The sequence below is a fragment of the Blennius ocellaris genome (genome assembly GCF_963422515.1).
Source record: "Blennius ocellaris genome assembly, chromosome: 19".
NCBI classification, from domain to species: Eukaryota; Metazoa; Chordata; class Actinopteri; order Blenniiformes; family Blenniidae; genus Blennius; species Blennius ocellaris.
In genome coordinates this window covers 21,478,164-21,549,043 of record NC_137668.1, presented here as the reverse complement: position 1 = coordinate 21,549,043, position 70,880 = coordinate 21,478,164, and the positions used below count along the sequence as shown (strand labels likewise).

Here is a 70,880-nt window from a genome sequence, read left to right as displayed (position 1 = left end):
ACCTGGCCAACAGGCTGTACGGGGAGCAGTCCTACGAGTTTGTCAAGGTGTGTGTGTGTGGGTGTGTGGGTGTGTGTGTGTCTGTGTGTGAGCATTGGTCTAACTGCATACCGCGACAGTTGCTCACTACAAAAATTAAAGAGTTGACTCGTGTGTGCACAAAGGTTTTTTTGCATTATTGTTGTGCAATCGGAGAGATTTGAACTATCTAACTTTTAAAGTCAAAGAATTACATATTATTTCTCAAATGGTAAAGAAAAAAGCTATAGAGTGAATGCTTGTTGGATTATATGCTTGGAGAGAATATAAATGACAACCTGTAAATCGTGAATAAACAACAATAGTCCAACAACATTTATTTGTGGAAAGGCATGAATTGCGTGTTATTTAATCAAAATATAAAAAAATGTAAATGTGTTATACTAAATTGGGATGAAAGCAATGCTGTAACACCAATACATTTAGAGCAATTAAATTGCTCTAGCCCACTTTAGCACACATTGTATAACTCTACACTGTATCCTACAATATCCATCATGCAGTTGGTACTTTTCTCAGACAGTACTTGTTCATGGCGACACGTTTCAACCTGCACATCCACTAACCTACTTTTTCCATATCGAATGTAGCAGTCCTTTATGAGTGTGGTGTTATGCACAATATCATTTGTCCTGCAGTGAATGAGTGAAAGTGGTCATTCAAAGGTGTGTTTTTTTTTTTTTTTATGACTACAGCTATTTCTTGAAGAAACCAAAAAGTTCTACAGTGCCGAGCTTGAGTCTGTGGACTTCAAATCGAGCGCAGAGGAGGTCAGGCTCAACATCAACGGCTGGGTGGAGAAGCAGACACAGGGTGGGTCTGGGAAGCAGTGATATCATATCAGCGTGTTAATCCCAATAAGCACCGTTCAGCCCATACTTAAATAATTGGATTAATGGAGCCAGGCAAGAAAGAAAGAATGTCACGGGACAAACAGAGACAAACCATTTGATTTACACACTCATATTTGGAAATGGAAAGATGGACTTTAATTACGTTTGGGATTTTCTAGAGTCAAACAAAATCTGTTGAAAAGTCTAAAACTGACCAGCAATGACAACAGATTTCACAACTTCAAAGAAATCTCAACGTTTCATCAAATTGTCATTTAAAAAAATGCGATGTGCTCATTATCGGTTAATAACTGTATAATTGATTTGAAAAGGAATAAGAAAAAGCTACAAGTGATCAAATATGGTTACTTGCCGCATGACGGGTGAACCTCAAATGTAGTTCCTACAAATGTGCAGGAAGGACATACAAACTCCACAAAGGAAGGCATTCATTCCCAGGCTACAACTGTGTGGCCGCCATTAGTTACCACAGTGTGTAAATCACTGAAGTGAAATGCTTTCTGACCCTTTGCACTGTCAGCAACTCCCTGTCAGAAACTCCCTACTGCTTTGTCATTTTGTTTCAATGCACTGCCTGTGTTTTGAGCAATGCTTCGTGTTTCTGGTTTTTCAAGTTTCCACACCTCGTTTGAGTGTGTCTCACACCAATCCCTCATAGTTCAGCTAAGTACATTGTCATTGTGTTGTATGGAATTTATCCCGGTTAGCTTTGAACCAGATTTTACCTCAAGTGTAAAATGTTGATAATATTTTCCAGAACATTTGTTGGATTTTGTCAAAAATTATCCTGACTTAGAGGAAATAACGTGCATTTTTCAATTTCTGAGAGTCGTTATATTGTAACGTAGATTTTTTTTAGCGCATGAAAAGTAATCGATGATGATGATGATGGTGATACTTTTGCTCCGTGTCGCTCACCAGGTAAGGTGGAGAACCTTCTGCTGCAGGGTGTGGTGGACAACATGACCCGCCTGGTGCTGGTTAACGCCATCTACTTCAAAGGCAAATGGGCCAAGCAGTTCAAGGAGGAAGACACGGTTGATGACTATTTCAGAATAAACAAGGTGACTGCACACAGAACAGCGTTGAAGAAATTATACTTAATATAACACAGATGATCTGAGGTCTGCCACCACACCACCTGTAGCCACATTGGCTTTGATTTTGCTATCTATGCAACAAATTAATTATTAACTAAGGAAACTGTTTGGTTCTCTCTTCCGCTAAAGAGAGATGAGAATGATATTATGAAGTTCCTTAAATTCACTGAGCATCAAACAGCAGTGTGCAGGGTTGGACATTCAAGGCCAGTCGCGGTTTTGGACTGTGGGGGGTAAACCACAATGCACAAAAATATAACAGGTAATCTCCATCCACAAATATTTTGCTATGAGGCGAAAGTACAGTACCAGCTTCTGGCCCAGGATGAATTCCTTCTTTCATAATCATTCCCATTTTTCATCCAAAAAATACATTTCTGAAGAAGCCTGACAATTATTTAATAGCATCGTCAAATGCAACCAGATTTTGCAAATTAAAACTATGTCAGATGATAGTATCAAACTGCTGTACACAACAATAAAGTGAACAAACAAACTTGAATTACAGTTATTAAGAGAATCAACGTTTTGTGAAGTTTTGATGCATCAGCTTGTAATCTTTCCCTTTTTCCATCTTCAGACTGAGACCAAACGAGTGAAAATGATGCGGCAGATAACAAAACTCTGCATAAACACCATTCCAGAGGTCAATTCCCAGGTAATGTCCTGTGTTCTCCACTTGTATAGTGTGTTTTTGTCCATCCATGTTGCATTTTATTGTTTTTGAACAGATTTCAGTAAAATGAGATGAGTAGAGCTCATCTTCATATGAGAGATGAGCTTCATTCTTCATATGAAAATCAAAATAATAATATGAAAAAAACTGAAATCTTTACAAACAGATCCTGGAGTTGCCCTACATAGGAGAGGACCTGAGCATGTTTATCATCCTGCCTAATGGCATCGAGGACGGAACCACCGGCCTGGAGAAGGTAAGACATTCATGCGCAGTTCACCAGGCGAAGCACTTGAAACAGATGGACTGATCAGCGTCCACACGCAGGTGGAAAAGGAGCTGACCTTAAAGAAGTTTGTGGAGTGGACAGATGTGGATAAGATGGGGAAAAATCTCGTTGAGGTGAGTCTCCCTCGCTTCAAGATGGAGGAGAAGTATGACTTGAACGACGTCCTGAAGAGCATGGGCATGACGGATGCTTTCGATGTCTCATGGAGCGACTTTTCTGGTGAGATGTGAAATAAATGCACAAACTGTTAAGTCTTGAAGCAAAGTGCTGTAACTGAAAAACGTATATATAAAGAAACCACATTGTCTGTAGACATTGCAAATGAATTCTGGTCGCGTTTCCTTCAATCTGACAGGAATGTCTTCAGCCAAGGACCTGGTGCTGTCCAAAATGGTCCACAAGTCGTTTGTGGACGTAAATGAGGAGGGACCTGTGGCTGCTGATGTTACTGGAGGTGTCATCAGTTATCCTCGTGAGATAATTCCTATCAGATTCTTCGCAGACCACCCTTTCCTCTTTTTCATCCAATATAAACCCACTAAGTCCATCCTCTTCGCTGGAAGATGCTCCTCCCCTGAGTGATCACGACAGTGAAACGTACACATTGGACACACTTCGAGTTGGCGGGCCTGTGCATAAATACTGCATCTGTATAGGTCAATATTCTTTGCTTCCAATGCCATGGTATGGCATATCTTGTCTGGTAAAACAAATAATAACAGTAACCGAACAAAACTTTGGAAAAATCCAAGTCCAAAACTTGCCTTTGTCTTGTTTGTGCATGCATGTAATCACAATATCAATTATTAAAGATTATATCAGTTAATGAATAAATGTTATTTCTGTCAACATAAAAAAAAAATAAACATATGAAATTGTATTTGTGGATGTCCTCTTTCCCCGTCCCTGTTTGCGCTTGCCGTCGAACCCTTAGCACTATGGCTTCGTTATGAAAGGAAATTTGAAGGGATTTCCAGATTTGGTATTTCTCACAAGCTCTCTCTGTACGCAGATGACCTTCTGCTTTATGTCACCAACCCAGCCAAATCCATCCCTGCTGTCTTAGATATTTTAGAACAATTCAGAAAGCTATCTGGCTATAAAATCAACCTTCACAAAAGTGAGTATCTCCCACTTAACTCCCCTGCAGAGAACCTCCCACCCTCCCTTTTTTCCTTTAGAAAAGCGACCCAAGGATTGAAATACCTCGGCATTGTTGTAACAAAATCACTCTCCGAATTGTTTGCTAAAAATTTTCAACCGCTACTCGAGCGTTGTAAATCGGATTTTGCTAGGTGGGCCACTATTCCTTTGTCCCTTGTGGGTCGTGTCAATTTAGTCAAAATGACAATTCTTCCCCGTTTTCTCTATGTTTTTGACCACGTTCCGGTATTTGTTCGAAAATCCTTTTTTTCTACACTTGACCAGTTGATTAACTCTTTTTTATGGTGCAATAAACGAGCTCGCATAAAGAGGTCAACTCTTCAACTCCCTAAATCTCTGGGAGGTCTGGCCTTACCAGACCTTCGCCGATACTATTGGGCTAGTAATGTCAAGAAAATCCTTTTCTGGAATGTTAAGATTGCGCTCAATGATCGTCCTTTATGGGCCATCATGGAACTCGCCTCTTCACCTGTCGCATTATGGGCAGTGGTTTGTTCACAGTTACCTCTACCAACCAAACGTGTAGCGCAGAATACCATCGTTTCTGAGACCTTAAAAATTTGGAGTCAATTTAGGAAACAATTCTGTCTACACCCCTCATCGAGATTAGCCCCAGTGTTTCGAAACCCTTTATTCCTTCCATCTTGTTCTGACCTTGCATTTGAATTATGGTCAAACAAGGGTCTGCAGACCCTTGAAGACCTATATATTGATGGTATTTTTCCTTCATTTGCAGACTTATCAAAAAGATTTACTCTCCCACAATCGCATTTATTCCGTTTCTTCCAGATCCGACATTTTGTACAAAATCAATTTCCTCATTTTCCTAATCGCCCCCCTGAGACCTTGATGGATTCCCTTCTCTCTTTGAAAACATCCCAAAAATCCCTGACTTCAATCCTATACGATGCTGTTTTTAGAATGAACCCAACCTCCCTTAACTCCCTGAGAGTTGTTTGGAATCGTGACCTCCAAATATCTATATCTGATGAACAATGGGGCCGTATCCTTAATCTAGTTCACACATCCTCAATATGTGCTAGACACAAACTCCTACAGTGCAAGATTTTGCACAGGAGCCACTTCACTAATGCACGGTTAGCTAAGATCTACCCAGACAGAGCGGACTCTTGTAACAGATGTAATCTCGGACCAGCGGATCACATGCATATGTTTTGGTCGTGCCCCAAACTTTTGGAATTTTGGCGTACCATTTTCGATACGTTGACGACGGTCCTTGGTCGTGCAGTTAATTTTGACCCCCTTGTCGCTCTTTTTGGATTACCCCCATCATTTGGTTGGTCGAAAACCTCACAACAAATTATTGCATTCACTACCTTGCTTGCAAGGAGGCTTATCCTCCTGAAATGGACGCACTCATCCCCACCTACACATAATAGATGGATTCAAGAGATTTTGCGATGCGTGAGACTTGAGAAAATCAGATTCTCCCTGAACGGTTCCCTACAGGCCTTTTATAAACTCTGGCAACCCGTTCTACTGCATATAGACACCTTGCACATTGAAGCTGAAACACAATAAGCTGAGTTGTTAATTCTTTATTTATTTTAGTTTATTATTTTATCATGTTGTTATTGTTGTCGTTGTTTTTGTTTTTGTTTGGTTTTTTGTGTGTTCGTTTGTTTGTTCTGTTTGTTTGTTTTTTATTATTATTTATTTATTTTTAATTAATATTTAATTATTTACATAATTTTTCATTGTGATTACCTTCAACCCTTGAGTCCTTGTCTTGTCTTGTCTTGTCTCGTATTGTGGTGTGAATGCTGCGAGTGAATGATTTATTTTGTTTGGGAAGGGAGAATTGCTCTCCAATGCACCTTGGTTTTATATTACGTTTTACTGTAGCGAGTTTAATTACATTGAGAGATGACCATTGTTGTACATCTGGTATGTTTTTTTACATGTGTCTGTACCTCCCAATGTAAAAACCAATAAAAATATTTGACAAAAAAAAAAAAGAAATTGTATTTGTGTCATGCTTCTTTGTTTTACAATTGCTTTTACGATGAACTTTCTTTCCTCACCACAATCTAATAAGCTGTTTCTAAGCAGAAGGTGGTCACACCCATGTTCAATAACATCAAATGTAATGTTTTGGATTGTGGGAGGACAGAATCAACGCACAGGAACTCTAAACTGGTCTTCTGACATGAGAACCAACATAAAAATCATTTTCTTTATTGTCCTCTTATATTAGTTCAAGAAATGTTCATATTGCACACCAGATGCACATTCACTCACCACACAATAAATTCAGTTTTCAAAATGTAATTTACTAAAAATAAATAATAATTTAAGCCACACGTTATTTCTTGCAATGTCTGGGAAGAAATCACAATAGAGGGGGAAAAAATCTCTATATAGAAAGCCGTTGTGCTTGGAAAAGGAATCAAAGTACCATAGTTTCTTCCTGCTGCTTCTCAAGCTCTCTGGCGCCCCCAAGAGGAGGCTTGGGCACATTATCAAAACCACAGCCAGGGTTGAGCAACTAGAAGTATTTACAAGTGTCACAACTGATCTGAACAATTCAAGCCTTTTTTTCTGAAAGGTGGCAGTGACCATCACCATTTTAAATCTTATATTCTTTGTTTGTGTTCAAATAAGTACATGGGAACAATGGTAAGGTCATCTAATGAAGAAAGGAGCAGATTAGCAAAACTCAGGAACACAGGAGAGTTTATTCTAATGAAGAATAAAAGACTGTTACACTGGAAGTGTTACTCAGAGAAAAAACATTAGTTAAAAAACAGCAATATTTTTCTAATGGGAGCTATCAAAAGATTTAAAAAAATTAAATACACCGTACAAACCTGTAGATGACGCTCTCTATCTCTCTCTCTCTCTCTCTCTCTCTCTCTCTCTCTCTCTCTCTCTCTCTCTCTCTCTCTCTCTCAGTATTTCAGGTTTATGGCACAGCCTGCTGGAGGAAATCAAAAACAGTTAAAAACACACTACTTAGTCGCTTAATGAAAAATTTTAAGAAAGTATCAAATGTATGCAGTGATGTAATCTGTGAGGTTTATTCCCCGTATCATTCCCCAATAATGAGAAGTGAATATGTGTATCATTATTATTGCAAACCATCGTAAAATCATTGTACAAAAACCGATGTAAAATAGAGTGTAAAGTCAATTGTGACTCTGAAAAAAGTTTCACTTTCTTTAATAAGTACTGTCAAGTCTTTTGACTAAAATACTATATATTTGATGATGTGACAATCCTCAATATCAGAGTGCTTCATATTATTTGCCACCAACTGAATTCCAGAGATTGTCACTTCCAGAGTTGGAATTGTCAGAAACTATATAGTAGCCATGAAAATGATATGAAACCTCCCTTTGATTGGAATGCAGATCCTGCTAATAGTCAAATTAACCCTTTAAAAGTCATCAGAACTGTACTGTGCTCTAATGTACTCAGAGATATTTCAATAATGGTTCAAGATTACCGGTAATCTATTTTAATCCACTTTCATCGATATGTGAATGGATCAGCCTGTGCTGCAACAATATCTATATGTAGGTAGGCCAGCAATAAGCAGAGCATGTCAGAACCTTCCAGGTTGTCCAAAAATAATGTTAAAAAAAAACTATAATGAGTAGTGAGAACATTTGTGTTGGTGTTTTAGATAGAACAGATTTTCCAGTGATAATGTGTTTCTAATACAAAGAGAAGTCGAATCATTGTGTTCTGTTCTGCAGCAGCTGTGTTGGAGAGTTGCAAACAAAGTGGAAAAGCAGAAAACGTGTTTCAAATTTTGCCAAAATAAGTTTTTGGCTTTGAAACATTGGTCCAAGCATTCCTCTTTTTAGAAAGGAAAAATTGGCAAACCACATGGAACTTTTATTTATTTATTTTTCTAAGTTTACAGGCAAATGAATGCCTCAATGTGCTCAAATGAGAAGAATCAGTAGTTTGAAGTGTAGAAGAGAATTAACACACACTTTCAGACTCCCCCTCACATAAGAAATAACACCAAGTTTATGAAAGCTGCGGATTGTTTCTGTTGTAGAATATCTAAGATCTGTTTGATTTCGGGCCTACGTATTCACTGATATTTATGCCATCTGCCAGGTCACTGCCACCCCAGGCCGGTTACGTTGTTGTTAGATTTGAGCCCCTTAATCAACGTTGTTTTACTGGTGGCGCCAGCAACTGGCCTCGAAGGATGAGATTACAGGGAAACGACTTTATATACAACGGAGAAGAGTTTGTCGGGGGTGGGTCAGATTGTGCATGCCTGTGTGTGTGTGAGGAGAGTTTGGGGGATGTGTCTTTGTCTGTCAGGTGTGGGAGCGCTCCGGCTTTACGTCTGAATAAATTCCACTCTAAGCATCTCACCCTGTGTCTCACTTCATCTTTCCAAACCTCCGGCCGTCACTGAGGAGCAGAAATTATCCACTACAAATTGGCGTTGTCGGCAGGATTTCAAGAGAACAACAAGCATGGTAAGAGCAAAATGTTTTATTCTGCCTTGCCATGTTATTGTTTGACGAAATCAAAAGAACAGATTGAATAAATGTTATGGATGATTGTATATTGATTTAAAGTTAAAATTAAGTGAGGCCGTGAGTATGGAAGTTGAATTATTGGTTAATGAACAACAGTCGCACTCTGTTGGGATTTTGTTGGTGATTGATTATTGAAAGTTCCTCTCAGGACACTGACTGAAGTCTCCTCGCGCAGTTCGGGCAAGGACTCCTGAGAGATGCCCCAGTTGTGAGCGTTGCTAGCTGGGAGGTTTTGTGTGAACAACAGTTGTGAGCGTGCGGCTAGCTGGAGGGCTTGTGGAAGCCTCGTGTTCAATTGTCTGTCTTGTTTGTGTGAATTTTATGTGCGATCTGCTCAGCACGTCACTCAGCACTGTGGTGGGCTGGTGCAGGATCGATGAGTTTTATACCTGATCTCTGATAGGAGATCACTTTCTGTGAGCCTGTTGGTCTTGTCATTTTTTCAAGTGGTGAGTTATGGGTGATCAGAAAGTCTTGGGGTCGTTTCACTGCCGGCGTGCAGTAACAAAGTCTGTTATGAGAACAGCCCAAGCTGGGACCAGGACTGTGGAGTATTTATGCGAGGACTCCACAGGAGGAGAAATAGGGCTGCAGACCATTCTCCATTAAAACTGACAATAATTCATCACCAACGCACTAAATTTCATTATTGTTTAAAATGTATTGTTTAAAAAGATGCTCTGGGAATTATTGAAATGTGAAGCGCGTCTTGTTCTGTGTTGCTATGTGTGATTTTGTGTGTCACTAAATTGTTCTACTAACATTATAGAAATAATCATAGATAAGGGTAACATACAGTCAAATCAGTCCACAACAGAAGTAGATAAAACTAAAGGTAAAAACGCAAAGATTGGAAAACATAAAATAAAAAACAAACTCACCAAAGGAAAGAAAATTTATTTTTAAAAAAAGATGAAAAATGTATGTTTAAAGACACTTTTAGAGTTTATTGAAGCAAACTGTCTGCTGTGTTCTGCAGTGTTTGTGTTCAGTGTGTCTCTAGTGACCTTGGCTCCTCAGCAGTTTGATAAGAGCTGCTGAAAGAACTCTGTTTCTCATGTATGTTAATGCTCTCATTTAAGTAACAATTCCTTTTGTGTAGATGGAGTGGTTTATGCGCGTTTAAGTTTTGTGTCTAATGTAATATTTTATGTTAGTATGTAAGGAGGAAACTTAAAATGGGTAGTCAACAGTCCACTCATTCTGCAACAGAGAGACATGAGTGTTTGTTTTAGGTTTTAACTCCTGCTGGTGCTGCTGGTAGAATGAAGAGTGTGTGCTTAGTTCTTCTTGCATGTTGTGCGATTGTGACAGCGGTTCATTTAATGATTGTAAGTTAGAGCTAACTGAAGGTTGTTTTTTTGTTGGTTTTTACCTATTGCTTCATGCCCGTCTGTTTTGTAGTTTTGTAGTATCAGCTGCATGTCTGAATGTATGAGAATGTGTGAGTTGCAGGATCTGAGGTTGAAAGTGAGTGAGAGAGTGAAAAGGAAAGAAACAGGAAGTAGCTAGAAAGTTGTAGGAAGTGAGATAGAAAACAAGATTAGAAAGAAAGAAAAGAGAGAATTTTGTTGATAAGCAGTTGCGGCTGCTGAGATGGTTCGGAGTATATGGTAACTATGAAAAAATAACGGCAGCAAAAGCATGAATACACAGAGTTATTGGGTAAAGTTAATGTTAAATTTCCAAATGATCAGACAATGTAATATGTCCCAAAAGCTATTGATGGAATAGCTGATGTGATTTCATCCCTAATTGACCAAGCGGCGTTGATTGAAACGTCCAGTCCTTGTAATACACCTGTTCTGCCTCTTCCAAAACCAGGCAGACCTACTGAATGGAGATTTGTTCAAGATTTGCAAGTAATTAACAACATTGTTGTACAGCAACACCTGTTGTTCCAGATACCGACACCATTTAGGCTTCTTTGCCTTCTAATAGCACGTGCTACACAGTCGTGGACTTGTGCTCAGGGTTGTTTTCTATTCCGTTGCACCCAGTCAGTATTTGTTTGCTTTCACCTACAGAGGTAAGCAGTAAACTTGGACGAGGTTAGTCCAGGGCTTTGTGGAGAGTCCGGGGGTGTATGCAGCAGCGGTTAAGCGTGACCTGGAGGACCTGCACCTCATGGGAGGAAGCACGCTCATTCAATATGCCGACGACCTTCTTGTCGCCTCACCAACACCTGAGGACTGTAGAACTGATTCCATCTGGCTTCTGAAAAGACTGGCACAGTGTGGTCACCGCGTGTCGTTGGCCAAACTTCAGTTTTGTTTGCCTCAAGTTACATATGTGGGCCATGTTTTGAGGGATGGACAGAGGCTTCTGCCCCGAGAGAGTGAAACTTCTCGCCAATATGTCACCACCAGCCACCAAGAAGGACATGTTATCGTTCCTCGGAATGGCAAACTACTGTCGTCACTGGAGTTTTGTGTGTGCAGCTATGGATTGTGTGTTGAGAGCTGCTTCTCTGAGTGCTGCTCCGAGAGAGGTGGAGTGGACCGCCGAGATGAAAGATGCTTTTCAGAGACTCAAGCAGGCGTTGAGTTCAGCTCCAGCGCTTGGCTTGCCGGACGACCATCAACCGTTCATCTCCATGTGCATGAAAAGGAGGGTGTTGCTACTGGAATGTTGGTGCAGAAGCATGGTGCGCATTGCCGTCCTGTGGCGTATTACTCCTCGCGTCTCTCCCCAGTTGTCCTCGGCATGCCTCGATGTTTGAGATTAATGGCTGCTGTTGCCACTTTGATTGATAAATCTTCAGATTGCACTTGCACACGATTGTGTAGTTCATGTGCCACATGTAGACTTGCACATTTTGAATACTTCTGCTGCTCAGATACTCAATTTCTTTTCACACAACGTGTGGATCTGGAATAAATAAATAAATAAATAAATAAAGTTTGATTTTAATGATATCTTTAAATGATCAAAGCTGCACTGATGATTGAGAAAGGTCCGTGTTGCTACGTAACTGGGGTGTGCACAAGGCCGGGAGGGGATGGCTTGTGGATTCACCCTAGTAGTTGTCCTGTTTGTTTATGTCTCAGCAGGAGACAATGTTTATATCATAAATGGATTTCAAATTACTCTGAAGAAAAAAATACAAAAAAAATAAAACAAATACAACTATTTTAAACACTTAACTTAAATTTCAATGTAGATTTGATCTAACAAAACAAATGAAAGACATATTGTTAATGATAATGGATAAAATACAATTACATTAGAGTTAAACAGTCTCAATCAGCAGGTTTAGTTAAAAGAACAAAGAAGAAATTTTGATTACTACTTAGTAATTAGGAATAAAATCTTAAGAAAGAGATCCTGTGGGTCTCATAAACAATTGATATCAAAGACCTGAATTAAAAAGTCCAATAATAAATCATCAGATGTAATATAACCAGACCACCACCAGGACAGTACATTCAAACTCCAAATTTAGTGATTTACCTGAACTTTTTACAGTGAAAGAGAACTGTAGGAACAAAGTTAATCAACCAATGAATAAACCAAAAATAAATAAATAACTAGTCTGACTGTTTTATGCATGTTAAAAGTCAAACTACTGTGAGGGACAGAGCCATTCTCTTTGAATTCAAATAATGAGAATTAAAACTGTAGATGCATCCTGAAATGTCGTCTCACCCTCAGTAGACTCAAGGTTGTTTGTGGTACGAAGTGAACACTGCCTGATAACAAGGTTCAGGACAGATCGTGGCTCTCTGCAGATTTGTGATGTTTTTTTGTAGAAGAAAAGTCTGGAGGGAGACACTGACAGAGGAAAGTAGAAGGCATGTGGTGATCCAACTAGAGATGTTTTATGTGTTGATATAGAATAGAAGATTAAATAGAAGCCATTTTAAATTGTACTGTTAAATTAAATTTAACATTATTTAATGTTCTGTCCTCCATGTGTGGCTTCTGGGCCAACATGGAGGAAAAGGAGGGAGAAAAGAGATTATTGTCCAGTGAAATGATTTGTTGTTGTCAATGGTAAATATTAAAACTAGATGTTTTTGTATGTTAGTTGGCAAATTGTCAATTTGTTTGTATTTGTTTATTTGTCAGTTTTGTTTGTTTGTTTGTTTGTTTATGTGGAATCAACAATATAGATGCTATAAGAAGCCATTTCAGCATCTGCATTGGGGTAATCGAGCAGGCCTGATCACCCTGTTGGTTATCACAATCCTGATTGTCTGAACAATTTTCTGGTGAGAAGCCAAAAGAAATAAATTATCCAAAACCCAGACAAACACAACTAACATTTGAAGGAAAATTTAGAGTCAGTGTGGACGTGACGGGACTCCAGTGTGAGTTCCTAGCTTTCATAGAGTCATGTGGCTATTTCAATCAATCAAGAAAATACAGACGACTTTACAAGGGACTGATGACTATGTGACTACGTCTGTGTTAAAACTCACAGAAACTTTGAGGAAATTTCATTTGCAGGTATCCAGGAGACTGCTGAAGCCTGGAGAGGAACCAACTGAACCACTTCACGTGGATGATGCATTAATCAAGTCTCTATCTGAGTTTTTGTTTCCCAGACAGAAAGCTCCATACCAGGTGCTGAACGTGATGAAAACCGCTCTGAAAAGGAGGGGAGAGCAGAGTGGGTACATGCGACACGGTGCTGCTCGTCACCCCAGACCAACTCGTCACTGGCAGACCAAGCCGGCACCGACCAACTTGAAGAAGGACGGAGAGCCTTCAAACGAGTGGTAGGATGGGTGTCCATCATCCTACTGCTGGCGTTCGGGATCCATGGTATCCTTTCCCTCGCTGTGGATGCAGGAGGTGTGCATTCACAGATTCAGACAGGTCGGCTTACCTGTTTACCAAAATGGATGAAGATCCAAGACACATGAACTTTGATACTGGAGCGGCGAGTGCCTCGGCACTTAGCAGCGGTCCAGACGACGATGACGACGATCACTTCTCCGGCACAGAAGGACTGAAGCGAAAGCCAAGATCAGTGAAGCAGGCTTTGTTTCACTGCAGCAATAACAGGTGTGCTGTTAATGACTGTTTTATAGCGTCCCCCAAGTATGTTCACAGGAAAAGCTGTGGTGGGGTTCGCTGGCATCTGAACACGTCACAGTGGTGCAGACAACAAGGTCAAGAGTTGAAGTGACTCTGAATCTGGGGAATCTTCAGCGTCCGAGCCCATGCGGGTTCTGGTGCTTCACAAGAGAGCACCTGGAGGGAGATCCCAACTGCACCGCCTGGAAGGTTGTTTGACTGGTGTGGAGTGGGACCTGCCCTTAATGAAGGTACAAGGACAGGTGCCAGGAGAAGGAGAGCAGTTAGGAGTGAGCTCGTGTCTGGAGGTGATTGAGGTGCAGACGACGAAAGTGAAGCTGCCGGAAGAAGTTTACATGATCTGTGGTGAGAAAGCGTACAGGTGCGTTCCAACTGGTTTTAATGGAGTTTGCTATCTGGCTTATCTGATCCCAATGATCAGGAAAGTCGATACGGCAGAAGTTTTGGGATTGTATCACCCTTCACATCGACAGGTTCGGAGCTTGTCTACTGGTCAACAGGTGTTTGGAGTGATGCTTCCATTTTATGGTGTGTATGATAATCAACAAGGAGTTGCAGGAGGTAAAATCAGTGGCGTTGGAGAATAGAACGGCATTAGATATGGTGCCGGCAGCTCAGGGAGGTGTGTGTATGGTGATTGGGACTGAGTGCTGTGTTTACATTTCTGATGCAACGAGAGAGGGGATTGATTTAGTTCATGATACGGCTAATGGAATAGCGGAACTTCACGATTCACATGGTTTTGATTTGGGGAATTTTGGAGGCATGTTTGGATCTTGGGGAACTGGGCTGGTCAGGTTTCTGGTAACTGTGATTACAGGTGTGATTGCTTTAGCGATGATAATCATCTGCGGAGCTGCAACTGTAAGATTCATGTGCAGGAGAGTGACTAAAACCACATTTCAGGCAGTTCAGGTCGTGGCATCCCCTATGGTTGAAAAAGAAGAAGATTACAGGCTGAAGTGGATCGCGAACGACAAGGAGTGAGAAGGTTTTGTTTATTAATCAGTAGTGAATAGATGAAGGTACTGTTGGTACTCTTAATTCGTCTTAATCAGGTCTAATCAATACAATACTCAAGTAGATATAGGTACATTTTAATTAGACAATGATGATTGTGAGTGAATAATAAAGATGATTCTCACCTTGTTTCGATAATCAATGACACTAATCAATATATACTCCATGCTCAAGATCTCAGGTAATCAATATCACTGTATTTTGGGGTTCTGTGCACCATACAACCGAAAAGGAGGGACCTCAACGGGAATGTGCCTTAAATATCTACTGTTTTCTTTGATGCTGTGATTTTCAATAAAGATTCATTTTATTTCCTTATTAAAAAAAAGAAAAACACATTGCTGCTACAGCATTGTTAAAAAGAGTTTATTACTTTGTATGTTTGATACCTTAATCAGTATTACTCCTGTACAGATTACGGATTGACATGTTTCAAATGATGGCACTGTGATATGTAAATGTTACAATTGTATTGTCTTTTTGATGATTTCAATGGACTCATGCATTGCATTGTATGACTTTGTAACTTTGTAATCCGTTTCTCTGGGTCACACATAGATGCAGAGGGGACCAGCTCTTTTACTCCTTTCCCGAATTGGCCAAGGGGAAGGTGAGGTTTGGGCTGGATCCTCGGCTCAAAGTCTCTAGGTTGCATTCTCTGTGACTTTCCAACTGATTTGGTAAACATCTGCACATTCTTATGTGTATAGTTGTGTTGGAAGGGCTGGTTTATGTACCTCGGAGGGGCTGCGAGTCAAGGGGGAGTTTGTGTGACCAATTAAATTCAAAGCAAAGAAAGAAAAATGAGATGCAACAAAGAGTGTGTTTTGCCAGAGCAAAATGTGATGTCATCATGAATGTTGTAAGTGTGAATGTGAATGCATTATTCCATCTTATATGCTAAAGTCTCCATCTTGTATGTGTATTGGTAGTAGTGTTGATCTCACGATCAAAAAGGAGGGATTTGTTGTAGAATATCTAAGATCTGTTTGATTTCGGGCCTACGTATTCACTGATATTTATGCCATCTGCCAGGTCACTGCCACCCCAGGCCGGTTACGTTGTTGTTAGATTTGAGCCCCTTAATCAATGTTGTTTTACTGGTGGCGCCAGCAACTGGCCTCGAAGGATGAGATTACAGGGAAACGACTTTATATACAACGGAGAAGAGTTTGTCGGGGGTGGGTCAGATTGTGCATGCCTGTGTGTGTGTGAAGAGAGTTTGGGGAATGTGTCTTTGTCTGTCAGGTGTGGGAGCGCTCCGGCTTTACGTCTGAATAAATTCCACTCTAAGCATCTCACCCTGTGTCTCACTTCATCTTTCCAAACCTCCGGCCGTCACTGAGGAGCAGAAATTATCCACTACAGTTTCTAAATGATCTAAATGTTCCATTTCATCCTGGTCATGGTCCAGAGGAAACAGTTCGAATCCACATCCCACCACTGCCACTTCGTGCGCACCCAAACACAATGGGTGTGTTTTCCATAGATGGGTGTTGACTCTTGACTCTGCCAAGCTGCAACCGTCGACACTGGGAGTGCCCTCATGTTAAATAACACACATCACTCCAGCTGAGCTTCACTCAACTGGAATTATCAGCAATACTCTCTGACTGGAAGAGGCAAGCTTGTTTGTGAGTTAAATGATGTGTTTTGTTATTGCTGTCAGCTGACATTAACATTGTTTGAGTCAAATTGTCAATAATAGTGTTGTAGCTACCCACTGGCAAGTTATATTCAGAGTTCATCGTAAATTAAAAATTGTGCTGAGGGATAAATTGTATCTTGCTCTTTGAATCGGTCGTCAAATTCAAGTTGTCACTCATTTGCTGCTAAACTGTTTCCCCTCTGGAACAGACACAATGGCAATGTCCGTCCCTGTGAACGACGCGAACACCAGCTTCGCTCTGGCTCTGCTGAAGAGGCTGAGCGAGGACGACAGCACCGGGAATGTCTTCTTCTCCCCGTTCAGCATCTCTGCAGCCCTGGCCATGGTGATGCTGGGGGCCGCGGGCAACACAGCTGCACAGATGTCAGAGGTACACACACAGGGGGGGGAAGAAAAAAAAATAATAACAAGACAAAATAGTACAGTCATTATGTTAACACACCCAGTAGTGTTGAAAGAACTCACATACGCAGTGAATGATTTTGCAGTGGTTTTGTCACAGTGTTGGAATTTTTCACTTCTATTCGACAACAATATAAAAAGGGTGTGGTTTTCAGGTTTCAAGTTCTGTCATGTTCGTAGTGCACTGAGTGCACTGTCTATTATGTATTAAACAGTACAGTACAGTACAGAATGAATGTATTCATTCACATTAAACTGTATACCTGTGGTACCTTATGCAATAGAGTGAAGTTTCCAATCCACTCCAAAGGCACTGATATATTTAGCGAACATGTTTCACACCTACTCTGGCTAGTTGATGCAGCAACATCTGTCAGACTGATGTGTATTGGAAGGCAGCTGAACTGGACAATTCAAACCAGCTCTCAGATTCATAGTTTCAAATTTGGTGTTGTTGTTTTTTTTAAATTTGTGACAAAGGATAAAGAAGATGAACTTCGGATGGAATTTTACCTGCTGATGTAACTGTGCACTGGTCGTCGTGGGTAAAAAACTTGTGCGGGCAAACCGCCTGGGATTATCAGTTTTCAAGGATTCAGTAGTGCAGCAACAAGACTTGCTCAACTCTTAACTCTTAACTCACATTAAACACCTTAAACTTAGAAAAGCTAAGATTGGATTGCTCGTTTTGTGCTTTCACAGATTGCTGTCAGGATTTGATTGTATAGTCGTGTCGCATTAGGATTAAAACCGCACCCTAACTTTGTTTTGTCTTCACAGTGTCACTCATTCTAATAAACAAAATGCTCCATTTCTCTTCCAGGTGCTCGGGTTCACCAGGTCAAAGGAAATAGGGTCATCGAAGGTAGAATCGATGGCCACTGACACCAGCACGAACCCACAACCCAGTGAGCCCCAGGTGCGTTTTTTTCCAGGCTATAAGCAACAAAATCCGGTGGGTGATTGAGCGTTTGAGTGTATTAAGTTAAATCTTTCATGGGTGGTTTTACATCTCAGTTCTGGACCTTATTGGGTTTCACTTGGGCACTTTTTTTTTCTTCCCCCATTGTAATTTGTACAGGGGTTGGGCTCATGAACAGAGCAACTTTCTCTTATCTTGGGGAGTGTGTAGATGATTTTTTCTTTAAATGATGAGAACATTACCACCTGCTTCAGTGCAAAGGTCAAAGTGCAGACAGTTGGAACAAAGTGAGTGATGTTAGCAGGTTAACAAAGGGCTAATTCAACTTCAATAAACAATATAAATCAAATACTATCACTACATGAACCAAAATCGATGTTTAAGCTGCAAACATTCAAATCATCTCAAAACAATGGAAACATGTAGCATGGAGCATGGTTTGGAGCCTGTTCTCATCACTTAACAGGTGAGGTGGGAAATGACAAGAATCAACACTAACAATAGAGAAAGTTGTGTTTGATGTGTTTGGCTCAGTGTTTGTTTTTTGCTTGTTTGTTTGTTTGTTTTCAAATAACTACTGCAATGCCTGAAACCCCCCAGAACGTGGCCCAGAATGACATCCATGCCAAATTCGCTGAACTCCTCAGAGGTTTCTACAAAGATGCTGCTCCGTACGACCTCAACCTGGCCAACAGGCTGTACGGGGAGCAGTCCTACGAGTTTGTCAAGGTGTGTGTGTGTGGGTGTGTGGGTGTGTGTGTGTCTGTGTGTGAGCATTGGTCTAACTGCATACCGCGACAGTTGCTCACTACAAAAATTAAAGAGTTGACTCGTGTGTGCACAAAGGTTTTTTTGCATTATTGTTGTGCAATCGGAGAGATTTGAACTATCTAACTTTTAAAGTCAAAGAATTACATATTATTTCTGAAATGGTAAAGAAAAAAGCTATAGAGTGAATGCTTGTTGGATTATATGCTTGGAGAGAATATAAATCACAACCTGTAAATCGTGAATAAACAACAATAGTCCAACAACATTTATTTGTGGAAAGGCATGAATTGCGTGTTATTTAATCAAAATATTAAAAAATGTAAATGTGTTATACTAAATTGGGATGAAAGCAATGCTGTAACACCAATACATTTAGAGCAATTAAATTGCTCTAGCCCACTTTAGCACACATTGTATAACTCTACACTGTATCCTACAATATCCATCATGCAGTTGGTACTTTTCTCAGACAGTACTTGTTCATGGCGACACGTTTCAACCTGCACATCCACTAACCTACTTTTTCCATATCGAATGTAGCAGTCCTTTATGAGTGTGGTGTTATGCACGATATAATTTGTCCTGCAGTGAATGAGTGAAAGTGGTCATTCAAAGGTGTGTTTTTTTTTTTTTTTATGACTACAGCTATTTCTTGAAGAAACCAAAAAGTTCTACAGTGCCGAGCTTGAGTCTGTGGACTTCAAATCGAGCGCAGAGGAGGTCAGGCTCAACATCAACGGCTGGGTGGAGAAGCAGACACAGGGTGGGTCTGGGAAGCAGTGATATCATATCAGCGTGTTAATCCCAATAAGCACCGTTCAGCCCATACTTAAATAATTGGATTAATGGAGCCAGGCAAGAAAGAAAGAATGTCACGGGACAAACAGAGACAAACCATTTGATTTACACACTCATATTTGGAAATGGAAAGATGGACTTTAATTACGTTTGGGATTTTCTAGAGTCAAACAAAATCTGTTGAAAAGTCTAAAACTGACCAGCAATGACAACAGATTTCACAACTTCAAAGAAATCTCAACGTTTCATCAAATTGTCATTTAAAAAAATGCGATGTGCTCATTATCGGTTAATAACTGTATAATTGATTTGAAAAGGAATAAGAAAAAGCTACAAGTGATCAAATATGGTTACTTGCCGCATGACGGGTGAACCTCAAATGTAGTTCCTACAAATGTGCAGGAAGGACATACAAACTCCACAAAGGAAGGCATTCATTCCCAGGCTACAACTGTGTGGCCGCCATTAGTTACCACAGTGTGTAAATCACTGAAGTGAAATGCTTTCTGACCCTTTGCACTGTCAGCAACTCCCTGTCAGAAACTCCCTACTGCTTTGTCATTTTGTTTCAATGCATTGCCTGTGTTTTGAGCAATGCTTCGTGTTTCTGGTTTTTCAAGTTTCCACACCTCGTTTGAGTGTGTCTCACACCAATCCCTCATAGTTCAGCTAAGTACATTGTCATTGTGTTGTATGGAATTTATCCCGGTTAGCTTTGAACCAGATTTTACCTCAAGTGTAAAATGTTGATAATATTTTCCAGAACATTTGTTGGATTTTGTCAAAAATTATCCTGACTTAGAGGAAATAACGTGCATTTTTCAATTTCTGAGAGTCGTTATATTGTAACGTAGATTTTTTTTAGCGCATGAAAAGTAATCGATGATGATGATGATGGTGATACTTTTGCTCCGTGTCGCTCACCAGGTAAGGTGGAGAACCTTCTGCTGCAGGGTGTGGTGGACAACATGACCCGCCTGGTGCTGGTTAACGCCATCTACTTCAAAGGCAAATGGGCCAAGCAGTTCAAGGAGGAAGACACGGTTGATGACTATTTCAGAATAAACAAGGTGACTGCACACAGAACAGCGTTGAAGAAATTATACTTAATATAACACAGATGATCTGAGGTCTGCCACCACACCACCTGTAGCCACATTGGCTTTGATTTTGCTATCTATGCAACAAATTAATTATTAACTAAGGAAACTGTTTGGTTCTCTCTTCCGCTAAAGAGAGATGAGAATGATATTATGAAGTTCCTTAAATTCACTGAGCATCAAACAGCAGTGTGCAGGGTTGGACATTCAAGGCCAGTCGCGGTTTTGGACTGTGGGGGGTAAACCACAATGCACAAAAATATAACAGGTAATCTCCATCCACAAATATTTTGCTATGAGGCGAAAGTACAGTACCAGCTTCTGGCCCAGGATGAATTCCTTCTTTCATAATCATTCCCATTTTTCATCCAAAAAATACATTTCTGAAGAAGCCTGACAATTATTTAATAGCATCGTCAAATGCAACCAGATTTTGCAAATTAAAACTATGTCAGATGATAGTATCAAACTGCTGTACACAACAATAAAGTGAACAAACAAACTTGAATTACAGTTATTAAGAGAATCAACGTTTTGTGAAGTTTTGATGCATCAGCTTGTAATCTTTCCCTTTTTCCATCTTCAGACTGAGACCAAACGAGTGAAAATGATGCGGCAGATAACAAAACTCTGCATAAACACCATTCCAGAGGTCAATTCCCAGGTAATGTCCTGTGTTCTCCACTTGTATAGTGTGCTTTTGTCCATCCATGTTGCATTTTATTGTTTTTGAACAGATTTCAGTAAAATGAGATGAGTAGAGCTCATCTTCATATGAGAGATGAGCTTCATTCTTCATATGAAAATCAAAATAATAATATGAAAAAAACTGAAATCTTTACAAACAGATCCTGGAGTTGCCCTACATAGGAGAGGACCTGAGCATGTTTATCATCCTGCCTAATGGCATCGAGGACGGAACCACCGGCCTGGAGAAGGTAAGACATTCATGCGCAGTTCACCAGGCGAAGCACTTGAAACAGATGGACTGACCAGCGTCCACACGCAGGTGGAAAAGGAGCTGACCTTAAAGAAGTTTGTGGAGTGGACAGATGTGGATAAGATGGGGAAAAATCTCGTTGAGGTGAGTCTCCCTCGCTTCAAGATGGAGGAGAAGTACGACTTGAACGACGTCCTGAAGAGCATGGGCATGACGGATGCTTTCGATGTCTCATGGAGCGACTTTTCTGGTGAGATGTGAAATAAATGCACAAACTGTTAAGTCTTGAAGCAAAGTGCTGTAACTGAAAAACGTATATATAAAGAAACCACATTGTCTGTAGACATTGCAAATGAATTCTGGTCGCGTTTCCTTCAATCTGACAGGAATGTCTTCAGCCAAGGACCTGGTGCTGTCCAAAATGGTCCACAAGTCGTTTGTGGACGTAAATGAGGAGGGACCTGTGGCTGCTGATGTTACTGGAGGTGTCATCAGTTATCCTCGTGAGATAATTCCTATCAGATTCTTCGCAGACCACCCTTTCCTCTTTTTCATCCAATATAAACCCACTAAGTCCATCCTCTTCGCTGGAAGATGCTCCTCCCCTGAGTGATCACGACAGTGAAACGTACACATTGGACACACTTCGAGTTGGCGGGCCTGTGCATAAATACTGCATCTGTATAGGTCAATATTCTTTGCTTCCAATGCCATGGTATGGCATATCTTGTCTGGTAAAACAAATAATAACAGTAACCGAACAAAACTTTGGAAAAATCCAAGTCCAAAACTTGCCTTTGTCTTGTTTGTGCATGCATGTAATCACAATATCAATTATTAAAGATTATATCAGTTAATGAATAAATGTTATTTCTGTCAACATAAAAAAAAAATAAACATATGAAATTGTATTTGTGTCATGCTTCTTTGTTTTACAATTGCTTTTACGATGAACTTTCTTTCCTCACCACAATCTAATAAGCTGTTTCTAAGCAGAAGGTGGTCACACCCATGTTCAATAACATCAAATGTAATGTTTTGGATTGTGGGAGGACAGAATCAACGCACAGGAACTCTAAACTGGTCTTCTGACATGAGAACCAACATAAAAATCATTTTCTTTATTGTCCTCTTATATTAGTTCAAGAAATGTTCATATTGCACACCAGATGCACATTCACTCACCACACAATAAATTCAGTTTTCAAAATGTAATTTACTAAAAATAAATAATAATTTAAGCCACACGTTATTTCTTGCAATGTCTGGGAAGAAATCACAATAGAGGGGGGAAAAATCTCTATATAGAAAGCCGTTGTGCTTGGAAAAGGAATCAAAGTACCATAGTTTCTTCCTGCTGCTTCTCAAGCTCTCTGGCGCCCCCAAGAGGAGGCTTGGGCACATTATCAAAACCACAGCCAGGGTTGAGCAACTAGAAGTATTTACAAGTGTCACAACTGATCTGAACAATTCAAGCCTTTTTTTCTGAAAGGTGGCAGTGACCATCACCATTTTAAATCTTATATTCTTTGTTTGTGTTCAAATAAGTACATGGGAACAATGGTAAGGTCATCTAATGAAGAAAGGAGCAGATTAGCAAAACTCAGGAACACAGGAGAGTTTATTCTAATGAAGAATAAAAGACTGTTACACTGGAAGTGTTACTCAGAGAAAAAACATTAGTTAAAAAACAGCAATATTTTTCTAATGGGAGCTATCAAAAGATTAAAAAAAATTAAATACACCGTACAAACCTGTAGATGACTCTCTCTCTCTCTCTCTCTCTCTCTCTCTCTCAGTATTTCAGGTTTACAGCACAGCCTGCTGGAGGAAATCAAAAACAGTTAAAAACACACTACTTAGTCGCTTAATGAAAAATTTTAAGAAAGTATAAAATGTATGCAGTGATGTAATCTGTGAGGTTTATTCCCCGTATCATTCCCCAATAATGAGAAGTGAATATGTGTATCATTATTATTGCAAACCATCGTAAAATCATTGTACAAAAACCGATGTAAAATAGAGTGTAAAGTCAATTGTGACTCTGAAAAAAGTTTCACTTTCTTTAATAAGTACTGTCAAGTCTTTTGACTAAAATACTATATATTTGATGATGTGACAATCCTCAATATCAGAGTGCTTCATATTATTTGCCACCAACTGAATTCCAGAGATTGTCACTTCCAGAGTTGGAATTGTCAGAAACTATATAGTAGCCATGAAAATGATATGAAACCTCCCTTTGATTGGAATGCAGATCCTGCTAATAGTCAAATTAACCCTTTAAAAGTCATCAGAACTGTACTGTGCTCTAATGTACTCAGAGATATTTCAATAATGGTTCAAGATTACCGGTAATCTATTTTAATCCACTTTCATCGATATGTGAATGGATCAGCCTGTGCTGCAACAATATCTATATGTAGGTAGGCCAGCAATAAGCAGAGCATGTCAGAACCTTCCAGGTTGTCCAAAAATAATGTTTAAAAAAAACTATAATGAGTAGTGAGAACATTTGTGTTGGTGTTTTAGATAGAACAGATTTTCCAGTGATAATGTGTTTCTAATACAAAGAGAAGTCGAATCATTGTGTTCTGTTCTGCAGCAGCTGTGTTGGAGAGTTGCAAACAAAGTGGAAAAGCAGAAAACGTGTTTCAAATTTTGCCAAAATAAGTTTTTGGCTTTGAAACATTGGTCCAAGCATTCCTCTTTTTAGAAAGGAAAAATTGGCAAACCACATGGAACTTTTATTTATTTATTTTTCTAAGTTTACAGGCAAATGAATGCCTCAATGTGCTCAAATGAGAAGAATCAGTAGTTTGAAGTGTAGAAGAGAATTAACACACACTTTCAGACTCCCCCTCACATAAGAAATAACACCAAGTTTATGAAAGCTGCGGATTGTTTCTGTTGTAGAATATCTAAGATCTGTTTGATTTCGGGCCTACGTATTCACTGATATTTATGCCATCTGCCAGGTCACTGCCACCCCAGGCCGGTTACGTTGTTGTTAGATTTGAGCCCCTTAATCAACGTTGTTTTACTGGTGGCGCCAGCAACTGGCCTCTAAGGATGAGATTACAGGGAAACGACTTTATATACAACGGAGAAGAGTTTGTCGGGGGTGGGTCAGATTGTGCATGCCTGTGTGTGTGTGAGGAGAGTTTGGGGAATGTGTCTTTGTCTGTCAGGTGTGGGAGCGCTCCGGCTTTACGTCTGAATAAATTCCACTCTAAGCATCTCACCCTGTGTCTCACTTCATCTTTCCAAACCTCCGGACGTCACTGAGGAGCAGAAATTATCCACTACAAATTGGCGTTGTCGGCAGGATTTCAAGAGAACAACAAGCATGGTAAGAGCAAAATGTTTTATTCTGCCTTGCCATGTTATTGTTTGACGAAATCAAAAGAACAGATTGAATAAATGTTATGGATGATTGTATATTGATTTAAAGTTAAAATTAAGTGAGGCCGTGAGTATGGAAGTTGAATTATTGGTTAATGAACAACAGTCGCACTCTGTTGGGATTTTGTTGGTGATTGATTATTGAAAGTTCCTCTCAGGACACTGACTGAAGTCTCCTCGCGCAGTTCGGGCAAGGACTCCTGAGAGATGCCCCAGTTGTGAGCGTTGCTAGCTGGGAGGTTTTGTGTGAACAACAGTTGTGAGCGTGCGGCTAGCTGGAGGGCTTGTGGAAGCCTCGTGTTCAATTGTCTGTCTTGTTTGTGTGAATTTTATGTGCGATCTGCTCAGCACGTCACTCAGCACTGTGGTGGGCTGGTGCAGGATCGATGAGTTTTATACCTGATCTCTGATAGGAGATCACTTTCTGTGAGCCTGTTGGTCTTGTCATTTTTTCAAGTGGTGAGTTATGGGTGATCAGAAAGTCTTGGGGTCGTTTCACTGCAGTAACAAAGTCTGTTATGAGAACAGCCCAAGCTGGGACCAGGACTGTGGAGTATTTATGCGAGGACTCCACAGGAGGAGAAATAGGGCTGCAGACCATTCTCCATTAAAACTGACAATAATTCATCACCAACGCACTAAATTTCATTATTGTTTAAAATGTATTGTTTAAAAAGATGCTCTGGGAATTATTGAAATGTGAAGCGCGTCTTGTTCTGTGTTGCTATGTGTGATTTTGTGTGTCACTAAATTGTTCTACTAACATTATAGAAATAATCATAGATAAGGGTAACATACAGTCAAATCAGTCCACAACAGAAGTAGATAAAACTAAAGGTAAAAACGCAAAGATTGGAAAACATAAAATAAAAAACAAACTCACCAAAGGAAAGAAAATTTATTTTTAAAAAAAGATGAAAAATGTATGTTTAAAGACACTTTTAGAGTTTATTGAAGCAAACTGTCCGCTGTGTTCTGCAGTGTTTGTGTTCAGTGTGTCTCTAGTGACCTTGGCTCCTCAGCAGTTTGATAAGAGCTGCTGAAAGAACTCTGTTTCTCATGTATGTTAATACTCTCATTTAAGTAACAATTCCTTTTGTGTAGATGGAGTGGTTTATGCGCGTTTAAGTTTTGTGTCTAATGTAATATTTTATGTTAGTATGTAAGGAGGAAACTTAAAATGGGTAGTCAACAGTCCACTCATTCTGCAACAGAGAGACATGAGTGTTTGTTTTAGGTTTTAACTCCTGCTGGTGCTGCTGGTAGAATGAAGAGTGTGTGCTTAGTTCTTCTTGCATGTTGTGCGATTGTGACAGCGGTTCATTTAATGATTGTAAGTTAGAGCTAACTGAAGGTTGTTTTTTTTGTTGGTTTTTACCTATTGCTTCATGCCCGTCTGTTTTGTAGTTTTGTAGTATCAGCTGCATGTCTGAATGTATGAGAATGTGTGAGTTGCAGGATCTGAGGTTGAAAGTGAGTGAGAGAGTGAAAAGGAAAGAAACAGGAAGTAGCTAGAAAGTTGTAGGAAGTGAGATAGAAAAAAAGATTAGAAAGAAAGAAAAGAGAGAATTTTGTTGATAAGCAGTTGCGGCTGCTGAGATGGTTCGGAGTATATGGTAACTATGAAAAAATAACGGCAGCAAAAGCATGAATACACAGAGTTATTGGGTAAAGTTAATGTTAAATTTCCAAATGATCAGACAATGTAATATGTCCCAAAAGCTATTGATGGAATAGCTGATGTGATTTCATCCCTAATTGACCAAGCGGCGTTGATTGAAACGTCCAGTCCTTGTAATACACCTGTTCTGCCTCTTCCAAAACCAGGCAGACCTACTGAATGGAGATTTGTTCAAGATTTGCAAGTAATTAACAACATTGTTGTACAGCAACACCTGTTGTTCCAGATACCGACACCATTTAGGCTTCTTTGCCTTCTAATAGCACGTGCTACACAGTCGTGGACTTGTGCTCAGGGTTGTTTTCTATTCCGTTGCACCCAGTCAGTATTTGTTTGCTTTCACCTACAGAGGTAAGCAGTAAACTTGGACGAGGTTAGTCCAGGGCTTTGTGGAGAGTCCGGGGGTGTATGCAGCAGCGGTTAAGCGTGACCTGGAGGACCTGCACCTCATGGGAGGAAGCACGCTCATTCAATATGCCGACGACCTTCTTGTCGCCTCACCAACACCTGAGGACTGTAGAACTGATTCCATCTGGCTTCTGAAAAGACTGGCACAGTGTGGTCACCGCGTGTCGTTGGCCAAACTTCAGTTTTGTTTGCCTCAAGTTACATATGTGGGCCATGTTTTGAGGGATGGACAGAGGCTTCTGCCCCGAGAGAGTGAAACTTCTCGCCAATATGTCACCACCAGCCACCAAGAAGGACATGTTATCGTTCCTCGGAATGGCAAACTACTGTCGTCACTGGAGTTTTGAGTGTGCAGCTATGGATTGTGTGTTGAGAGCTGCTTCTCTGAGTGCTGCTCCGAGAGAGGTGGAGTGGACCGCCGAGATGAAAGATGCTTTTCAGAGACTCAAGCAGGCGTTGAGTTCAGCTCCAGCGCTTGGCTTGCCGGACGACCATCAACCGTTCATCTCCATGTGCATGAAAAGGAGGGTGTTGCTACTGGAATGTTGGTGCAGAAGCATGGTGCGCATTGCCGTCCTGTGGCGTATTACTCCTCGCGTCTCTCCCCAGTTGTCCTCGGCATGCCTCGATGTTTGAGATTAATGGCTGCTGTTGCCACTTTGATTGATAAATCTTCAGATTGCACTTGCACACGATTGTGTAGTTCATGTGCCACATGTAGACTTGCACATTTTGAATACTTCTGCTGCTCAGATACTCAATTTCTTTTCACACAACGTGTGGATCTGGAATAAATAAATAAATACATAAATAAAGTTTGATTTTAATGATATCTTTAAATGATCAAAGCTGCACTGATGATTGAGAAAGGTCCGTGTTGCTACGTAACTGGGGTGTGCACAAGGCCGGGAGGGGATGGCTTGTGGATTCACCCTAGTAGTTGTCCTGTTTGTTTATGTCTCAGCAGGAGACAATGTTTATATCATAAATGGATTTCAAATTACTCTGAAGAAAAAAATACAAAAAAAATAAAACAAATACAACTATTTTAAACACTTAACTTAAATTTCAATGTGGATTTGATCTAACAAAACAAATGAAAGACATATTGTTAATGATAATGGATAAAATACAATTACATTAGACTTAAACAGTCTCAATCAGCAGGTTTAGTTAAAAGAACAAAGAAGAAATTTTGATTACTACTTAGTAATTAGGAATAAAATCTTAAGAAAGAGATCCTGTGGGTCTCATAAACAATTGATATCAAAGACCTGAACTAAAAAGTCCAATAATAAATCATCAGATGTAATATAACCAGACCACCACCAGGACAGTACATTCAAACTCCAAATTTAGTGATTTACCTGAACTTTTTACAGTGAAAGAGAACTGTAGGAACAAAGTTAATCAACCAGTGAATAAACCAAAAATAAATAAATGACTAGTCTGACTGTTTTATGCATGTTAAAAGTCAAACTACTGTGAGGGACAGAGCCATTCCCTTTGAATTCAAATAATGAGAATTAAAACTGTAGATGCATCCTGAAATGTCGTCTCACCCTCAGTAGACTCAAGGTTGTTTGTGGTACGAAGTGAACACTGCCTGATAACAAGGTTCAGGACAGATCGTGGCTCTCTGCAGATTTGTGATGTTTTTTTGTAGAAGAAAAGTCTGGAGGGAGACACTGACAGAGGAAAGTAGAAGGCATGTGGTGATCCAACTAGAGATGTTTTATGTGTTGATATAGAATAGAAGATTAAATAGAAGCCATTTTAAATTGTACTGTTAAATTAAATTTAACATTATTTAATGTTCTGTCCTCCATGTGTGGCTTCTGGGCCAACATGGAGGAAAAGGAGGGAGAAAAGAGATTATTGTCCAGTGAAATGATTTGTTGTTGTCAATGGTAAATATTAAAACTAGATGTTTTTGTATGTTAGTTGGCAAATTGTCAATTTGTTTGTATTTGTTTATTTGTCAGTTTTGTTTGTTTGTTTGTTTGTTTATGTGGAATCAACAATATAGATGCTATTAGAAGCCATTTCAGCATCTGCATTGGGGTAATCGAGCAGGCCTGATCACCCTGTTGGTTATCACAATCCTGATTGTCTGAACAATTTTCTGGTGAGAAGCCAAAAGAAATAAATTATCCAAAACCCAGACAAACACAACTAACATTTGAAGGAAAATTTAGAGTCAGTGTGGACGTGACGGGACTCCAGTGTGAGTTCCTAGCTTTCATAGTGAGTCATGTGGCTATTTCAATCAATCAAGAAAATACAGACGACTTTACAAGGGACTGATGACTATGTGACTACGTCTGTGTTAAAACTCACAGAAACTTTGAGGAAATTTCATTTGCAGGTATCCAGGAGACTGCTGAAGCCTGGAGAGGAACCAACTGAACCACTTCACGTGGATGATGCATTAATCAAGTCTCTATCTGAGTTTTTGTTTCCCAGACAGAAAGCTCCATACCAGGTGCTGAACGTGATGAAAACCGCTCTGAAAAGGAGGGGAGAGCAGAGTGGGTACATGCGACACGGTGCTGCTCGTCACCCCAGACCAACTCGTCACTGGCAGACCAAGCCGGCACCGACCAACTTGAAGAAGGACAGAGAGCCTTCAAACGAGTGGTAGGATGGGTGTCCATCATCCTACTGCTGGCGTTCGGGATCCATGGTATCCTTTCCCTCGCTGTGGATGCAGGAGGTGTGCATTCACAGATTCAGACAGGTCGGCTTACCTGTTTACCAAAATGGATGAAGATCCAAGACACATGAACTTTGATACTGGAGCGGCGAGTGCCTCGGCACTTAGCAGCGGTCCAGACGACGATGACGACGATCACTTCTCCGGCACAGAAGGACTGAAGCGAAAGCCAAGATCAGTGAAGCAGGCTTTGTTTCACTGCAGCAATAACAGGTGTGCTGTTAATGACTGTTTTATAGCGTCCCCCAAGTATGTTCACAGGAAAAGCTGTGGTGGGGTTCGCTGGCATCTGAACACGTCACAGTGGTGCAGACAACAAGGTCAAGAGTTGAAGTGACTCTGAATCTGGGGAATCTTCAGCGTCCGAGCCCATGCGGGTTCTGGTGCTTCACAAGAGAGCAGCTGGAGGGAGATCCCAACTGCACCGCCTGGAAGGTTGTTTGACTGGTGTGGAGTGGGACCTGCCCTTAATGAAGGTACAAGGACAGGTGCCAGGAGAAGGAGAGCAGTTAGGAGTGAGCTCGTGTCTGGAGGTGATTGAGGTGCAGACGACGAAAGTGAAGCTGCCGGAAGAAGTTTACATGATCTGTGGTGAGAAAGCGTACAGGTGCGTTCCAACTGGTTTTAGTGGAGTTTGCTATCTGGCTTATCTGATCCCAATGATCAGGAAAGTCGATACGGCAGAAGTTTTGGGATTGTATCACCCTTCACATCGACAGGTTCGGAGCTTGTCTACTGGTCAACAGGTGTTTGGAGTGATGCTTCCATTTTATTTTGTGTATGCTAATCAACAAGGAGTTGCAGGAGGTAAAATCAGTGGCGTTGGAGAATAGAACGGCATTAGATATGGTGCTGGCAGCTCAGGGAGGTGTGTGTATGGTGATTGGGACTGAGTGCTGTGTTTACATTTCTGATGCAACGAGAGAGGGGATTGATTTAGTTCATGATACGGCTAATGGAATAGCGGAACTTCACGATTCACATGGTTTTGATTTGGGGAATTTTGGAGGCATGTTTGGATCTTGGGGAACTGGGCTGGTCAGATTTCTGGTAACTGTGATTACAGGTGTGATTGCTTTAGCGATGATAATCATCTGCGGAGCTGCAACTGTAAGATTCATGTGCAGGAGAGTGACTAAAACCACATTTCAGGCAGTTCAGGTCGTGGCATCCCCTATGGTTGAAAAAGAAGAAGATTACAGGCTGAAGTGGATCGCGAACAACAAGGAGTGAGAAGGTTTTGTTTATTAATCAGTAGTGAATAGATGAAGGTACTGTTGGTACTCTTAATTCGTCTTAATCAGGTCTAATCAATACAATACTCAAGTAGATATAGGTACATTTTAATTAGACAATGATGATTGTGAGTGAATAATAAAGATGATTCTCACCTTGTTTCGATAATCAATGACACTAATCAATATATACTCCATGCTCAAGATCTCAGGTAATCAATATCACTGTATTTTGGGGTCCTGTGCACCATACAACCGAAAAGGAGGGACCTCAACGGGAATGTGCCTTAAATATCTACTGTTTTCTTTGATGCTGTGATTTTCAATAAAGATTCATTTTATTTCCTTATTAAAAAAAAGAAAAACACATTGCTGCTACAGCATTGTTAAAAAGAGTTTATTACTTTGTATGTTTGATACCTTAATCAGTATTACTCCTGTACAGATTACGGATTGACATGTTTCAAATGATGGTACTGTGATATGTAAATGTTACAATTGTATTGTCTTTTTGATGATTTCAATGGACTCATGCATTGCATTGTATGACTTTGTAACTTTGTAATCCGTTTCTCTGGGTCACACATAGATGCAGAGGGGACCAGCTCTTTTACTCCTTTCCCGAATTGGCCAAGGGGAAGGTGAGGTTTGGGCTGGATCCTCGGCTCAAAGTCTCTAGGTTGCATTCTCTGTGACTTTCCAACTGATTTGGTAAACATCTGCACATTCTTATGTGTATAGTTGTGTTGAAAGGGCTGGTTTATGTACCTCGGAGGGGCTGCGAGTCAAGGGGGAGTTTGTGTGACCAATTAAATTCAAAGCAAAGAAAGAAAAATGAGATGCAACAAAGAGTGTGTTTTGCCAGAGCAAAATGTGATGTCATCATGAATGTTGTAAGTGTGAATGTGAATGCATTATTCCATCTTATATGCTAAAGTCTCCATCTTGTATGTGTATTGGTAGTAGTGTTGATCTCACGATCAAAAAGGAGGGATTTGTTGTAGAATATCTAAGATCTGTTTGATTTCGGGCCTACGTATTCACTGATATTTATGCCATCTGCCAGGTCACTGCCACCCCAGGCCGGTTACGTTGTTGTTAGATTTGAGCCCCTTAATCAACGTTGTTTTACTGGTGGCGCCAGCAACTGGCCTCGAAGGATGAGATTACAGGGAAACGACTTTATATACAACGGAGAAGAGTTTGTCGGGGGTGGGTCAGATTGTGCATGCCTGTGTGTGTGTGAGGAGAGTTTGGGGAATGTGTCTTTGTCTGTCAGGTGTGGGAGCGCTCCGGCTTTACGTCTGAATAAATTCCACTCTAAGCATCTCACCCTGTGTCTCACTTCATCTTTCCAAACCTCCGGCCGTCACTGAGGAGCAGAAATTATCCACTACAGTTTCTAGATGATCTAAATGTTCCATTTCATTCTGGTCATGGTCCAGAGGAAACAGTTCGAATCCACATCCCACCACTGCCACTTCGTGCGCACCCAAACACAATGGGTGTGTTTTCCATAGATGGGTGTTGACTCTTGACTCTGCCAAGCTGCAACCGTCGACACTGGGAGTGCCCTCATGTTAAATAACACACATCACTCCAGCTGAGCTTCACTCAACTGGAATTATCAGCAATACTCTCTGACTGGAAGAGGCAAGCTTGTTTGTGAGTTAAATGATGTGTTTTGTTATTGCTGTCAGCTGACATTAACATTGTTTGAGTCAAATTGTCAATAATAGTGTTGTAGCTACCCACTGGCAAGTTATATTCAGAGTTCATCGTAAATTAAAAATTGTGCTGAGGGATAAATTGTATCTTGCTCTTTGAATCGGTCGTCAAATTCAAGTTGTCACTCATTTGCTGCTAAACTGTTTCCCCTCTGGAACAGACACAATGGCAATGTCCGTCCCTGTGAACGACGCGAACACCAGCTTCGCTCTGGCTCTGCTGAAGAGGCTGAGCGAGGACGACAGCACCGGGAATGTCGTCTTCTCCCCGTTCAGCATCTCTGCAGCCCTGGCCATGGTGATGCTGGGGGCCGCGGGCAACACAGCTGCACAGATGTCAGAGGTACACACACAGGGGGGGGAAGAAAAAAAAATAATAACAAGACAAAATAGTACAGTCATTATGTTAACACACCCAGTAGTGTTGAAAGAACTCACATACGCAGTGAATGATTTTGCAGTGGTTTATTCACAGTGTTGGAATTTTTCACTTCTATTCGACAACAATATAAAAAGGGTGTGGTTTTCAGGTTTCAAGTTCTGTCATGTTCGTAGTGCACTGAGTGCACTGTCTATTATGTATTAAACAGTACAGTGCAGTACAGAATGAATGTATTCATTCACATTAAACTGTATACCTGTGGTACCTTATGCAATAGAGTGAAGTTTCCAATCCACTCCAAAGGCACTGATATATTTAGCGAACATGTTTCACACCTACTCTGGCTCCGGTCGCAGCAGACGAGACTGAACAGCATTTTATCAAATGTCCTTTACTCTTTTAGCAATTCCCTTCAAGGCCGTGTACTCTCTGCTCTTTTATATATCCAGCTGTTGCGAAATTGTACGTGACCCACTCAGCAGTGTCAATGATTCAACCAAGATGAGAACTTTGATAAAAAGCCATGCTCCAAGTCACCGCCAGGTCGTCGGTTCAGTTTACCTTCATGCAGATCCAATTGGCACAAGAAGTGTTTTATTCCAACCGCCATTCATCTGCTAAGTAAATAGATGTGTCAATGTATGTATTGTGTGTTGTTTCTCTGTTTTGCTGCTCGCTGTGGGTTAATACATTTGACCAGATACAAAGATTGACTAAATTTGACAGAATCACCTTTTTATCTAATCTCATGAATGTTTTTGTTGTTGTTTTACTTTTGAATATGCCCTGCACCCTGACAACTGCATACTTCTCATCATGATTTTATGTTTGGATCTTGGCTGCTGTCGGCACATGGAAAGTTGATGCAGCAACATCTGTCAGACTGATGTGTATTGGAAGGCAGCTGAACTGGACAATTCAAACCAGCTCTCAGATTCATAGTTTCAAATTTGGTGTTGTTGTTTTTTTTAAATTTGTGACAAAGGATAAAGAAGATGAACTTCGGATGGAATTTTACCTGCTGATGTAACTGTGCACTGGTCGTCGTGGGTAAAAAACTTGTGCGGGCAAACCGCCTGGGATTATCAGTTTTCAAGGATTCAGTAGTGCAGCAACAAGACTTGCTCAACTCTTAACTCTTAACTCACATTAAACACCTTAAACTTAGAAAAGCTAAGATTGGATTGCTCGTTTTGTGCTTTCACAGATTGCTGTCAGGATTTGATTGTATAGTCGTGTCGCATTAGGATTAAAACCGCACCCTAACTTTGTTTTGTCTTCACAGTGTCACTCATTCTAATAAACAAAATGCTCCATTTCTCTTCCAGGTGCTCGGGTTCACCAGGTCAAAGGAAATAGGGTCATCGAAGGTAGAATCGATGGCCACTGACACCAGCACGAACCCACAACCCAGTGAGCCCCAGGTGCGTTTTTTTCCAGGCTATAAGCAACAAAATCCGGTGGGTGATTGAGCGTTTGAGTGTATTAAGTTAAATCTTTCATGGGTGGTTTTACATCTCAGTTCTGGACCTTATTGGGTTTCACTTGGGCACTTTTTTTTTCTTCCCCCATTGTAATTTGTACAGGGGTTGGGCTCATGAACAGAGCAACTTTCTCTTATCTTGGGGAGTGTGTAGATGATTTTTTCTTTAAATGATGAGAACATTACCACCTGCTTCAGTGCAAAGGTCAAAGTGCAGACAGTTGGAACAAAGTGAGTGATGTTAGCAGGTTAACAAAGGGCTAATTCAACTTCAATAAACAATATAAATCAAATACTATCACTACATGAACCAAAATCGATGTTTAAGCTGCAAACATTCAAATCATCTCAAAACAATGGAAACATGTAGCATGGAGCATGGTTTGGAGCCTGTTCTCATCACTTAACAGGTGAGGTGGGAAATGACAAGAATCAACACTAACAATAGAGAAAGTTGTGTTTGATGTGTTTGGCTCAGTGTTTGTTTTTTGCTTGTTTGTTTGTTTGTTTTCAAATAACTACTGCAATGCCTGAAACCCCCCAGAACGTGGCCCAGAATGACATCCATGCCAAATTCGCTGAACTCCTCAGAGGTTTCTACAAAGATGCTGCTCCGTACGACCTCAACCTGGCCAACAGGCTGTACGGGGAGCAGTCCTACGAGTTTGTCAAGGTGTGTGTGTGTGTGGGTGTGTGGGTGTGTGTGTGTCTGTGTGTGAGCATTGGTCTAACTGCATACCGCGACAGTTGCTCACTACAAAAATTAAAGAGTTGACTCGTGTGTGCACAAAGGTTTTTTTGGATTATTGTTGTGCAATCGGAGAGATTTGAACTATCTAACTTTTAAAGTCAAAGAATTACATATTATTTCTCAAATAGTAAAGAAAAAAGCTATAGAGTGAATGCTTGTTGGATTATATGCTTGGAGAGAATATAAATCACAACCTGTAAATCGTGATCAAACAACAATAGTCCAACAACATTTATTTGTGGAAAGGCATGAATTGCGTGTTATTTAATCAAAATATTAAAAAATGTAAATGTGTTATACTAAATTGGGATGAAAGCAATGCTGTAACACCAATACATTTAGAGCAATTAAATTGCTCTAGCCCACTTTAGCACACATTGTATAACTCTACACTGTATCCTACAATATCCATCATGCAGTTGGTACTTTTCTCAGACAGTACTTGTTCATGGCGACACGTTTCAACCTGCACATCCACTAACCTACTTTTTCCATATCGAATGTAGCAGTCCTTTATGAGTGTGGTGTTATGCACGATATCATTTGTCCTGCAGTGAATGAGTGAAAGTGGTCATTCAAAGGTGTGTTTTTTTTTTTTTTTTATGACTACAGCTATTTCTTGAAGAAACCAAAAAGTTCTACAGTGCCGAGCTTGAGTCTGTGGACTTCAAATCGAGCGCAGAGGAGGTCAGGCTCAACATCAACGGCTGGGTGGCGAAGCAGACACAGGGTGGGTCTGGGAAGCAGTGATATCATATCAGCGTGTTAATCCCAATAAGCACCGTTCAGCCCATACTTAAATAATTGGATTAATGGAGCCAGGCAAGAAAGAAAGAATGTCACGGGACAAACAGAGACAAACCATTTGATTTACACACTCATATTTGGAAATGGAAAGATGGACTTTAATTACGTTTGGGATTTTCTAGAGTCAAACAAAATCTGTTGAAAAGTCTAAAACTGACCAGCAATGACAACAGATTTCACAACTTCAAAGAAATCTCAACGTTTCATCAAATTGTCATTTAAAAAAATGCGATGTGCTCATTATCGGTTAATAACTGTATAATTGATTTGAAAAGGAATAAGAAAAAGCTACAAGTGATCAAATATGGTTACTTGCCGCATGACGGGTGAACCTCAAATGTAGTTCCTACAAATGTGCAGGAAGGACATACAAACTCCACAAAGGAAGGCATTCATTCCCAGGCTACAACTGTGTGGCCGCCATTAGTTACCATAGTGTGTAAATCACTGTAGTGAAATGCTTTCTGACCCTTTGCACTGTCAGCAACTCCCTGTCAGAAACTCCCTACTGCTTTGTCATTTTGTTTCAATGCACTGCCTGTGTTTTGAGCAATGCTTCGTGTTTCTGGTTTTTCAAGTTTCCACACCTCGTTTGAGTGTGTCTCACACCAATCCCTCATAGTTCAGCTAAGTACATTGTCATTGTGTTGTATGGAATTTATCCCGGTTAGCTTTGAACCAGATTTTACCTCAAGTGTAAAATGTTGATAATATTTTCCAGAACATTTGTTGGATTTTGTCAAAAATTATCCTGACTTAGAGGAAATAACGTGCATTTTTCAATTTCTGAGAGTCGTTATATTGTAACGTAGATTTTTTTTAGCGCATGAAAAGTAATCGATGATGATGATGATGGTGATACTTTTGCTCCGTGTCGCTCACCAGGTAAGGTGGAGAACCTTCTGCTGCAGGGTGTGGTGGACAACATGACCCGCCTGGTGCTGGTTAACGCCATCTACTTCAAAGGCAAATGGGCCAAGCAGTTCAAGGAGGAAGACACGGTTGATGACTATTTCAGAATAAACAAGGTGACTGCACACAGAACAGCGTTGAAGAAATTATACTTAATATAACACAGATGATCTGAGGTCTGCCACCACACCACCTGTAGCCACATTGGCTTTGATTTTGCTATCTATGCAACAAATTAATTATTAACTAAGGAAACTGTTTGGTTCTCTCTTCCGCTAAAGAGAGATGAGAATGATATTATGAAGTTCCTTAAATTCACTGAGCATCAAACAGCATTGTGCAGGGTTGGACATTCAAGGCCAGTCGCGGTTTTGGACTGTGGGGGGTAAACCACAATGCACAAAAATATAACAGGTAATCTCCATCCACAAATATCTTGCTATGAGGCGAAAGTACAGTACCAGCTTCTGGCCCAGGATGAATTCCTTCTTTCATAATCATTCCCATTTTTCATCCAAAAAATACATTTCTGAAGAAGCCTGACAATTATTTAATAGCATCGTCAAATGCAACCAGATTTTGCAAATTAAAACTATGTCAGATGATAGTATCAAACTGCTGTACACAACAATAAAGTGAACAAACAAACTTGAATTACAGTTATTAAGAGAATCAACGTTTTGTGAAGTTTTGATGCATCAGCTTGTAATCTTTCCCTTTTTCCATCTTCAGACTGAGACCAAACGAGTGAAAATGATGCGGCAGATAACAAAACTCTGCATAAACACCATTCCAGAGGTCAATTCCCAGGTAATGTCCTGTTTTCTCCACTTGTATAGTGTGTTTTTGTCCATCCATGTTGCATTTTATTGTTTTTGAACAGATTTCAGTAAAATGAGATGAGTAGAGCTCATCTTCATATGAGAGATGAGCTTCATTCTTCATATGAAAATCAAAATAATAATATGAAAAAAACTGAAATCTTTACAAACAGATCCTGGAGTTGCCCTACATAGGAGAGGACCTGAGCATGTTTATCATCCTGCCTAATGGCATCGAGGACGGAACCACCGGCCTGGAGAAGGTAAGACATTCATGCGCAGTTCACCAGGCGAAGCACTTGAAACAGATGGACTGATCAGCGTCCACACGCAGGTGGAAAAGGAGCTGACCTTAAAGAAGTTTGTGGAGTGGACAGATGTGGATAAGATGGGGAAAAATCTCGTTGAGGTGAGTCTCCCTCGCTTCAAGATGGAGGAGAAGTATGACTTGAACGACGTCCTGAAGAGCATGGGCATGACGGATGCTTTCGATGTCTCATGGAGCGACTTTTCTGGTGAGATGTGAAATAAATGCACAAACTGTTAAGTCTTGAAGCAAAGTGCTGTAACTGAAAAACGTATATATAAAGAAACCACATTGTCTGTAGACATTGCAAATGAATTCTGGTCGCGTTTCCTTCAATCTGACAGGAATGTCTTCAGCCAAGGACCTGGTGCTGTCCAAAATGGTCCACAAGTCGTTTGTGGACGTAAATGAGGAGGGACCTGTGGCTGCTGATGTTACTGGAGGTGTCATCAGTTATCCTCGTGAGATAATTCCTATCAGATTCTTCGCAGACCACCCTTTCCTCTTTTTCATCCAATATAAACCCACTAAGTCCATCCTCTTCGCTGGAAGATGCTCCTCCCCTGAGTGATCACGACAGTGAAACGTACACATTGGACACACTTCGAGTTGGCGGGCCTGTGCATAAATACTGCATCTGTATAGGTCAATATTCTTTGCTTCCAATGCCATGGTATGGCATATCTTGTCTGGTAAAACAAATAATAACAGTAACCGAACAAAACTTTGGAAAAATCCAAGTCCAAAACTTGCCTTTGTCTTGTATGTGCATGCATGTAATCACAATATCAATTATTAAAGATTATATCAGTTAATGAATAAATGTTATTTCTGTCAACATAAAAAAAAAATAAACATATGAAATTGTATTTGTGTCATGCTTCTTTGTTTTACAATTGCTTTTACGATGAACTTTCTTTCCTCACCACAATCTAATAAGCTGTTTCTAAGCAGAAGGTGGTCACACCCATGTTCAATAACATCAAATGTAATGTTTTGGATTGTGGGAGGACAGAATCAACGCACAGGAACTCTAAACTGGTCTTCTGACATGAGAACCAACATAAAAATCATTTTCTTTATTGTCCTCTTATATTAGTTCAAGAAATGTTCATATTGCACACCAGATGCACATTCACTCACCACACAATAAATTCAGTTTTCAAAATGTAATTTACTAAAAATAAATAATAATTTAAGCCACACGTTATTTCTTGCAATGTCTGGGAAGAAATCACAATAGAGGGGGGAAAAATCTCTATATAGAAAGCCGTTGTGCTTGGAAAAGGAATCAAAGTACCATAGTTTCTTCCTGCTGCTTCTCAAGCTCTCTGGCGCCCCCAAGAGGAGGCTTGGGCACATTATCAAAACCACAGCCAGGGTTGAGCAACTAGAAGTATTTACAAGTGTCACAACTGATCTGAACAATTCAAGTCTTTTTTTCTGAAAGGTGGCAGTGACCATCACCATTTTAAATCTTATATTCTTTGTTTGTGTTCAAATAAGTACATGGGAACAATGGTAAGGTCATCTAATGAAGAAAGGAGCAGATTAGCAAAACTCAGGAACACAGGAGAGTTTATTCTAATGAAGAATAAAAGACTGTTACACTGGAAGTGTTACTCAGAGAAAAAACATTAGTTAAAAAACAGCAATATTTTTCGAATGGGAGCTATCAAAAGATTAAAAAAAATTAAATACACCGTACAAACCTGTAGATGACACTCTCTCTCTCTCTCTCTCTCTCTCTCTCTCTCTCTCTCTCTCTCTCTCTCTCTCTCTCTCTCTCTCTCTCTCTCTCTCAGTATTTCAGGTTTATGGCACAGCCTGCTGGAGGAAATCAAAAACAGTTAAAAACACACTACTTAGTCGCTTAATGAAAAATTTTAAGAAAGTATCAAATGTATGCAGTGATGTAATCTGTGAGGTTTATTCCCCGTATCATTCCCCAATAATGAGAAGTGAATATGTGTATCATTATTATTGCAAACCATCGTAAAATCATTGTACAAAAACCGATGTAAAATAGAGTGTAAAGTCAATTGTGACTCTGAAAAAAGTTTCACTTTCTTTAATAAGTACTGTCAAGTCTTTTGACTAAAATACTATATATTTGATGATGTGACAATCCTCAATATCAGAGTGCTTCATATTATTTGCCACCAACTGAATTCCAGAGATTGTCACTTCCAGAGTTGGAATTGTCAGAAACTATATAGTAGCCATGAAAATGATATGAAACCTCCCTTTGATTGGAATGCAGATCCTGCTAATAGTCAAATTAACCCTTTAAAAGTCATCAGAACTGTACTGTGCTCTAATGTACTCAGAGATATTTCAATAATGGTTCAAGATTACCGGTAATCTATTTTAATCCACTTTCATCGATATGTGAATGGATCAGCCTGTGCTGCAACAATATCTATATGTAGGTAGGCCAGCAATAAGCAGAGCATGTCAGAACCTTCCAGGTTGTCCAAAAATAATGTTAAAAAAAAACTATAATGAGTAGTGAGAACATTTGTGTTGGTGTTTTAGATAGAACAGATTTTCCAGTGATAATGTGTTTCTAATACAAAGAGAAGTCGAATCATTGTGTTCTGTTCTGCAGCAGCTGTGTTGGAGAGTTGCAAACAAAGTGGAAAAGCAGAAAACGTGTTTCAAATTTTGCCAAAATAAGTTTTTGGCTTTGAAACATTGGTCCAAGCATTCCTCTTTTTAGAAAGGAAAAATTGGCAAACCACATGGAACTTTTATTTATTTATTTTTCTAAGTTTACAGGCAAATGAATGCCTCAATGTGCTCAAATGAGAAGAATCAGTAGTTTGAAGTGTAGAAGAGAATTAACACACACTTTCAGACTCCCCCTCACATAAGAAATAACACCAAGTTTATGAAAGCTGCGGATTGTTTCTGTTGTAGAATATCTAAGATCTGTTTGATTTCGGGCCTACGTATTCACTGATATTTATGCCATCTGCCAGGTCACTGCCACCCCAGGCCGGTTACGTTGTTGTTAGATTTGAGCCCCTTAATCAACGTTGTTTTACTGGTGGCGCCAGCAACTGGCCTCTAAGGATGAGATTACAGGGAAACGACTTTATATACAACGGAGAAGAGTTTGTCGGGGGTGGGTCAGATTGTGCATGCCTGTGTGTGTGTGAGGAGAGTTTGGGGAATGTGTCTTTGTCTGTCAGGTGTGGGAGCGCTCCGGCTTTACGTCTGAATAAATTCCACTCTAAGCATCTCACCCTGTGTCTCACTTCATCTTTCCAAACCTCCGGCCGTCACTGAGGAGCAGAAATTATCCACTACAGTTTCTAGATGATCTAAATGTTCCATTTCATTCTGGTCATGGTCCAGAGGAAACAGTTCGAATCCACATCCCACCACTGCCACTTCGTGTGCACCCAAACACAATGGGTGTGTTTTCCATAGATGGGTGTTGACTCTTGACTCTGCCAAGCTGCAACCGTCGACACTGGGAGTGCCCTCATGTTAAATAACACACATCACTCCAGCTGAGCTTCACTCAACTGGAATTATCAGCAATACTCTCTGACTGGAAGAGGCAAGCTTGTTTGTGAGTTAAATGATGTGTTTTGTTATTGCTGTCAGCTGACATTAACATTGTTTGAGTCAAATTGTCAATAATAGTGTTGTAGCTACCCACTGGCAAGTTATATTCAGAGTTCATCGTAAATTAAAAATTGTGCTGAGGGATAAATTGTATCTTGCTCTTTGAATCGGTCGTCAAATTCAAGTTGTCACTCATTTGCTGCTAAACTGTTTCCCCTCTGGAACAGACACAATGGCAATGTCCGTCCCTGTGAACGACGCGAACACCAGCTTCGCTCTGGCTCTGCTGAAGAGGCTGAGCGAGGACGACAGCACCGGGAATGTCTTCTTCTCCCCGTTCAGCATCTCTGCAGCCCTGGCCATGGTGATGCTGGGGGCCGCGGGCAACACAGCTGCACAGATGTCAGAGGTACACACACAGGGGGGGGAAGAAAAAAAAATAATAACAAGACAAAATAGTACAGTCATTATGTTAACACACCCAGTAGTGTTGAAAGAACTCACATACGTAGTGAATGATTTTGCAGTGGTTTTGTCACAGTGTTGAAATTTTTCACTTCTATTCGACAACAATATAAAAAGGGTGTGGTTTTCAGGTTTCAAGTTCTGTCATGTTCGTAGTGCACTGAGTGCACTGTCTATTATGTATTAAACAGTACAGTGCAGTACAGAATGAATGTATTCATTCACATTAAACTGTATACCTGTGGTACCTTATGCAATAGAGTGAAGTTTCCAATCCACTCCAAAGGCACTGATATATTTAGCGAACATGTTTCACACCTACTCTGGCTCCGGTCGCAGCAGACGAGACTGAACAGCATTTTATCAAATGTCCTTTAGTCTTTTAGCAATTCCCTTCAAGGCCGTGTACTCTCTGCTCTTTTATATATCCAGCTGTTGCGAAATTGCACGTGACCCACTCAGCAGTGTCAATGATTCAACCAAGATGAGAACTTTGATAAAAAGCCATGCTCCAAGTCACCGCCAGGTCGTCGGTTCAGTTTACCTTCATGCAGATCCAATTGGCACAAGAAGTGTTTTATTCCAACCGCCATTCATCTGCTAAGTAAATAGATGTGTCAATGTATGTATTGTGTGTTGTTTCTCTGTTTTGCTGCTCGCTGTGGGTTAATACATTTGACCAGATACAAAGATTGACTAAATTTGACAGAATCACCTTTTTATCTAATCTCATGAATGTTTTTGTTGTTGTTTTACTTTTGAATATGCCCTGCACCCTGACAACTGCATACTTCTCATCATGATTTTATGTTTGGATCTTGGCTGCTGTCGGCACATGGAAAGTTGATGCAGCAACATCTGTCAGACTGATGTGTATTGGAAGGCAGCTGAACTGGACAATTCAAACCAGCTCTCAGATTAATAGTTTCAAATTTGGTGTTGTTGTTTTTTTTAAATTTGTGACAAAGGATAAAGAAGATGAACTTCGGATGGAATTTTACCTGCTGATGTAACTGTGCACTGGTCGTCGTGGGTAAAAAACGTGTGCGGGCAAACCGCCTGGGATTATCAGTTTTCAAGGATTCAGTAGTGCAGCAACAAGACTTGCTCAACTCTTAACTCTTAACTCACATTAAACACCTTAAACTTAGAAAAGCTAAGATTGGATTGCTCGTTTTGTGCTTTCACAGATTGCTGTCAGGATTTGATTGTATAGTCGTGTCGCATTAGGATTAAAACCGCACCCTAACTTTGTTTTGTCTTCACAGTGTCACTCATTCTAATAAACAAAATGCTCCATTTCTCTTCCAGGTGCTCGGGTTCACCAGGTCAAAGGAAATAGGGTCATCGGAGGTAGAATCGATGGCCACTGACACCAGCACGAACCCACAACCCAGTGAGCCCCAGGTGCGTTTTTTTCCAGGCTATAAGCAACAAAATCCGGTGGGTGATTGAGCGTTTGAGTGTATTAAGTTAAATCTTTCATGGGTGGTTTTACATCTCAGTTCTGGACCTTATTGGGTTTCACTTGGGCACTTTTTTTTTCTTCCCCCATTGTAATTTGTACAGGGGTTGGGCTCATGAACAGAGCAACTTTCTCTTATCTTGGGGAGTGTGTAGATGATTTTTTCTTTAAATGATGAGAACATTACCACCTGCTTCAGTGCAAAGGTCAAAGTGCAGACAGTTGGAACAAAGTGAGTGATGTTAGCAGGTTAACAAAGGGCTAATTCAACTTCAATAAACAATATAAATCAAATACTATCACTACATGAACCAAAATCGATGTTTAAGCTGCAAACATTCAAATCATCTCAAAACAATGGAAACATGTAGCATGGAGCATGGTTTGGAGCCTGTTCTCATCACTTAACAGGTGAGGTGGGAAATGACAAGAATCAACACTAACAATAGAGAAAGTTGTGTTTGATGTGTTTGGCTCAGTGTTTGTTTTTTGCTTGTTTGTTTGTTTGTTTTCAAATAACTACTGCAATGCCTGAAACCCCCCAGAACGTGGCCCAGAATGACATCCATGCCAAATTCGCTGAACTCCTCAGAGGTTTCTACAAAGATGCTGCTCCGTACGACCTCAACCTGGCCAACAGGCTGTACGGGGAGCAGTCCTACGAGTTTGTCAAGGTGTGTGTGTGTGGGTGTGTGGGTGTGTGTGTGTCTGTGTGTGAGCATTGGTCTAACTGCATACCGCGACAGTTGCTCACTACAAAAATTAAAGAGTTGACTCGTGTGTGCACAAAGGTTTTTTTGCATTATTGTTGTGCAATCGGAGAGATTTGAACTATCTAACTTTTAAAGTCAAAGAATTACATATTATTTCTCAAATGGTAAAGAAAAAAGCTATAGAGTGAATGCTTGTTGGATTATATGCTTGGAGAGAATATAAATCACAACCTGTAAATCGTGAATAAACAACAATAGTCCAACAACATTTATTTGTGGAAAGGCATGAATTGCGTGTTATTTAATCAAAATATTAAAAAATGTAAATGTGTTATACTAAATTGGGATGAAAGCAATGCTGTAACACCAATACATTTAGAGCAATTAAATTGCTCTAGCCCACTTTAGCACACATTGTATAACTCTACACTGTATCCTACAATATCCATCATGCAGTTGGTACTTTTCTCAGACAGTACTTGTTCATGGCGACACGTTTCAACCTGCACATCCACTAACCTACTTTTTCCATATCGAATGTAGCAGTCCTTTATGAGTGTGGTGTTATGCACGATATCATTTGTCCTGCAGTGAATGAGTGAAAGTGGTCATTCAAAGGTGTGTTTTTTTTTTTTTTTATGACTACAGCTATTTCTTGAAGAAACCAAAAAGTTCTACAGTGCCGAGCTTGAGTCTGTGGACTTCAAATCGAGCGCAGAGGAGGTCAGGCTCAACATCAACGGCTGGGTGGAGAAGCAGACACAGGGTGGGTCTGGGAAGCAGTGATATCATATCAGCGTGTTAATCCCAATAAGCACCGTTCAGCCCATACTTAAATAATTGGATTAATGGAGCCAGGCAAGAAAGAAAGAATGTCACGGGACAAACAGAGACAAACCATTTGATTTACACACTCATATTTGGAAATGGAAAGATGGACTTTAATTACGTTTGGGATTTTCTAGAGTCAAACAAAATCTGTTGAAAAGTCTAAAACTGACCAGCAATGACAACAGATTTCACAACTTCAAAGAAATCTCAACGTTTCATCAAATTGTCATTTAAAAAAATGCGATGTGCTCATTATCGGTTAATAACTGTATAATTGATTTGAAAAGGAATAAGAAAAAGCTACAAGTGATCAAATATGGTTACTTGCCGCATGACGGGTGAACCTCAAATGTAGTTCCTACAAATGTGCAGGAAGGACATACAAACTCCACAAAGGAAGGCATTCATTCCCAGGCTACAACTGTGTGGCCGCCATTAGTTACCACAGTGTGTAAATCACTGAAGTGAAATGCTTTCTGACCCTTTGCACTGTCAGCAACTCCCTGTCAGAAACTCCCTACTGCTTTGTCATTTTGTTTCAATGCACTGCCTGTGTTTTGAGCAATGCTTCGTGTTTCTGGTTTTTCAAGTTTCCACACCTCGTTTGAGTGTGTCTCACACCAATCCCTCATAGTTCAGCTAAGTACATTGTCATTGTGTTGTATGGAATTTATCCCGGTTAGCTTTGAACCAGATTTTACCTCAAGTGTAAAATGTTGATAATATTTTCCAGAACATTTGTTGGATTTTGTCAAAAATTATCCTGACTTAGAGGAAATAACGTGCATTTTTCAATTTCTGAGAGTCGTTATATTGTAACGTAGATTTTTTTTAGCGCATGAAAAGTAATCGATGATGATGATGATGGTGATACTTTTGCTCCGTGTCGCTCACCAGGTAAGGTGAAGGACCTTCTGCTGCAGGGTGTGGTGGACAACATGACCCGCCTGGTGCTGGTTAACGCCATCTACTTCAAAGGCAAATGGGCCAAGCAGTTCAAGGAGGAAGACACGGTTGATGACTATTTCAGAATAAACAAGGTGACTGCACACAGAACAGCGTTGAAGAAATTATACTTAATATAACACAGATGATCTGAGGTCTGCCACCACACCACCTGTAGCCACATTGGCTTTGATTTTGCTATCTATGCAACAAATTAATTATTAACTAAGGAAACTGTTTGGTTCTCTCTTCCGCTAAAGAGAGATGAGAATGATATTATGAAGTTCCTTAAATTCACTGAGCATCAAACAGCATTGTGCAGGGTTGGACATTCAAGGCCAGTCGCGGTTTTGGACTGTGGGGGGTAAACCACAATGCACAAAAATATAACAGGTAATCTCCATCCACAAATATCTTGCTATGAGGCGAAAGTACAGTACCAGCTTCTGGCCCAGGATGAATTCCTTCTTTCATAATCATTCCCATTTTTCATCCAAAAAATACATTTCTGAAGAAGCCTGACAATTATTTAATAGCATCGTCAAATGCAACCAGATTTTGCAAATTAAAACTATGTCAGATGATAGTATCAAACTGCTGTACACAACAATAAAGTGAACAAACAAACTTGAATTACAGTTATTAAGAGAATCAACGTTTTGTGAAGTTTTGATGCATCAGCTTGTAATCTTTCCCTTTTTCCATCTTCAGACTGAGACCAAACGAGTGAAAATGATGCGGCAGATAACAAAACTCTGCATAAACACCATTCCAGAGGTCAATTCCCAGGTAATGTCCTGTGTTCTCCACTTGTATAGTGTGTTTTTGTCCATCCATGTTGCATTTTATTGTTTTTGAACAGATTTCAGTAAAATGAGATGAGTAGAGCTCATCTTCATATGAGAGATGAGCTTCATTCTTCATATGAAAATCAAAATAATAATATGAAAAAAACTGAAATCTTTACAAACAGATCCTGGAGTTGCCCTACATAGGAGAGGACCTGAGCATGTTTATCATCCTGCCTAATGGCATCGAGGACGGAACCACCGGCCTGGAGAAGGTAAGACATTCATGCGCAGTTCACCAGGCGAAGCACTTGAAACAGATGGACTGATCAGCGTCCACACGCAGGTGGAAAAGGAGCTGACCTTAAAGAAGTTTGTGGAGTGGACAGATGTGGATAAGATGGCGAAAAATCTCGTTGAGGTGAGTCTCCCTCGCTTCAAGATGGAGGAGAAGTACGACTTGAACGACATCCTGAAGAGCATGGGCATGACGGATGCTTTCGATGTCTCATGGAGCGACTTTTCTGGTGAGATGTGAAATAAATGCACAAACTGTTAAGTCTTGAAGCAAAGTGCTGTAACTGAAAAACGTATATATAAAGAAACCACATTGTCTGTAGACATTGCAAATGAATTCTGGTCGCGTTTCCTTCAATCTGACAGGAATGTCTTCAGCCAAGGACCTGGTGCTGTCCAAAATGGTCCACAAGTCGTTTGTGGACGTAAATGAGGAGGGACCTGTGGCTGCTGATGTTACTGGAGGTGTCACCAGTTATCCTCGTGAGATAATTCCTATCAGATTCTTCGCAGACCACCCTTTCCTCTTTTTCATCCAATATAAACCCACTAAGTCCATCCTCTTCGCTGGAAGATGCTCCTCCCCTGAGTGATCACGACAGTGAAACGTACACATTGGACACACTTCGAGTTGGCGGGCCTGTGCATAAATACTGCATCTGTATAGGTCAATATTCTTTGCTTCCAATGCCATGGTATGGCATATCTTGTCTGGTAAAACAAATAATAACAGTAACCGAACAAAACTTTGGAAAAATCCAAGTCCAAAACTTGCCTTTGTCTTGTTTGTGCATGCATGTAATCACAATATCAATTATTAAAGATTATATCAGTTAATGAATAAATGTTATTTCTGTCAACATAAAAAAAAAATAAACATATGAAATTGTATTTGTGTCATGCTTCTTTGTTTTACAATTGCTTTTACGATGAACTTTCTTTCCTCACCACAATCTAATAAGCTGTTTCTAAGCAGAAGGTGGTCACACCCATGTTCAATAACATCAAATGTAATGTTTTGGATTGTGGGAGGACAGAATCAACGCACAGGAACTCTAAACTGGTCTTCTGACATGAGAACCAACATAAAAATCATTTTCTTTATTGTCCTCTTATATTAGTTCAAGAAATGTTCATATTGCACACCAGATGCACATTCACTCACCACACAATAAATTCAGTTTTCAAAATGTAATTTACTAAAAATAAATAATAATTTAAGCCACACGTTATTTCTTGCAATGTCTGGGAAGAAATCACAATAGAGGGGGGAAAAATCTCTATATAGAAAGCCGTTGTGCTTGGAAAAGGAATCAAAGTACCATAGTTTCTTCCTGCTGCTTCTCAAGCTCTCTGGCGCCCCCAAGAGGAGGCTTGGGCACATTATCAAAACCACAGCCAGGGTTGAGCAACTAGAAGTATTTACAAGTGTCACAACTGATCTGAACAATTCAAGCCTTTTTTTCTGAAAGGTGGCAGTGACCATCACCATTTTAAATCTTATATTCTTTGTTTGTGTTCAAATAAGTACATGGGAACAATGGTAAGGTCATCTAATGAAGAAAGGAGCAGATTAGCAAAACTCAGGAACACAGGAGAGTTTATTCTAATGAAGAATAAAAGACTGTTACACTGGAAGTGTTACTCAGAGAAAAAACATTAGTTAAAAAACAGCAATATTTTTCTAATGGGAGCTATCAAAAGATTAAAAAAAATTAAATACACCGTACAAACCTGTAGATGACGCTCTCTATCTCTCTCTCTCTCTCTCTCTCTCTCTCTCAGTATTTCAGGTTTATGGCACAGCCTGCTGGAGGAAATCAAAAACAGTTAAAAACACACTACTTAGTCGCTTAATGAAAAATTTTAAGAAAGTATCAAATGTATGCAGTGATGTAATCTGTGAGGTTTATTCCCCGTATCATTCCCCAATAATGAGAAGTGAATATGTGTATCATTATTATTGCAAACCATCGTAAAATCATTGTACAAAAACCGATGTAAAATAGAGTGTAAAGTCAATTGTGACTCTGAAAAAAGTTTCACTTTCTTTAATAAGTACTGTCAAGTCTTTTGACTAAAATACTATATATTTGATGATGTGACAATCCTCAATATCAGAGTGCTTCATATTATTTGCCACCAACTGAATTCCAGAGATTGTCACTTCCAGAGTTGGAATTGTCAGAAACTATATAGTAGCCATGAAAATTATATGAAACCTCCCTTTGATTGGAATGCAGATCCTGCTAATAGTCAAATTAACCCTTTAAAAGTCATCAGAACTGTACTGTGCTCTAATGTACTCAGAGATATTTCAATAATGGTTCAAGATTACCGGTAATCTATTTTAATCCACTTTCATCGATATGTGAATGGATCAGCCTGTGCTGCAACAATATCTATATGTAGGTAGGCCAGCAATAAGCAGAGCATGTCAGAACCTTCCAGGTTGTCCAAAAATAATGTTAAAAAAAAACTATAATGAGTAGTGAGAACATTTGTGTTGGTGTTTTAGATAGAACAGATTTTCCAGTGATAATGTGTTTCTAATACAAAGAGAAGTCGAATCATTGTGTTCTGTTCTGCAGCAGCTGTGTTGGAGAGTTGCAAACAAAGTGGAAAAGCAGAAAACGTGTTTCAAATTTTGCCAAAATAAGTTTTTGGCTTTGAAACATTGGTCCAAGCATTCCTCTTTTTAGAAAGGAAAAATTGGCAAACCACATGGAACTTTTATTTATTTATTTTTCTAAGTTTACAGGCAAATGAATGCCTCAATGTGCTCAAATGAGAAGAATCAGTAGTTTGAAGTGTAGAAGAGAATTAACACACACTTTCAGACTCCCCCTCACATAAGAAATAACACCAAGTTTATGAAAGCTGCGGATTGTTTCTGTTGTAGAATATCTAAGATCTGTTTGATTTCGGGCCTACGTATTCACTGATATTTATGCCATCTGCCAGGTCACTGCCACCCCAGGCCGGTTACGTTGTTGTTCGATTTGAGCCCCTTAATCAACGTTGTTTTACTGGTGGCGCCAGCAACTGGCCTCTAAGGATGAGATTACAGGGAAACGACTTTATATACAACGGAGAAGAGTTTGTCGGGGGTGGGTCAGATTGTGCATGCCTGTGTGTGTGTGAGGAGAGTTTGGGGGATGTGTCTTTGTCTGTCAGGTGTGGGAGCGCTCCGGCTTTACGTCTGAATAAATTCCACTCTAAGCATCTCACCCTGTGTCTCACTTCATCTTTCCAAACCTCCGGCCGTCACTGAGGAGCAGAAATTATCCACTACAAATTGGCGTTGTCGGCAGGATTTCAAGAGAACAACAAGCATGGTAAGAGCAAAATGTTTTATTCTGCCTTGCCATGTTATTGTTTGACGAAATCAAAAGAACAGATTGAATAAATGTTATGGATGATTGTATATTGATTTAAAGTTAAAATTAAGTGAGGCCGTGAGTATGGAAGTTGAATTATTGGTTAATGAACAACAGTCGCACTCTGTTGGGATTTTGTTGGTGATTGATTATTGAAAGTTCCTCTCAGGACACTGACTGAAGTCTCCTCGCGCAGTTCGGGCAAGGACTCCTGAGAGATGCCCCAGTTGTGAGCGTTGCTAGCTGGGAGGTTTTGTGTGAACAACAGTTGTGAGCGTGCGGCTAGCTGGAGGGCTTGTGGAAGCCTCGTGTTCAATTGTCTGTCTTGTTTGTGTGAATTTTATGTGCGATCTGCTCAGCACGTCACTCAGCACTGTGGTGGGCTGGTGCAGGATCGATGAGTTTTATACCTGATCTCTGATAGGAGATCACTTTCTGTGAGCCTGTTGGTCTTGTCATTTTTTCAAGTGGTGAGTTATGGGTGATCAGAAAGTCTTGGGGTCGTTTCACTGCAGTAACAAAGTCTGTTATGAGAACAGCCCAAGCTGGGACCAGGACTGTGGAGTATTTATGCGAGGACTCCACAGGAGGAGAAATAGGGCTGCAGACCATTCTCCATTAAAACTGACAATAATTCATCACCAACGCACTAAATTTCATTATTGTTTAAAATGTATTGTTTAAAAAGATGCTCTGGGAATTATTGAAATGTGAAGCGCGTCTTGTTCTGTGTTGCTATGTGTGATTTTGTGTGTCACTAAATTGTTCTACTAACATTATAGAAATAATCATAGATAAGGGTAACATACAGTCAAATCAGTCCACAACAGAAGTAGATAAAACTAAAGGTAAAAACGCAAAGATTGGAAAACATAAAATAAAAAACAAACTCACCAAAGGAAAGAAAATTTATTTTTAAAAAAAGATGAAAAATGTATGTTTAAAGACACTTTTAGAGTTTATTGAAGCAAACTGTCCGCTGTGTTCTGCAGTGTTTGTGTTCAGTGTGTCTCTAGTGACCTTGGCTCCTCAGCAGTTTGATAAGAGCTGCTGAAAGAACTCTGTTTCTCATGTATGTTAATACTCTCATTTAAGTAACAATTCCTTTTGTGTAGATGGAGTGGTTTATGCGCGTCTAAGTTTTGTGTCTAATGTAATATTTTATGTTAGTATGTAAGGAGGAAACTTAAAATGGGTAGTCAACAGTCCACTCATTCTGCAACAGAGAGACATGAGTGTTTGTTTTAGGTTTTAACTCCTGCTGGTGCTGCTGGTAGAATGAAGAGTGTGTGCTTAGTTCTTCTTGCATGTTGTGCGATTGTGACAGCGGTTCATTTAATGATTGCAAGTTAGAGCTAACTGAAGGTTGTTTTTTTGTTGGTTTTTACCTATTGCTTCATGCCCGTCTGTTTTGTAGTTTTGTAGTATCAGCTGCATGTCTGAATGTATGAGAATGTGTGAGTTGCAGGATCTGAGGTTGAAAGTGAGTGAGAGAGTGAAAAGGAAAGAAACAGGAAGTAGCTAGAAAGTTGTAGGAAGTGAGATAGAAAAAAAGATTAGAAAGAAAGAAAAGAGAGAATTTTGTTGATAAGCAGTTGCGGCTGCTGAGATGGTTCGGAGTATATGGTAACTATGAAAAAATAACGGCAGCAAAAGCATGAATACACAGAGTTATTGGGTAAAGTTAATGTTAAATTTCCAAATGATCAGACAATGTAATATGTCCCAAAAGCTATTGATGGAATAGCTGATGTGATTTCATCCCTAATTGACCAAGCGGCGTTGATTGAAACGTCCAGTCCTTGTAATACACCTGTTCTGCCTCTTCCAAAACCAGGCAGACCTACTGAATGGAGATTTGTTCAAGATTTGCAAGTAATTAACAACATTGTTGTACAGCAACACCTGTTGTTCCAGATACCGACACCATTTAGGCTTCTTTGCCTTCTAATAGCACGTGCTACACAGTCGTGGACTTGTGCTCAGGGTTGTTTTCTATTCCGTTGCACCCAGTCAGTATTTGTTTGCTTTCACCTACAGAGGTAAGCAGTAAACTTGGACGAGGTTAGTCCAGGGCTTTGTGGAGAGTCCGGGGGTGTATGCAGCAGCGGTTAAGCGTGACCTGGAGGACCTGCACCTCATGGGAGGAAGCACGCTCATTCAATATGCCGACGACCTTCTTGTCGCCTCACCAACACCTGAGGACTGTAGAACTGATTCCATCTGGCTTCTGAAAAGACTGGCACAGTGTGGTCACCGCGTGTCGTTGGCCAAACTTCAGTTTTGTTTGCCTCAAGTTACATATGTGGGCCATGTTTTGAGGGATGGACAGAGGCTTCTGCCCCGAGAGAGTGAAACTTCTCACCAATATGTCACCACCAGCCACCAAGAAGGACATGTTATCGTTCCTCGGAATGGCAAACTACTGTCGTCACTGGAGTTTTGAGTGTGCAGCTATGGATTGTGTGTTGAGAGCTGCTTCTCTGAGTGCTGCTCCGAGAGAGGTGGAGTGGACCGCCGAGATGAAAGATGCTTTTCAGAGACTCAAGCAGGCGTTGAGTTCAGCTCCAGTGCTTGGCTTGCCGGACGACCATCAACCGTTCATCTCCATGTGCATGAAAAGGAGGGTGTTGCTACTGGAATGTTGGTGCAGAAGCATGGTGCGCATTGCCGTCCTGTGGCGTATTACTCCTCGCGTCTCTCCCCAGTTGTCCTCGGCATGCCTCGATGTTTGAGATTAATGGCTGCTGTTGCCACTTTGATTGATAAATCTTCAGATTGCACTTGCACACGATTGTGTAGTTCATGTGCCACATGTAGACTTGCACATTTTGAATACTTCTGCTGCTCAGATACTCAATTTCTTTTCACACAACGTGTGGATCTGGAATAAATAAATAAATAAATAAATAAAGTTTGATTTTAATGATATCTTTAAATGATCAAAGCTGCACTGATGATTGAGAAAGGTCCGTGTTGCTACGTAACTGGGGTGTGCACAAGGCCGGGAGGGGATGGCTTGTGGATTCACCCTAGTAGTTGTCCTGTTTGTTTATGTCTCAGCAGGAGACAATGTTTATATCATAAATGGATTTCAAATTACTCTGAAGAAAAAAATACAAAAAAAATAAAACAAATACAACTATTTTAAACACTTAACTTAAATTTCAATGTAGATTTGATCTAACAAAACAAATGAAAGACATATTGTTAATGATAATGGATAAAATACAATTACATTAGAGTTAAACAGTCTCAATCAGCAGGTTTAGTTAAAAGAACAAAGAAGAAATTTTGATTACTACTTAGTAATTAGGAATAAAATCTTAAGAAAGAGATCCTGTGGGTCTCATAAACAATTGATATCAAAGACCTGAACTAAAAAGTCCAATAATAAATCATCAGATGTAATATAACCAGACCACCACCAGGACAGTACATTCAAACTCCAAATTTAGTGATTTACCTGAACTTTTAACAGTGAAAGAGAACTGTAGGAACAAAGTTAATCAACCAATGAATAAACCAAAAATAAATAAATAACTAGTCTGACTGTTTTATGCATGTTAAAAGTCAAACTACTGTGAGGGACAGAGCCATTCCCTTTGAATTCAAATAATGAGAATTAAAACTGTAGATGCATCCTGAAATGTCGTCTCACCCTCAGTAGACTCAAGGTTGTTTGTGGTACGAAGTGAACACTGCCTGATAACAAGGTTCAGGACAGATCGTGGCTCTCTGCAGATTTGTGATGTTTTTTTGTAGAAGAAAAGTCTGGAGGGAGACACTGACAGAGGAAAGTAGAAGGCATGTGGTGATCCAACTAGAGATGTTTTATGTGTTGATATAGAATAGAAGATTAAATAGAAGCCATTTTAAATTGTACTGTTAAATTAAATTTAACATTATTTAATGTTCTGTCCTCCATGTGTGGCTTCTGGGCCAACATGGAGGAAAAGGAGGGAGAAAAGAGATTATTGTCCAGTGAAATGATTTGTTGTTGTCAATGGTAAATATTAAAACTAGATGTTTTTGTATGTTAGTTGGCAAATTGTCAATTTGTTTGTATTTGTTTATTTGTCAGTTTTGTTTGTTTGTTTGTTTGTTTATGTGGAATCAACAATATAGATGCTATAAGAAGCCATTTCAGCATCTGCATTGGGGTAATCGAGCAGGCCTGATCACCCTGTTGGTTATCACAATCCTGATTGTCTGAACAATTTTCTGGTGAGAAGCCAAAAGAAATAAATTATCCAAAACCCAGACAAACACAACTAACATTTGAAGGAAAATTTAGAGTCAGTGTGGACGTGACGGGACTCCAGTGTGAGTTCCTAGCTTTCATAGTGAGTCATGTGGCTATTTCAATCAATCAAGAAAATACAGACGACTTTACAAGGGACTGATGACTATGTGACTACATCTGTGTTAAAACTCACAGAAACTTTGAGGAAATTTCATTTGCAGGTATCCAGGAGACTGCTGAAGCCTGGAGAGGAACCAACTGAACCACTTCACGTGGATGATGCATTAATCAAGTCTCTATCTGAGTTTTTGTTTCCCAGACAGAAAGCTCCATACCAGGTGCTGAACGTGATGAAAACCGCTCTGAAAAGGAGGGGAGAGCAGAGTGGGTACATGCGACACGGTGCTGCTCGTCACCCCAGACCAACTCGTCACTGGCAGACCAAGCCGGCACCGACCAACTTGAAGAAGGACGGAGAGCCTTCAAACGAGTGGTAGGATTGGTGTCCATCATCCTACTGCTGGCGTTCGGGATCCATGGTATCCTTTCCCTCGCTGTGGATGCAGGAGGTGTGCATTCACAGATTCAGACAGGTCGGCTTACCTGTTTACCAAAATGGATGAAGATCCAAGACACATGAACTTTGATACTGGAGCGGCGAGTGCCTCGGCACTTAGCAGCGGTCCAGACGACGATGACGACGATCACTTCTCCGGCACAGAAGGACTGAAGCGAAAGCCAAGATCAGTGAAGCAGGCTTTGTTTCACTGCAGCAATAACAGGTGTGCTGTTAATGACTGTTTTATAGCGTCCCCCAAGTATGTTCACAGGAAAAGCTGTGGTGGGGTTCGCTGGCATCTGAACACGTCACAGTGGTGCAGACAACAAGGTCAAGAGTTGAAGTGACTCTGAATCTGGGGAATCTTCAGCGTCCGAGCCCATGCGGGTTCTGGTGCTTCACAAGAGAGCAGCTGGAGGGAGATCCCAACTGCACCGCCTGGAAGGTTGTTTGACTGGTGTGGAGTGGGACCTGCCCTTAATGAAGGTACAAGGACAGGTGCCAGGAGAAGGAGAGCAGTTAGGAGTGAGCTCGTGTCTGGAGGTGATTGAGGTGCAGACGACGAAAGTGAAGCTGCCGGAAGAAGTTTACATGATCTGTGGTGAGAAAGCGTACAGGTGCGTTCCAACTGGTTTTAATGGAGTTTGCTATCTGGCTTATCTGATCCCAATGATCAGGAAAGTCGATACGGCAGAAGTTTTGGGATTGTATCACCCTTCACATCGACAGGTTCGGAGCTTGTCTACTGGTCAACAGATGTTTGGAGTGATGCTTCCATTTTATGGTGTGTATGCTAATCAACAAGGAGTTGCAGGAGGTAAAATCAGTGGCGTTGGAGAATAGAACGGCATTAGATATGGTGCTGGCAGCTCAGGGAGGTGTGTGTATGGTGATTGGGACTGAGTGCTGTGTTTACATTTCTGATGCAACGAGAGAGGGGATTGATTTAGTTCATGATACGGCTAATGGAATAGCGGAACTTCACGATTCACATGGTTTTGATTTGGGGAATTTTGGAGGCATGTTTGGATCTTGGGGAACTGGGCTGGTCAGATTTCTGGTAACTGTGATTACAGGTGTGATTGCTTTAGCGATGATAATCATCTGCGGAGCTGCAACTGTAAGATTCATGTGCAGGAGAGTGACTAAAACCACATTTCAGGCAGTTCAGGTCGTGGCATCCCCTATGGTTGAAAAAGAAGAAGATTACAGGCTGAAGTGGATCGCGAACAACAAGGAGTGAGAAGGTTTTGTTTATTAATCAGTAGTGAATAGATGAAGGTACTGTTGGTACTCTTAATTCGTCTTAATCAGGTCTAATCAATACAATACTCAAGTAGATATAGGTATATTTTAATTAGACAATGATGATTGTGAGTGAATAATAAAGATGATTCTCACCTTGTTTCGATAATCAATGACACTAATCAATATATACTCCATGCTCAAGATCTCAGGTAATCAATATCACTGTATTTTGGGGTTCTGTGCACCATACAACCGAAAAGGAGGGACCTCAACGGGAATGTGCCTTAAATATCTACTGTTTTCTTTGATGCTGTGATTTTCAATAAAGATTCATTTTATTTCCTTATTAAAAAAAAGAAAAACACATTGCTGCTACAGCATTGTTAAAAAGAGTTTATTACTTTGTATGTTTGATACCTTAATCAGTATTACTCCTGTACAGATTACGGATTGACATGTTTCAAATGATGGCACTGTGATATGTAAATGTTACAATTGTATTGTCTTTTTGATGATTTCAATGGACTCATGCATTGCATTGTATGACTTTGTAACTTTGTAATCCGTTTCTCTGGGTCACACATAGATGCAGAGGGGACCAGCTCTTTTACTCCTTTCCCGAATTGGCCAAGGGGAAGGTGAGGTTTGGGCTGGATCCTTGGCTCAAAGTCTCTAGGTTGCATTCTCTGTGACTTTCCAACTGATTTGGTAAACATCTGCACATTCTTATGTGTATAGTTGTGTTGGAAGGGCTGGTTTATGTACCTCGGAGGGGCTGCGAGTCAAGGGGGAGTTTGTGTGACCAATTAAATTCAAAGCAAAGAAAGAAAAATGAGATGCAACAAAGAGTGTGTTTTGCCAGAGCAAAATGTGATGTCATCATGAATGTTGTAAGTGTGAATGTGAATGCATTATTCCATCTTATATGCTAAAGTCTCCATCTTGTATGTGTATTGGTAGTAGTGTTGATCTCACGATCAAAAAGGAGGGATTTGTTGTAGAATATCTAAGATCTGTTTGATTTCGGGCCTACGTATTCACTGATATTTATGCCATCTGCCAGGTCACTGCCACCCCAGGCCGGTTACGTTGTTGTTAGATTTGAGCCCCTTAATCAACGTTGTTTTACTGGTGGCGCCAGCAACTGGCCTCGAAGGATGAGATTACAGGGAAACGACTTTATATACAACGGAGAAGAGTTTGTCGGGGGTGGGTCAGATTGTGCATGCCTGTGTGTGTGTGAGGAGAGTTTGGGGAATGTGTCTTTGTCTGTCAGGTGTGGGAGCGCTCCGGCTTTACGTCTGAATAAATTCCACTCTAAGCATCTCACCCTGTGTCTCACTTCATCTTTCCAAACCTCCGGCCGTCACTGAGGAGCAGAAATTATCCACTACAGTTTCTAAATGATCTAAATGTTCCATTTCATTCTGGTCATGGTCCAGAGGAAACAGTTCGAATCCACATCCCACCACTGCCACTTCGTGCGCACCCAAACACAATGGGTGTGTTTTCCATAGATGGGTGTTGACTCTTGACTCTGTCAAGTTGCAACCGTCGACACTGGGAGTGCCCTCATGTTAAATAACACACATCACTCCAGCTGAGCTTCACTCAACTGGAATTATCAGCAATACTCTCTGACTGGAAGAGGCAAGCTTGTTTGTGAGTTAAATGATGTGTTTTGTTATTGCTGTCAGCTGACATTAACATTGTTTGAGTCAAATTGTCAATAATAGTGTTGTAGCTACCCACTGGCAAGTTATATTCAGAGTTCATCGTAAATTAAAAATTGTGCTGAGGGATAAATTGTATCTTGCTCTTTGAATCGGTCGTCAAATTCAAGTTGTCACTCATTTGCTGCTAAACTGTTTCCCCTCTGGAACAGACACAATGGCAATGTCCGTCCCTGTGAACGACGCGAACACCAGCTTCGCTCTGGCTCTGCTGAAGAGGCTGAGCGAGGACGACAGCACCGGGAATGTCTTCTTCTCCCCGTTCAGCATCTCTGCAGCCCTGGCCATGGTGATGCTGGGGGCCGCGGGCAACACAGCTGCACAGATGTCAGAGGTACACACACAGGGGGGGGAAGAAAAAAAAATAATAACAAGACAAAATAGTACAGTCATTATGTTAACACACCCAGTAGTGTTGAAAGAACTCACATACGCAGTGAATGATTTTGCAGTGGTTTTGTCACAGTGTTGGAATATTTCACTTCTATTCGACAACAATATAAAAAGGGTGTGGTTTTCAGGTTTCAAGTTCTGTCATGTTCGTAGTGCACTGAGTGCACTGTCTATTATGTATTAAACAGTACAGTGCAGTACAGAATGAATGTATTCATTCACATTAAACTGTATACCTGTGGTACCTTATGCAATAGAGTGAAGTTTCCAATCCACTCCAAAGGCACTGATATATTTAGCGAACATGTTTCACACCTACTCTGGCTCCGGTCGCAGCAGACGAGACTGAACAGCATTTTATCAAATGTCCTTTACTCTTTTAGCGATTCCCTTCAAGGCCGTGTACTCTCGGCTCTTTTTTATATCCAGCTGTTGCGAAATTGCACGTGACCCACTCAGCAGTGTCAATGATTCAACCAAGATGAGAACTTTGATAAAAAGCCATGCTCCAAGTCACCGCCAGGTCGTCGGTTCAGTTTACCTTCATGCAGATCCAATTGGCACAAGAAGTGTTTTATTCCAACTGCCATTCATCTGCTAAGTAAATAGATGTGTCAATGTATGTATTGTGTGTTGTTTCTCTGTTTTGCTGCTCGCTGTGGGTTAATACATTTGACCAGATACAAAGATTGACTAAATTTGACAGAATCACCTTTTTATCTAATCTCATGAATGTTTTTGTTGTTGTTTTACTTTTGAATATGCCCTGCACCCTGACAACTGCATACTTCTCATCATGATTTTATGTTTGGATCTTGGCTGCTGTCGGCACATGGAAAGTTGATGCAGCAACATCTGTCAGACTGATGTGTATTGGAAGGCAGCTGAACTGGACAATTCAAACCAGCTCTCAGATTCATAGTTTCAAATTTGGTGTTGTTGTTTTTTTTAAATTTGTGACAAAGGATAAAGAAGATGAACTTCGGATGGAATTTTACCTGCTGATGTAACTGTGCACTGGTCGTCGTGGGTAAAAAACTTGTGCGGGCAAACCGCCTGGGATTATCAGTTTTCAAGGATTCAGTCGTGCAGCAACAAGACTTGCTCAACTCTTAACTCTTAACTCACATTAAACACCTTAAACTTAGAAAAGCTAAGATTGGATTGCTCGTTTTGTGCTTTCACAGATTGCTGTCAGGATTTGATTGTATAGTCGTGTCGCATTAGGATTAAAACCGCACCCTAACTTTGTTTTGTCTTCACAGTGTCACTCATTCTAATAAACAAAATGCTCCATTTCTCTTCCAGGTGCTCGGGTTCACCAGGTCAAAGGAAATAGGGTCATCGAAGGTAGAATCGATGGCCACTGACACCAGCACGAACCCACAACCCAGTGAGCCCCAGGTGCGTTTTTTTCCAGGCTATAAGCAACAAAATCCGGTGGGTGATTGAGCGTTTGAGTGTATTAAGTTAAATCTTTCATGGGTGGTTTTACATCTCAGTTCTGGACCTTATTGGGTTTCACTTGGGCACTTTTTTTTTCTTCCCCCATTGTAATTTGTACAGGGGTTGGGCTCATGAACAGAGCAACTTTCTCTTATCTTGGGGAGTGTGTAGATGATTTTTTCTTTAAATGATGAGAACATTACCACCTGCTTCAGTGCAAAGGTCAAAGTGCAGACAGTTGGAACAAAGTGAGTGATGTTAGCAGGTTAACAAAGGGCTAATTCAACTTCAATAAACAATATAAATCAAATACTATCACTACATGAACCAAAATCGATGTTTAAGCTGCAAACATTCAAATCATCTCAAAACAATGGAAACATGTAGCATGGAGCATGGTTTGGAGCCTGTTCTCATCACTTAACAGGTGAGGTGGGAAATGACAAGAATCAACACTAACAATAGAGAAAGTTGTGTTTGATGTGTTTGGCTCAGTGTTTGTTTTTTGCTTGTTTGTTTGTTTGTTTTCAAATAACTACTGCAATGCCTGAAACCCCCCAGAACGTGGCCCAGAATGACATCCATGCCAAATTCGCTGAACTCCTCAGAGGTTTCTACAAAGATGCTGCTCCGTACGACCTCAACCTGGCCAACAGGCTGTACGGGGAGCAGTCCTACGAGTTTGTCAAGGTGTGTGTGTGTGGGTGTGTGGGTGTGTGTGTGTCTGTGTGTGAGCATTGGTCTAACTGCATACCGCGACAGTTGCTCACTACAAAAATTAAAGAGTTGACTCGTGTGTGCACAAAGGTTTTTTTGCATTATTGTTGTGCAATCGGAGAGATTTGAACTATCTAACTTTTAAAGTCAAAGAATTACATATTATTTCTCAAATGGTAAAGAAAAAAGCTATAGAGTGAATGCTTGTTGGATTATATGCTTGGAGAGAATATAAATCACAACCTGTAAATCGTGAATAAACAACAATAGTCCAACAACATTTATTTGTGGAAAGGCATGAATTGCGTGTTATTTAATCAAAATATTAAAAAATGTAAATGTGTTATACTAAATTGGGATGAAAGCAATGCTGTAACACCAATACATTTAGAGCAATTAAATTGCTCTAGCCCACTTTAGCACACATTGTATAACTCTACACTGTATCCTACAATATCCATCATGCAGTTGGTACTTTTCTCAGACAGTACTTGTTCATGGCGACACGTTTCAACCTGCACATCCACTAACCTACTTTTTCCATATCGAATGTAGCAGTCCTTTATGAGTGTGGTGTTATGCACGATATCATTTGTCCTGCAGTGAATGAGTGAAAGTGGTCATTCAAAGGTGTGTTTTTTTTTTTTTTTTATGACTACAGCTATTTCTTGAAGAAACCAAAAAGTTCTACAGTGCCGAGCTTGAGTCTGTGGACTTCAAATCGAGCGCAGAGGAGGTCAGGCTCAACATCAACGGCTGGGTGGAGAAGCAGACACAGGGTGGGTCTGGGAAGCAGTGATATCATATCAGCGTGTTAATCCCAATAAGCACCGTTCAGCCCATACTTAAATAATTGGATTAATGGAGCCAGGCAAGAAAGAAAGAATGTCACGGGACAAACAGAGACAAACCATTTGATTTACACACTCATATTTGGAAATGGAAAGATGGACTTTAATTACGTTTGGGATTTTCTAGAGTCAAACAAAATCTGTTGAAAAGTCTAAAACTGACCAGCAATGACAACAGATTTCACAACTTCAAAGAAATCTCAACGTTTCATCAAATTGTCATTTAAAAAAATGCGATGTGCTCATTATCGGTTAATAACTGTATAATTGATTTGAAAAGGAATAAGAAAAAGCTACAAGTGATCAAATATGGTTACTTGCCGCATGACGGGTGAACCTCAAATGTAGTTCCTACAAATGTGCAGGAAGGACATACAAACTCCACAAAGGAAGGCATTCATTCCCAGGCTACAACTGTGTGGCCGCCATTAGTTACCATAGTGTGTAAATCACTGTAGTGAAATGCTTTCTGACCCTTTGCACTGTCAGCAACTCCCTGTCAGAAACTCCCTACTGCTTTGTCATTTTGTTTCAATGCACTGCCTGTGTTTTGAGCAATGCTTCGTGTTTCTGGTTTTTCAAGTTTCCACACCTCGTTTGAGTGTGTCTCACACCAATCCCTCATAGTTCAGCTAAGTACATTGTCATTGTGTTGTATGGAATTTATCCCGGTTAGCTTTGAACCAGATTTTACCTCAAGTGTAAAATGTTGATAATATTTTCCAGAACATTTGTTGGATTTTGTCAAAAATTATCCTGACTTAGAGGAAATAACGTGCATTTTTCAATTTCTGAGAGTCGTTATATTGTAACGTAGATTTTTTTTAGCGCATGAAAAGTAATCGATGATGATGATGATGGTGATACTTTTGCTCCGTGTCGCTCACCAGGTAAGGTGGAGAACCTTCTGCTGCAGGGTGTGGTGGACAACATGACCCGCCTGGTGCTGGTTAACGCCATCTACTTCAAAGGCAAATGGGCCAAGCAGTTCAAGGAGGAAGACACGGTTGATGACTATTTCAGAATAAACAAGGTGACTGCACACAGAACAGCGTTGAAGAAATTATACTTAATATAACACAGATGATCTGAGGTCTGCCACCACACCACCTGTAGCCACATTGGCTTTGATTTTGCTATCTATGCAACAAATTAATTATTAACTAAGGAAACTGTTTGGTTCTCTCTTCCGCTAAAGAGAGATGAGAATGATATTATGAAGTTCCTTAAATTCACTGAGCATCAAACAGCATTGTGCAGGGTTGGACATTCAAGGCCAGTCGCGGTTTTGGACTGTGGGGGGTAAACCACAATGCACAAAAATATAACAGGTAATCTCCATCCACAAATATCTTGCTATGAGGCGAAAGTACAGTACCAGCTTCTGGCCCAGGATGAATTCCTTCTTTCATAATCATTCCCATTTTTCATCCAAAAAATACATTTCTGAAGAAGCCTGACAATTATTTAATAGCATCGTCAAATGCAACCAGATTTTGCAAATTAAAACTATGTCAGATGATAGTATCAAACTGCTGTACACAACAATAAAGTGAACAAACAAACTTGAATTACAGTTATTAAGAGAATCAACGTTTTGTGAAGTTTTGATGCATCAGCTTGTAATCTTTCCCTTTTTCCATCTTCAGACTGAGACCAAACGAGTGAAAATGATGCGGCAGATAACAAAACTCTGCATAAACACCATTCCAGAGGTCAATTCCCAGGTAATGTCCTGTTTTCTCCACTTGTATAGTGTGTTTTTGTCCATCCATGTTGCATTTTATTGTTTTTGAACAGATTTCAGTAAAATGAGATGAGTAGAGCTCATCTTCATATGAGAGATGAGCTTCATTCTTCATATGAAAATCAAAATAATAATATGAAAAAAACTGAAATCTTTACAAACAGATCCTGGAGTTGCCCTACATAGGAGAGGACCTGAGCATGTTTATCATCCTGCCTAATGGCATCGAGGACGGAACCACCGGCCTGGAGAAGGTAAGACATTCATGCGCAGTTCACCAGGCGAAGCACTTGAAACAGATGGACTGATCAGCGTCCACACGCAGGTGGAAAAGGAGCTGACCTTAAAGAAGTTTGTGGAGTGGACAGATGTGGATAAGATGGGGAAAAATCTCGTTGAGGTGAGTCTCCCTCGCTTCAAGATGGAGGAGAAGTACGACTTGAACGACATCCTGAAGAGCATGGGCATGACGGATGCTTTCGATGTCTCATGGAGCGACTTTTCTGGTGAGATGTGAAATAAATGCACAAACTGTTAAGTCTTGAAGCAAAGTGCTGTAACTGAAAAACGTATATATAAAGAAACCACATTGTCTGTAGACATTGCAAATGAATTCTGGTCGCGTTTCCTTCAATCTGACAGGAATGTCTTCAGCCAAGGACCTGGTGCTGTCCAAAATGGTCCACAAGTCGTTTGTGGACGTAAATGAGGAGGGACCTGTGGCTGCTGATGTTACTGGAGGTGTCATCAGTTATCCTCGTGAGATAATTCCTATCAGATTCTTCGCAGACCACCCTTTCCTCTTTTTCATCCAATATAAACCCACTAAGTCCATCCTCTTCGCTGGAAGATGCTCCTCCCCTGAGTGATCACGACAGTGAAACGTACACATTGGACACACTTCGAGTTGGCGGGCCTGTGCATAAATACTGCATCTGTATAGGTCAATATTCTTTGCTTCCAATGCCATGGTATGGCATATCTTGTCTGGTAAAACAAATAATAACAGTAACCGAACAAAACTTTGGAAAAATCCAAGTCCAAAACTTGCCTTTGTCTTGTTTGTGCATGCATGTAATCACAATATCAATTATTAAAGATTATATCAGTTAATGAATAAATGTTATTTCTGTGTCAACATAAAAAAAAAATAAACATATGAAATTGTATTTGTGTCATGCTTCTTTGTTTTACAATTGCTTTTACGATGAACTTTCTTTCCTCACCACAATCTAATAAGCTGTTTCTAAGCAGAAGGTGGTCACACCCATGTTCAATAACATCAAATGTAATGTTTTGGATTGTGGGAGGACAGAATCAACGCACAGGAACTCTAAACTGGTCTTCTGACATGAGAACCAACATAAAAATCATTTTCTTTATTGTCCTCTTATATTAGTTCAAGAAATGTTCATATTGCACACCAGATGCACATTCACTCACCACACAATAAATTCAGTTTTCAAAATGTAATTTACTAAAAATAAATAATAATTTAAGCCACACGTTATTTCTTGCAATGTCTGGGAAGAAATCACAATAGAGGGGGGAAAAATCTCTATATAGAAAGCCGTTGTGCTTGGAAAAGGAATCAAAGTACCATAGTTTCTTCCTGCTGCTTCTCAAGCTCTCTGGCGCCCCCAAGAGGAGGCTTGGGCACATTATCAAAACCACAGCCAGGGTTGAGCAACCAGAAGTATTTACAAGTGTCACAACTGATCTGAACAATTCAAGCCTTTTTTTCTGAAAGGTGGCAGTGACCATCACCATTTTAAATCTTATATTCTTTGTTTGTGTTCAAATAAGTACATGGGAACAATGGTAAGGTCATCTAATGAAGAAAGGAGGAGATTAGCAAAACTCAGGAACACAGGAGAGTTTATTCTAATGAAGAATAAAAGACTGTTACACTGGAAGTGTTACTCAGAGAAAAAACATTAGTTAAAAAACAGCAATATTTTTCGAATGGGAGCTATCAAAAGATTAAAAAAAATTAAATACACCGTACAAACCTGTAGATGACTCTCTCTCTCTCTCTCTCTCTCTCTCTCTCTCTCTCTCTCTCTCTCTCTCTCTCTCTCTCTCTCTCTCTCTCTCTCAGTATTTCAGGTTTATGGCACAGCCTGCTGGAGGAAATCAAAAACAGTTAAAAACACACTACTTAGTCGCTTAATGAAAAATTTTAAGAAAGTATCAAATGTATGCAGTGATGTAATCTGTGAGGTTTATTCCCCGTATCATTCCCCAATAATGAGAAGTGAATATGTGTATCATTATTATTGCAAACCATCGTAAAATCATTGTACAAAAACCGATGTAAAATAGAGTGTAAAGTCAATTGTGACTCTGAAAAAAGTTTCACTTTCTTTAATAAGTACTGTCAAGTCTTTTGACTAAAATACTATATATTTGATGATGTGACAATCCTCAATATCAGAGTGCTTCATATTATTTGCCACCAACTGAATTCCAGAGATTGTCACTTCCAGAGTTGGAATTGTCAGAAACTATATAGTAGCCATGAAAATGATATGAAACCTCCCTTTGATTGGAATGCAGATCCTGCTAATAGTCAAATTAACCCTTTAAAAGTCATCAGAACTGTACTGTGCTCTAATGTACTCAGAGATATTTCAATAATGGTTCAAGATTACCGGTAATCTATTTTAATCCACTTTCATCGATATGTGAATGGATCAGCCTGTGCTGCAACAATATCTATATGTAGGTAGGCCAGCAATAAGCAGAGCATGTCAGAACCTTCCAGGTTGTCCAAAAATAATGTTTAAAAAAAACTATAATGAGTAGTGAGAACATTTGTGTTGGTGTTTTAGATAGAACAGATTTTCCAGTGATAATGTGTTTCTAATACAAAGAGAAGTCGAATCATTGTGTTCTGTTCTGCAGCAGCTGTGTTGGAGAGTTGCAAACAAAGTGGAAAAGCAGAAAACGTGTTTCAAATTTTGCCAAAATAAGTTTTTGGCTTTGAAACATTGGTCCAAGCATTCCTCTTTTTAGAAAGGAAAAATTGGCAAACCACATGGAACTTTTATTTATTTATTTTTCTAAGTTTACAGGCAAATGAATGCCTCAATGTGCTCAAATGAGAAGAATCAGTAGTTTGAAGTGTAGAAGAGAATTAACACACACTTTCAGACTCCCCCTCACATAAGAAATAACACCAAGTTTATGAAAGCTGCGGATTGTTTCTGTTGTAGAATATCTAAGATCTGTTTGATTTCGGGCCTACGTATTCACTGATATTTATGCCATCTGCCAGGTCACTGCCACCCCAGGCCGGTTACGTTGTTGTTAGATTTGAGCCCCTTAATCAACGTTGTTTTACTGGTGGCGCCAGCAACTGGCCTCTAAGGATGAGATTACAGGGAAACGACTTTATATACAACGGAGAAGAGTTTGTCGGGGGTGGGTCAGATTGTGCATGCCTGTGTGTGTGTGAGGAGAGTTTGGGGAATGTGTCTTTGTCTGTCAGGTGTGGGAGCGCTCCGGCTTTACGTCTGAATAAATTCCACTCTAAGCATCTCACCCTGTGTCTCACTTCATCTTTCCAAACCTCCGGCCGTCACTGAGGAGCAGAAATTATCCACTACAAATTGGCGTTGTCGGCAGGATTTCAAGAGAACAACAAGCATGGTAAGAGCAAAATGTTTTATTCTGCCTTGCCATGTTATTGTTTGACGAAATCAAAAGAACAGATTGAATAAATGTTATGGATGATTGTATATTGATTTAAAGTTAAAATTAAGTGAGGCGGTGAGTATGGAAGTTGAATTATTGGTTAATGAACAACAGTCGCACTCTGTTGGGATTTTGTTGGTGATTGATTATTGAAAGTTCCTCTCAGGACACTGACTGAAGTCTCCTCGCGCAGTTCGGGCAAGGACTCCTGAGAGATGCCCCAGTTGTGAGCGTTGCTAGCTGGGAGGTTTTGTGTGAACAACAGTTGTGAGCGTGCGGCTAGCTGGAGGGCTTGTGGAAGCCTCGTGTTCAATTGTCTGTCTTGTTTGTGTGAATTTTATGTGCGATCTGCTCAGCACGTCACTCAGCACTGTGGTGGGCTGGTGCAGGATCGATGAGTTTTATACCTGATCTCTGATAGGAGATCACTTTCTGTGAGCCTGTTGGTCTTGTCATTTTTTCAAGTGGTGAGTTATGGGTGATCAGAAAGTCTTGGGGTCGTTTCACTGCCGGCGTGCAGTAACAAAGTCTGTTATGAGAACAGCCCAAGCTGGGACCAGGACTGTGGAGTATTTATGCGAGGACTCCACTGGAGGAGAAATAGGGCTGCAGACCATTCTCCATTAAAACTGACAATAATTCATCACCAACGCACTAAATTTCATTATTGTTTAAAATGTATTGTTTAAAAAGATGCTCTGGGAATTATTGAAATGTGAAGCGCGTCTTGTTCTGTGTTGCTATGTGTGATTTTGTGTGTCACTAAATTGTTCTACTAACATTATAGAAATAATCATAGATAAGGGTAACATACAGTCAAATCAGTCCACAACAGAAGTAGATAAAACTAAAGGTAAAAATGCAAAGATTGGAAAACATAAAATAAAAAACAAACTCACCAAAGGAAAGAAAATTTATTTTTAAAAAAAGATGAAAAATGTATGTTTAAAGACACTTTTAGAGTTTATTGAAGCAAACTGTCCGCTGTGTTCTGCAGTGTTTGTGTTCAGTGTGTCTCTAGTGACCTTGGCTCCTCAGCAGTTTGATAAGAGCTGCTGAAAGAACTCTGTTTCTCATGTATGTTAATACTCTCATTTAAGTAACAATTCCTTTTGTGTAGATGGAGTGGTTTATGCGCGTCTAAGTTTTGTGTCTAATGTAATATTTTATGTTAGTATGTAAGGAGGAAACTTAAAATGGGTAGTCAACAGTCCACTCATTCTGCAACAGAGAGACATGAGTGTTTGTTTTAGGTTTTAACTCCTGCTGGTGCTGCTGGTAGAATGAAGAGTGTGTGCTTAGTTCTTCTTGCATGTTGTGCGATTGTGACAGCGGTTCATTTAATGATTGTAAGTTAGAGCTAACTGAAGGTTGTTTTTTTTGTTGGTTTTTACCTATTGCTTCATGCCCGTCTGTTTTGTAGTTTTGTAGTATCAGCTGCATGTCTGAATGTATGAGAATGTGTGAGTTGCAGGATCTGAGGTTGAAAGTGAGTGAGAGAGTGAAAAGGAAAGAAACAGGAAGTAGCTAGAAAGTTGTAGGAAGTGAGATAGAAAAAAAGATTAGAAAGAAAGAAAAGAGAGAATTTTGTTGATAAGCAGTTGCGGCTGCTGAGATGGTTCGGAGTATATGGTAACTATGAAAAAATAACGGCAGCAAAAGCATGAATACACAGAGTTATTGGGTAAAGTTAATGTTAAATTTCCAAATGATCAGACAATGTAATATGTCCCAAAAGCTATTGATGGAATAGCTGATGTGATTTCATCCCTAATTGACCAAGCGGCGTTGATTGAAACGTCCAGTCCTTGTAATACACCTGTTCTGCCTCTTCCAAAACCAGGCAGACCTACTGAATGGAGATTTGTTCAAGATTTGCAAGTAATTAACAACATTGTTGTACAGCAACACCTGTTGTTCCAGATACCGACACCATTTAGGCTTCTTTGCCTTCTAATAGCACGTGCTACACAGTCGTGGACTTGTGCTCAGGGTTGTTTTCTATTCCGTTGCACCCAGTCAGTATTTGTTTGCTTTCACCTACAGAGGTAAGCAGTAAACTTGGACGAGGTTAGTCCAGGGCTTTGTGGAGAGTCCGGGGGTGTATGCAGCAGCGGTTAAGCGTGACCTGGAGGACCTGCACCTCATGGGAGGAAGCACGCTCATTCAATATGCCGACGACCTTCTTGTCGCCTCACCAACACCTGAGGACTGTAGAACTGATTCCATCTGGCTTCTGAAAAGACTGGCACAGTGTGGTCACCGCGTGTCGTTGGCCAAACTTCAGTTTTGTTTGCCTCAAGTTACACATGTGGGCCATGTTTTGAGGGATGGACAGAGGCTTCTGCCCCGAGAGAGTGAAACTTCTCGCCAATATGTCACCACCAGCCACCAAGAAGGACATGTTATCGTTCCTCGGAATGGCAAACTACTGTCGTCACTGGAGTTTTGAGTGTGCAGCTATGGATTGTGTGTTGAGAGCTGCTTCTCTGAGTGCTGCTCCGAGAGAGGTGGAGTGGACCGCCGAGATGAAAGATGCTTTTCAGAGACTCAAGCAGGCGTTGAGTTCAGCTCCAGCGCTTGGCTTGCCGGACGACCATCAACCGTTCATCTCCATGTGCATGAAAAGGAGGGTGTTGCTACTGGAATGTTGGTGCAGAAGCATGGTGCGCATTGCCGTCCTGTGGCGTATTACTCCTCGCGTCTCTCCCCAGTTGTCCTCGGCATGCCTCGATGTTTGAGATTAATGGCTGCTGTTGCCACTTTGATTGATAAATCTTCAGATTGCACTTGCACACGATTGTGTAGTTCATGTGCCACATGTAGACTTGCACATTTTGAATACTTCTGCTGCTCAGATACTCAATTTCTTTTCACACAACGTGTGGATCTGGAATAAATAAATAAATAAATAAATAAAGTTTGATTTTAATGATATCTTTAAATGATCAAAGCTGCACTGATGATTGAGAAAGGTCCGTGTTGCTACGTAACTGGGGTGTGCACAAGGCCGGGAGGGGATGGCTTGTGGATTCACCCTAGTAGTTGTCCTGTTTGTTTATGTCTCAGCAGGAGACAATGTTTATATCATAAATGGATTTCAAATTACTCTGAAGAAAAAAATACAAAAAAAATAAAACAAATACAACTATTTTAAACACTTAACTTAAATTTCAATGTAGATTTGATCTAACAAAACAAATGAAAGACATATTGTTAATGATAATGGATAAAATACAATTACATTAGAGTTAAACAGTCTCAATCAGCAGGTTTAGTTAAAAGAACAAAGAAGAAATTTTGATTACTACTTAGTAATTAGGAATAAAATCTTAAGAAAGAGATCCTGTGGGTCTCATAAACAATTGATATCAAAGACCTGAACTAAAAAGTCCAATAATAAATCATCAGATGTAATATAACCAGACCACCACCAGGACAGTACATTCAAACTCCAAATTTAGTGATTTACCTGAACTTTTTACAGTGAAAGAGAACTGTAGGAACAAAGTTAGTCAACCAATGAATAAACCAAAAATAAATAAATAACTAGTCTGACTGTTTTATGCATGTTAAAAGTCAAACTACTGTGAGGGACAGAGCCATTCCCTTTGAATTCAAATAATGAGAATTAAAACTGTAGATGCATCCTGAAATGTCGTCTCACCCTCAGTAGACTCAAGGTTGTTTGTGGTACGAAGTGAACACTGCCTGATAACAAGGTTCAGGACAGATCGTGGCTCTCTGCAGATTTGTGATGTTTTTTTGTAGAAGAAAAGTCTGGAGGGAGACACTGACAGAGGAAAGTAGAAGGCATGTGG

General features: G+C 40.2%; 5 protein-coding genes across 5 annotated transcripts in view; all 5 read left to right on the top strand.

The window, feature by feature from the left end:
• Positions 1-3,824, top strand: part of LOC308144072 (leukocyte elastase inhibitor-like) — a 6,467-nt gene extending 2,643 nt beyond the window's left edge. Inside the window, exons 4-10 of the mRNA XM_080515103.1 lie at positions 1-47; positions 735-852; positions 1,815-1,957; positions 2,574-2,651; positions 2,836-2,925; positions 2,997-3,177; positions 3,314-3,824. The exon at positions 1-47 is cut by the window's left edge and continues 82 nt beyond it. Of these exons, the coding sequence (XP_080371229.1) occupies positions 1-47; positions 735-852; positions 1,815-1,957; positions 2,574-2,651; positions 2,836-2,925; positions 2,997-3,177; positions 3,314-3,540 (884 nt within the window). The 3' untranslated portion in view covers positions 3,541-3,824. The remainder of the gene's footprint in view (positions 48-734; positions 853-1,814; positions 1,958-2,573; positions 2,652-2,835; positions 2,926-2,996; positions 3,178-3,313) is intronic.
• A 12,439-nt stretch (positions 3,825-16,263) lies between these two features.
• LOC308144006 (leukocyte elastase inhibitor-like) lies at positions 16,264-22,219 on the top strand. Its single transcript, XM_080514990.1, has 10 exons — positions 16,264-16,354; positions 16,578-16,759; positions 17,615-17,710; positions 18,314-18,442; positions 19,130-19,247; positions 20,210-20,352; positions 20,969-21,046; positions 21,231-21,320; positions 21,392-21,572; positions 21,709-22,219. Exons 2-10 carry the CDS (start codon positions 16,583-16,585, stop codon positions 21,933-21,935), a joined length of 1,239 nt encoding a protein of 412 aa, XP_080371116.1. The 5' UTR covers positions 16,264-16,354; positions 16,578-16,582; the 3' UTR covers positions 21,936-22,219.
• Positions 22,220-32,341: 10,122 nt separating this feature from the next.
• LOC308144007 (leukocyte elastase inhibitor-like) lies at positions 32,342-38,779 on the top strand. The gene is made up of 10 exons (XM_080514991.1): positions 32,342-32,432; positions 32,656-32,837; positions 34,205-34,300; positions 34,904-35,032; positions 35,723-35,840; positions 36,803-36,945; positions 37,562-37,639; positions 37,824-37,913; positions 37,985-38,165; positions 38,302-38,779. The coding sequence occupies exons 2-10, from the start codon at positions 32,661-32,663 to the stop codon at positions 38,526-38,528; spliced, it is 1,239 nt and encodes a 412-aa protein (XP_080371117.1). The 5' UTR covers positions 32,342-32,432; positions 32,656-32,660; the 3' UTR covers positions 38,529-38,779.
• A 2,670-nt stretch (positions 38,780-41,449) lies between these two features.
• Positions 41,450-47,917, top strand: LOC308144010 (leukocyte elastase inhibitor-like). The gene is made up of 10 exons (XM_080514994.1): positions 41,450-41,540; positions 41,764-41,945; positions 43,313-43,408; positions 44,012-44,140; positions 44,828-44,945; positions 45,908-46,050; positions 46,667-46,744; positions 46,929-47,018; positions 47,090-47,270; positions 47,407-47,917. The coding sequence occupies exons 2-10, from the start codon at positions 41,769-41,771 to the stop codon at positions 47,631-47,633; spliced, it is 1,239 nt and encodes a 412-aa protein (XP_080371120.1). The 5' UTR covers positions 41,450-41,540; positions 41,764-41,768; the 3' UTR covers positions 47,634-47,917.
• A 10,127-nt stretch (positions 47,918-58,044) lies between these two features.
• Positions 58,045-64,499, top strand: LOC308144008 (leukocyte elastase inhibitor-like). Its single transcript, XM_080514992.1, has 10 exons — positions 58,045-58,135; positions 58,359-58,540; positions 59,908-60,003; positions 60,607-60,735; positions 61,424-61,541; positions 62,504-62,646; positions 63,263-63,340; positions 63,525-63,614; positions 63,686-63,866; positions 64,003-64,499. Exons 2-10 carry the CDS (start codon positions 58,364-58,366, stop codon positions 64,227-64,229), a joined length of 1,239 nt encoding a protein of 412 aa, XP_080371118.1. The 5' UTR covers positions 58,045-58,135; positions 58,359-58,363; the 3' UTR covers positions 64,230-64,499.
• Positions 64,500-70,880: the final 6,381 nt, after the last annotated feature.

Coding starts and splice junctions, on each gene's coding strand:
- LOC308144006 (XM_080514990.1), top strand. CDS start 16,583: ATGGCAATGTCCGTCCCTGTGAACGACGCGAACACCAGCTTCGCTCTG. Junction 21,321..21,391: donor GAACCACCGGCCTGGAGAAG/GTAAGACATTCA, acceptor GTCCACACGCAG/GTGGAAAAGGAGCTGACCTT. Junction 21,573..21,708: donor CTCATGGAGCGACTTTTCTG/GTGAGATGTGAA, acceptor TCAATCTGACAG/GAATGTCTTCAGCCAAGGAC.
- LOC308144007 (XM_080514991.1), top strand. CDS start 32,661: ATGGCAATGTCCGTCCCTGTGAACGACGCGAACACCAGCTTCGCTCTG. Junction 35,033..35,722: donor AGTCCTACGAGTTTGTCAAG/GTGTGTGTGTGT, acceptor TTATGACTACAG/CTATTTCTTGAAGAAACCAA. Junction 37,640..37,823: donor TTCCAGAGGTCAATTCCCAG/GTAATGTCCTGT, acceptor CTTTACAAACAG/ATCCTGGAGTTGCCCTACAT.
- LOC308144010 (XM_080514994.1), top strand. CDS start 41,769: ATGGCAATGTCCGTCCCTGTGAACGACGCGAACACCAGCTTCGCTCTG. Junction 44,141..44,827: donor AGTCCTACGAGTTTGTCAAG/GTGTGTGTGTGT, acceptor TTATGACTACAG/CTATTTCTTGAAGAAACCAA. Junction 47,019..47,089: donor GAACCACCGGCCTGGAGAAG/GTAAGACATTCA, acceptor GTCCACACGCAG/GTGGAAAAGGAGCTGACCTT.
- LOC308144008 (XM_080514992.1), top strand. CDS start 58,364: ATGGCAATGTCCGTCCCTGTGAACGACGCGAACACCAGCTTCGCTCTG. Junction 58,541..59,907: donor CAGCTGCACAGATGTCAGAG/GTACACACACAG, acceptor TTTCTCTTCCAG/GTGCTCGGGTTCACCAGGTC. Junction 63,867..64,002: donor CTCATGGAGCGACTTTTCTG/GTGAGATGTGAA, acceptor TCAATCTGACAG/GAATGTCTTCAGCCAAGGAC.